This window comes from Cervus canadensis, chromosome 26 (genome assembly GCF_019320065.1).
Source record: "Cervus canadensis isolate Bull #8, Minnesota chromosome 26, ASM1932006v1, whole genome shotgun sequence".
Taxonomy (NCBI): Eukaryota; Metazoa; Chordata; class Mammalia; order Artiodactyla; family Cervidae; genus Cervus; species Cervus canadensis.
The window spans coordinates 7,328,678-7,400,766 of record NC_057411.1 but is presented as its reverse complement, the minus strand read 5'-3'; positions in this window follow the sequence as shown (position 1 = coordinate 7,400,766).

The following is a 72,089-nucleotide window of genomic DNA, read 5'->3' as shown; positions in this document are numbered from 1 at the left end:
AGCACTTCCTGTTGATGGCTCAGCTCTGATTCAGCACAGATTGACAAGATCAAAGATCCTAAACAATTATTCTAAACAATCTTACCAAAAATGTATCTTCCCCACAAATCCATTGATTTTGTATTTTCAATTTGATTTTACTATTATATTGTATATCACTGAAAATTTAGCAATTGGGTGAAATTTTTGAAATGAATAATGCTTTCAACTGCTTTATGCAAGGGTCCATATCAGTGTTCTCCATAGATACTGATTCTATAAATCAAAAATAGGACTAATTTTATTACACACAGATCTCCAGTACACTACCAAATTTTGATAATATACTTGGGATACTGGAACATTTATAATCAAGGTTCTTATAAGCCATTTTTTTCTCATCAATTTTGAGAGGCTTCTTTGCCTTGTTTCCCCCAGTTTCAAAATATTTTAAATACTCTTTTTGATGTTCATGAATTTAAAATGTTTAGCTTTATTCATCTGTATTTCAAATATTTATTATTTTCAAAATAATGCAAGCACTTAAAATGTCTATTTTCATATTTTTAAAATGAAAAGACTTCTAATAGCATAGTTTTAGATTTTGGTGGAGTTGCATCTACTTTCTTATTTAAGACAGATACAGTTTGATTAAGTAGTGTTATGTTTATTTATTTATTAATCTCTATCAGACCTTGGAGTGTTTATCAATACTCTTGTCACATAAGATAAGATTATTACAGCTCTGTCAGCTAGTTTGCCTGATAAGAATTTGTTTTAACTTGAGTTGGCAAGGATTCTTTCTGTTAAAGAAAATAATTCTTTTTTACCTATTTTTCTGTCTGCTCAGAAGACTTTGCACTCTGTCACTTGCTAGTGCAACAGAGCACTCACTTCAGAACAATCTCTCACATTTAAGTCACTTTGAGGCTTTAGTACAGGATATTTAAGAAATGTCTAGCTTTCGTGTAACTAGGAAGACAGCTTTTAATTTCTGATATGTGCAGAGCCTGGAGAGACAAAACCTTTTTGGTCTCATACAAGTAATATTTAGGAATTTCTATTTCCTTAAGTTGAGCTTTCTAGTTGGCTCAGAGGTAATGAATTCACCTGGCAATGCGGGAGATGCAGGAGACACAGATCCTTGGGTTTGGAAGATCCTCTGGAGGAGAAAATGGCAACCCACTCTACTATTCTTGTCTGGAGAATTCCATGGACAGAGGAGCCTGGCAAACTGCAGTTCATGGGGTCAGAACGAGTTGTACATGACTGAGTGACTAAGCATGTATATGCATTATCTTAAGTTTGTACACCATAGGACTTAACTGCATTGCATAGGGCCTCTATGTTAGCTCATAGTTGATGCTATCTGAAGTTCTGTAAATTCCACTCAAAAAATGATTTTGGGGAAGATAAATGCAAATTTTCATCATAAAATTTCTAAGGAAAAATTCAACATAAAATCAGACTAAAGTTAATATCGACTCATAATTTTGAGATTATATGTTCAGTTTTCAACTTACCGTTTATTAACAAAATGCCTACATACGAACTGGCATGAAGAATAGAGCATGGGCATCCAAAGAGTTAAGGTAATTTATTATTCTCCTTTGTCATTGTCTGGTTATAACTTTACTCAGTAGCTTCATTTTCAATTTAATCTCAGCATTGAAATAAAAAATTTCAAAACCCCTTAGTTTTGTTGTCACTGTTGGCCACATTCCTAACAAGCTGCCATTCAAAGTGTGGCACCCTGGGGTGTGGGGGCCTGTGTGAAGACCTGGGCTATAATTTCTGCAGAGAGAGATTATGAAAAGTTAACTACAAACTAGGTATAACAAGTGCTTCTTCTCTCACATAAATAAGTCATCATACTTTACTTAGCACAACCAACAATTTTACCATAATCTGGCCTGTACTTGTCCTTTGAATTTATGTTTTTACTGTTTTTTCATATTCTGTCCTTTTCTGTGTTCCTCAAATGAGCTAGACTCTGACTACTAATGATCTGGTACCAGGACTCAGATTTCAGACCATATGTTCATCAAAACTTAAATTTCTGCATTTTTTCCCCTTCATAAGGAAAATTCTCCCACATATTTATCATAAATCCCATTTTTATTATTAGCTAACATCAGTTTCTATTGCCTACAACTATTTCAACTTGAGCTAATATGAAATTAGCATTTGATATGGAATGTTATAAAGGACTTAAATGTGAATTGATAAATTGAGGGGAGGGGGTGGATAATGAGGGTTTCTCAGTGTTGGTCTAGGAGGACAACCATGCATGTTATGTTTTAATGATGCAACTGGTCAAATGATTTACTTGAATTTTTAGATTCAAAATATGTTTTCAAACAACTTGTAGCTTTAGGATACATATGGTGGTTTAGTTGCTAAATCGTGTCCAACTCTTGTGATCCCATGGACTGTAGCATGCCAGGCTGCTCTGTCCATGGTATTTCCCAGGCAAGAATACTGGAGTGGGTTGCCATTGCCTTCTCCAGGGGATCTTCCCCAGGGATAGACCCAGGGATTGAACCCAGGTCTCTTGTGTTGTAGGTAGATTTTTTTACTGACAGAGCCACCAGGGAAGCCTAGTGAATATCGATATATAATAGCAAAATATATATTTATATTTTTTCATTCCGTCACATGCCTAGAAGCATGTATTTGTGTATGTAACTAAATAAACATCTTAAAGAAGGCCAGGCACTGACCCAGAGTTCCTACAGTTCTTGTTTTTGTCCTGCCACCTGAGGACTGAGGGCATAAACACCTTATCATATGCTCAGAATAGCTGAGAACACTGTTGGAGAGTTTTGCTTTAGAGACCTGATGGAAAAGGACAGAAGAATGGCATGTAAGACTGCTTCTTGCACTTGTTCTCCAGTACCCCCAATTTTATGTGTTTTACAGAGAACTCAGGGGAAATGTAATCTCTTCAGTCATAAAGCTTGACCAAAGGAATCACTCAATAAATAAAGGCAGTTACAAAATTCTTGTTCAAAAAATATATATATTTGCTTTGATCCATAAGAGTATATGATAGGATTCTTTTTTGTTTTCTCTAAATAGATTTTAGAGTTTCTGTGGTATATACATATACATACAATTGTATTAGGTTGTGATATCAGGATTGACCACTTCAAGATATAACTGAGAGGAATTCACATTGAAGATATATTGTTGGCTGAGTTCCAATGCAGTCATTAGATGCTATCATGAAAGGGTTGGTTCTTGACTTTCTAATGGATAATGGCATTAAAACTGGGAGGAGGACTTTTTTTTTTTTAATTAGTAAGTGAGAAATATGTTTACATGTATGGTCGTGTGTATTGGGAAACCAAGTGGTAACCTGTGACTATTACTTCTTTCTCACAGCCCCTCTATCCTCCTGTTTCTATTAACAGAACTTACTCTTCTGACCCTTAGGGTTAGTGATGTAAACAATCTTGAGAAACTACAGTGTCCAAGACCCTAGATGGATTGATCAAAGAAGTGCCTGACCACTGGAATTCATCCATGAAAATTCCCTTCCTGATATCTTGGAGAAATATTCTCTTTTCTCTCTTCTCTCTGGTAATGAAGTTTTTAATGTACTAACTCAAGACATATCTGAAACTACGCTGAAAAGCACAAGGGAAAAAAAGAAGAAAGAAGAACATAAAGAATTATAGTAGAAAAGAAATTCAGATGATACCTTGGGTGACCAGTTCCTGAGAGACCTAGGGCTGTCCATTTTCTGAAGTGCTGCCCTGAATTCTCTGAGCTATTCAATTCCCATCAAATAAATTGAGTGTGTGTGTCTTTAAATCATTCTCAGGCTGTGCTGAACCGGGTCTATCACTTGCAATTGAAAGATTCCTGAATGATGCAGTTAACTTTCAACTCTGACATTCTTAAATTTTAAGATACAATGTTTGTTACCAGAAATACATCCAGGGCTATTTCAGTATTCAATAAATATGAAAAGGTTACTAAACTAAAACAGCCTTTCTATAATTAAGTTTGTCATTGGTCTTTCAGGCTATACCATATTTAGTGATTCAATAATAACAACCATCTGTAATAGCTATTTATAAAAATGAAAGTGATGAAAACATTTGATTAAGGACAATGATTTCCTGCCTTTATTCATCTTCCTTAATCCATTTAAAATAATTTATGAGATTAAGCTTCACTGAAGTAATACAGTTGAATTCAATATCAATTTTCACTAAACCCATCTTTATGAATGGCAGAATCATTTCTGTTTTGTTTACCATAGTGTCTGTAAAAGATATCCGGTTGACATTTCTAGAATTCATAAATGGCTTTAACTCTGCTTCTTGCTTCCTTATCATCCTGGGCAGCTGATCCCTCCTTTCGGAGCCTGTTTTCTCATCTATAAAAATGGATATAGGACAGCGACATGTTAAAGAATTCAATGAATATTTTAAATCTTAAAGACAATTGTCAAAGACAGGCAATTAAGGATTCACAGATCCATCTACCACTCAATCTGTGATGTAGAATCAGTTTCTTGACTTTATCTGTATATCTGTATCTCTTAAGGAAGTTCTCTTTTGTATCTCTCATCTCCATCAGCCTTCACATCAATAAATTCTTTCTTTGCCTAATGAATTTCTTCAAGGAAATAATTTCAAGTAGTGAATATGATTACAAAGCAGAAAAACTTAAATCACTGTAATATATTGTGCAAGTTTTCAAAAAACAGCTTAAAAACAATTACTATGGGATTATATATTATAAATTATATGTGAAAATTAATATCCCTGATTAGATTTATTGATTCTTTTTTACTTGCAGTAAATATATAGATGAAAGTAATAGACCAATAAACTGTAGATAAACACAGGTAAGAGTGACAAAGTATATCTTTGAAAGAGTGACTAAGAAGACAGAAATAGGATGATATGAATGAATAAGAACCATCTGATATTTTTAAAATAGAAGAATTGTTTGCGTGTTTTTAATTATTTCAAAAGGGGGATGTATAACTGGAGCATAAATTCTGACTAATCTGTGTAGTGAAGATTTCTGCAAGATGGGGAGTTGATTGGATTATCCCCAGCAACCAAAAGCGAAATGTATTAGAGCAAGAACTGAGGAATTTTTTTTTTCCCTCCTCATCTTGAATTGCTGAGTAGACAACAGACCATAGGAGATTAAGAGTGGAAATATCTAGACAATTTGTGAGGGCATTATTATCAGTCTGGGCCATGGATGGGGGAAGCCTGGTGTGCTGCAGTCCATGGGGTCCCAAAGAGTTGGACACGACTGAGTGACTGAACTGAACTGATGGATGGGGAAATCTAGAGGGTAAAGAGTGAAAGTCTTGATAGGCAAATAGGTATATGTTTTTAGAGACATATTTTGAAGGCAGATCAAAAATGGGATTGCTGAACTGGATGTTAGAGATGAGGAAAAGTGATGAGTAAAGGTTAATTTTGGGATTGTGGCATTTGCAAATATGTATAAAGCAAAGATAAGCAAGACTATGAGAACAGGTCTAGGTTGGGAGAAGGAAATAAGATTTTCTTTTTATGTATCCTTTAGGTGAAGAATTCAAGTAAAGAAATGTAATATATTTAGTTTGGGAGCCAGGGGCTAAGAGAGAGCTCATGTATGAATTTGGAAATTATCAGTCCCAATCTAGGAAGAGACCTAAGGATTAAAATTTGACTCACACAAGCACTAAGATATCTGCAAGAGGAAAAGAATCTCATGGGTGAAATTTAGATGTCCGGGGAGATCAGAGAAATCAGGATAGTGATTTGTTGTGGAAATCAAATGAGGATCTTGTGTCATGGCTACTTTGTTCAAGGATATTAAAATCTGTTAGAAATCAAGTCATGACACAATAACATACAATTGGCCATTGAATTTGGAAAGGAATCCTTGTAAAAACTGAGGAATATTTTCAATAGTGCTGTGGGTATTATATCTTTATTGAAGTAGTAAAAAGGAGTGGAATAATGTATAAAGGAAGTAAGTAGGTATAGAAGGCATTTTTTGAGAAATGTTCTAAGAAAATGGATAAGATAAATAAGATAGCTTGATGCATGGGAGGAATTCTAAATTTTAATTTCAGGTAAGTAGCCATAAATATGTGAATACACACACATACACATGTGTACATATATATGTATATACATATATATATATATATATATATATACATGTAAATGTGTATAAATATTAGCAGGAACAAAATTTTAGGAACAATTATTTTTTAGATGGTGATATGAGATGTATTCAACATATAACACTGACTAACATTTGCTTCTAACTAGGCCACAGGAGAAATCTCTCTTGTAACATAAAAGACAGTATACAGATAGAAGTGTGCAATTCATGTCCTATTTGAAACATCCTATTGTGTTCATAAAATATATTTTGAACAATTTCAATCTTTTTTAAATTTTTTGAGACTTGCTTTATCTTTCGAGAACTCTCTTATGGCTTTTCATTGGAAATGTCTCATATGTGTTTGAAAAGAATATTTGCTTTGTGTTGTTAGAAAAAGCATCCTAAAATATAAATTGAGTTAAGTTAGTTGATAGTGTTACCTTAATCTTAAATATACTTTTAGATTGTCTAGTTTTTCTACAAAAATCAAGAGTGTGATATTAACATTTCTAAGCATAATCATTTCTTTAATTTTCCTTATTAATGTGTTTCTTTTTGCTTCTTGCAGTATGTATGGCTATTCTCAGGTGCATGTCCTTATTCTTGTTATGTCTTCCAAATATATTGGCCCTTTTATTGTAAAACATACTTTCATATCTGTAAAAATAATTATTGTCCTAAAGTCTATTCTAAATGACCAATTAATATAACTACTCCTGCTCACTTACTATTATTATTTTTCCAATTAAAAAAAATTAAATATAATTGGATCCCACATTTCAGCCTGTGTGAAAATATCTAGATGTTCATGAGATGTTTATTCTATTCTCACTTAGTATAATCATATGGTTGCAGTTATTCCTGATGTTTTGCTATTTATTTTCTAAATGAATTACATATGTTTAGTTTCCCGCATTGATACTTTACTGCATTCACTATGTTAGGCAAATATTACTGGTGTACTATCCTAATTCTTCTGTTGATACTTTAACTAAATTTTAAAAATCATTTTCTTAGTGGTTTATGAATAAATTACAATATACATATTAATTTATCATTGTTTCCTTAAGGTTAAGGGTCTCCCCCATGGCTCAGTGGGTACATAATCTGCCTGCAATCCAGGAGACAGAAGATGTGGGTTCAATCCCTGGGTTGGGAAGATCTCCTGGAGGAAAAAATTCCACTCCAGTATTCTTGCCTGGAAAATCCCATGGACAGAGGAGCCTGGCCAGCTACATTCTGAAGGGTTGTAAAGAGTCAGACACAACTCAGTAATTATGCACCTTAAAGTTATTATTATTTTTTTTAAATAGCAACATTGTTCAAATGTACTGCAACTTTCTCTTTCTCTTTATTTTGTTTTATTATGATCATATGCATTATCTAATTATTATAAACTAAATAAAACAGTGCTATAATTATTGCCTTATGTAAAAATTATTTTAAAAATTAAGTAATTAAAGTTAAAAATGTATCTTGAAGTCTTTCATGTATTCCAATACATTGCCCCCCCCCTTTTTTTTTTTGCTCTTTATTTTTTCTTATGAATTTGAGTTACTGTAGGGTGACATTTCCTTTTAGCCTGGAGGAATTGTTTTGTTGTCAGTACAACAGATCTCTTAGTAGAAATCTTTCAACTTTTGTTTTAAATTTTGGAGATGTATTACTTTTATTTCTAAAGGATATATTGACTGGTATAGATCTTTTGGATAACAGTTATTTTCCATAAAAACTTTTAATTTTTAAAATTTTTTAACTTTTAAAATTTCTCTTTCCTTCTAGAATTATTTAGGATGAGAATTCAGATGCAAATTGTATAGTTGCTCCTTTGAATATGATAACATTTAATTCTGTTACTATCAAGATTTTCTCTTAGTCTTTCAGGACTTTGACAATGATGTCTTCAGCATTAGTCTTTTTTATGTGTACACCCTACTTGGAATTTGGAAAGCTTGTTAGATCTTTGTTGTTGTTCAGTCACTAAGTTGTGTCTGAATCTTTGAAACCCCATGGACTGTAGCATACCATGCTCTTCTGTCCTCCAGTATCTCCTGGAGTTTGTTCAAATCCATGTCCATTGAGTTGGTGATGCTATCTAACCATCTCATTCTCTGATTCTCCCTTCTCCTGCTTTCAATCTTTCTCAGCATCAGGGTCTCTTCCAGTGAGTTGGCTCTTCACATCAGGTAGCTAAAATATTGGAATTTCAGCTTCAGCATCAGTCCTTCCAATAAATATCCGGGGTTGATTTCCTTTAGGATTGACTGGTTGGATCTCCTTGCAGTCCAAGGGACTATCAAGAGTCTTCTCCAAAACCACAGTTCAAAAGTACCAGTTCTTTAGGACTCAGCCTTCTTTATGATTGAAGTATTTGCATCCATACATGACTACTGGAAAAGCCATAGCTTTGAATATACAGAACTTTGTTGGCAAAATAATGTCTTGGCTTTTTAATATGCTGTCTAGATTTGCCATAGCTTGCCTTTCAAAAAACGATAATCTTTTCATTACATTGCTGCAGCTACCATATGCAGTGATTTTGGAGCCTAAGAAAAAATCTCTCACTGCTTCCAAATTTTCCCCTTCTATTTGCCATGAAGTGATGGGACTGGATGCTATGTTCTTAGATGTTTTCTTTTTTTTTTCATATTGAGTTTCAAGCCAGCTTTTTCACTCTCCTCTTTCACCCTCATGAGGAGGATCTTTAGTTCCTCTTCACTTTCTTCCATAAGAGTGATATATCATCTGAATAACAGAGGTTGTTAATATTTCTCCTGGCAATCTTGATTGCAGAATATGATTTATCTAGTCCAGAATTTCACATGATATACTTTGCATATAAGTTGAATAAGCACAGTAACAATATATAGCCTTGTCATACTCCTTTCCTGATTTTGAACCAGTCAGTTGTTCCATATTTAGTTCTATTAATAACTGTTGCTTCTTGATCTTCATACAGGTTTCTCAGGAGACAAGTAAGGTGGTCTGGTATTTCCATCTCTTTTAGAATTTTCCACAGTCTCTTGTGATCCACAGAGTCAAAGGATTTAGCATAGTCAGTGAAGCAGAAGGAGAGGTTTCTTCTGGAACTCCCTTGCTTTCTCCATGATCCAATAAATGTTGGCAATTTGATCTCCGGTTCCTCTGTCTCTTCAAAACCCATCTTGTATATCTGGAAGCTCTCAGTTCATCTACTGAAGCCTAGTTTGAAGAAATTTGAGCATAATCTTATTAGTATGTGAAAATGAGAGCAACTGTATGATAGTCTGAATATTCTTTGGCATTGATCTTCACGATTAAAATATAAACTGACATTTTCCAGTCCTGTGGCTACTGAGATTTCCAAATTTGCTAATGTACTGATTGTAGCATTTTCACAGCATCATTTTTAGGATTTTAAATGTTTCACCTGGAATTCCATCACCTCCACTAGCTCTGTTCCTAGTAGTGCTTTCTAAGGTCCGCTTTATCTTACACCCTAAGATGTCTGGCTCTAGGTGAGTGACCACATCATTGAGGTTATCCAGGTCATTAAGACCTTTCTTGTATAGTTCTTTTGTGTATTCTTGTCATGTCTTCTTAATCTCATCTGCTTCTGTTAGGTCTTTACCATTTCTGTCCTTTATCATGCCTATCATTGCATCAAATGTTTCCCTAATATGTCCAAAATGTAGAATTTTGTCTTACAATGGAGTAATCTACTTTAGCAAGACAATCATGCATTTATTAGGGTGGTTTTATGCATAAAATCCATAATTTGTAAACATTTACTTGTGAGTACACATACAATTTAGAAATACATTGATTCTCTTGTTTGTTGAATAATACTGGCTTTATTTTTGTAAATTAAGACTTGGGAAAATCTCCAAAGACCGGGTTTATCAGATTGGTCCTTTTATTAAATACACAGAGAAGCCTGGTGGGCTATAGTCCATGGGGTCACAAAGAGTTGGATAGGACTGAGTGACTAACAGTTTTTAACACTAAAAACTTCTAGTAGCAAAAAAGTAACTCAGTGAAATCAACCTGATGGTTTACATGAAATCTAGTAGAACATCCATTCTGATACCCTGCTAAAGTAGTTCTGAAAGCAAATATAGTTATCTAGGAGGTGTTTTTGTCAGTAAAGTTAAGCATAATATTCAACTCCATTTTTATGGAATTTATACTGCTGTTAACAGCCTATTATCACATTTGCTGTTTGGAAAGATACTTAACTCTTTTTAGCATATAGAATAAAAATAAATCAAAGTCCATTTGCTTGTTTCTAGAGATATATATAATGATAGTTTGCATATAGTATTAAGAAATGTTTTTGTACTCTCCAATGAATTGTTATTGATATAAATCTTCCTATGTTTTTTAGTCTAAAATTGTTTAGCAGATTAGATATAGGGAAGCTCACCCAAACACTGAATTATAGCAAAGGAATGGGTAATTAAACATTATCTATTTTATCTGCAATAAAATTATATGTTTGTAAAAGAACCAGTCTGCAAAAAAGACAAAATGAACAAAAGAACATAGAGAACATATCACAGCATTAGCAAACACAGCCAGCATGAGGGCTTCCACCCACTGTAAACACAGCCAATGTTTTCCACATCATCTTCTGTCCTTAACCCTCTTCAATATGTTCCCTTAAAAACTAACAAAAATTAAGTCTTTGTTAAAAACACAAGAATGAAATAAACTATGTTTGAGGTATGGTAATTTTGTTATTCTACATCTCATCATCACGTTCATATTATTTAACTGGGTTAATTTAGTAATTTATTATTCTATAAGCTGTTTGCTATTAATTTGTCCTCCACCAAAAGTATTCATTATCTACACTGAGAACTGAATGTATATAAGTATATCACACCTGAAACCGTGAACTATTCTTCTAAAATAGTGGACCTTCCCTCCAAAAGTGCCAAGCAGTGTTTTCAGTGTTTACTGTACACTATCATTATTTATAACAACACCTAGATGTAGAGGCTACAATCATTTCTATTTAACAAGTGGAAAAACTGAAGCATTGTAAGGTTATTTAATATGTGAAAGGGCATTTTTTTTTTTAATGGAAGAACCAGTTTTGAAATTAACATGCACAGGCTCTGGAGACTATACTTCTAATCATTTTATTACTGAAAAACATGTACCATTATTCTCTATAAGCAAGTAGATTTTTAAAATGGAAATAAACAGATCTTTGGATTAAGAATTATGCTATATTACTGAAACTAGATCACTCAATAATTAAATGTAACACATTTATATTTAATCTGCCTACAATCTATTACCATCATGCACATATCCATCTGTATAAGGAAAACATTTAATTTTATTGGAAAGGAAAGACTTTACCTGGCTCATATTTATAATATTATTAATATTCAAAGTGAATATTCAATTAGAATTTGTACTTTTGAAATACAAATTGGAAAAATCATTGTAAAAAGAGAAATATAATTATGCATTTAAATGTTAGGACTTAGGGCACTTGATAATTGTTTACTAAATTCTGCCTCACAGTAAACATTTTAATTCTATTAACCTGATCCCAAATTCTTTTAGTTTACTCAAGAATTTGTTGTTCAAACTTAAAATAACTCACTTTCACTTTCTCTTTGTTTTTCTCATATCACTATTCCAATTAATTTAACTTCTATTATACACCAGAATTATTCTGTCTCTCTCTGACTCTCATACTATTAGTCTAACTAATATAACTTCAATTATCAACTCCAATAATTACCCCAGATATCAATATCAAAATCTACTATCTTTGAAGTTATTTGTTGGAAAGTTAAATGACAGAGATAGATAGAAATACAAATAAATTGTATAAGCATAGTTACTTTTGCCTAGCTTAAGTCATTATAACTTTTGCCTAGTCTAAGTGATAGTTTAAAAAGTATTCACATCATATTTTGGAAAAGAAAATGCTAAAATCCACCACATCTCAAGAAGGAGGAAATTAAATTTTGTTGGTGACACTATAAGTAATACATATATATATATATGTATAGTAATATATATATGTATATATATATGTATATATATGTAATATATATATATGTATATATATATATATAAAATATTAAATTGAAAATGGAGTAGTGAAAATGTTAGTCACTTAGTCATGTCTGACTGCAACCCTATGGAGTACAGCCCGAAAGTCTCCTCTGTCCATGGAATTCTTCAGGTAAGCATATTGGAGTGGGTAGCATTTCCTTTCTCCAGGGTATCTCCCCAACCTAAGGGTCAAACCCAGGTCTCCTGTACTGCAGGGAGATTCTTTAACATCTGATTCACCAAAAAATCCTGTGTATATGTGTGTGTGTGCATATATATATATATACATATATATATACATATATACATATATATGTGTGTGTGTGTCTGTGTGTATATAAAACACTAAATACTATATATATAATGTAGTTATATATAATATATAGTAATACTATGAAGGAAATTTATCATAGCTTTTCATGCTTACTTTGTGCTATATAATTTTAATAGTTAGAATTCTGTCTGTGGTAACTCTCAACATTAGATGTTTTTTCTTAACCCACAGTATTATTTATTTATTTATTTTTTTAACCCACAGTATTTTAAAATGCTTCACTGCTCATTCAGAAAGCTATAAATATATTATTTAAAGATTAATATTATTCTGATATGTATAAACTGTATACTAGAAATCTGCTTAAATTAGTGATAGCATAAATTAAATTCTATAAAACACATGAGTTAATGAGATGAAAGTTATGACCAGTCTAAATATAAGTTAGGACAAAGAAGATGTCTAGGATAGTAATTTGTAATACTATGTAATAACTATATGTCAATGCAGGGGTGGAGGTTAGAGGATGTGACAGAAGGCTTAGGAAAAGATGAATAATATTGAAATTCATCTGATGTAGATGACTAGATCCAGTTAAGAGAAGAAGAATCAAGCTTTTATACACTTAAAGCTCCAAAGATCACTTTTTCCTCATCCCTGATATCCTCTTATCTACCTATAAGCCTTGAAACTGGTCAAACTTTGGTATTTTTAGCTTGGCTAGCTCCTTTCTTCCTGACCTGTTTCTTTGGAATCTTTCCCAGCATCAGAATCTTTTCCAATGAGTTCATTCTTCGCAGCAGGTGGCCAAAGTATTGGAGTTTCAGCTTCAACATCAGTTCTTCCAATGAATCAGTTCAGTTCAGTTCAGTCCCTCAGTCATATCCGACTCTTTGCGACCCCATGAGCCGCAGCATGCCAGGCCTCCCTGTCCATCACCAACTCCTGGAGTCCACCCAAACCCATGTCCATCGAGTCAGTGATGCCATTCAACAATCTCATCCTGTCTCATCCCATTCTCCTCCTGCCCTCAAGCTTTCCCAGGATCAGGGTCTTTTCAAATGAGTCAACTCTTCTCATCAGATGGCCAAAGTACTGGGGTTTCAGCTTCAACATTAGTCCTTCAAAGGAACACCCAGGACTGATCTCTTTTAGGATGGACTGGTTGGATCTCCTTGCAGTCCAAGGGACTCTCAAGAGTCTTCTCCAACACCACAGTTCAAAAGCACCAATTCTTCAATGCTCTGCTTTCTTTATAGTCCAACTCTCACATCCATACATGACCAATGGAAAAACTATAGCCTTGACTAGATGGACCTTTGTTGACAAAGTAATGTTTCTGCTTTTTAATATGCTGTCTAGGTTGGTAATAACTTTCCTTCCAAGGAGTAAGTGTCTTTTAATTTCAGCGCTGCAGTCACCATCTGCAGTGATTTTGGAGCCCAAGAAAATAAACTCTGTCACTGTTTCTACTGTTTCTCCATTTATTTGCCATGAAGTGATGGGACCAGATGCCATGATCTTAGTTTTCTGAAAGTTGAGTTTTAAGCCCACTTTTTCACTCTCCTCTTTCACTTTCATCAAGAGGTTCTTTAGTTCTTCTTTGCTTTCTGCCATAAGGGTGGTGTCATCTGCATATGTGAGGTTATTGATATTTCTCCCAGCAATCTTAATTCCAACTTGTGCTTTATCCAGCCCAACGTTTCTCTTGATGTACTCTCCTTATAAGTTAAATAAGCAGGGTGACAATATACAGCCTTGACATATTCCTTTCCCAATTTGGAACCAGTCTGTTGTTCCATGCCCAGTTCTAACTGCTGCTTCCTGACCTGCATACAGATTTCTTAGGAGGCAGGTCAGTTGGTCTGGTAGTTCCATCTCTTAAAGAATTTTCCACAGTTTGTTGTGATCCACACAGTTAAAGGCTTTGGCATAGTCAATAAAGCAGAAGAAGACATTTTTCTTGAACTCTCTTGTTTTTTCTATGATCCAACGGATGTTGGCAATTTGATCTCTGGTTCCTCTTCCTTTTCCAGCTTGAACAACTGGAAGTTCACATTTGGCATATTGTTGAAGCCTGGCTTGGAGAATTTTGAGCATTATTTTTCTAGCATGTGACTTTAGTGAAATTGTGAGGTAGTTTGAGCATTCTTTGGCATTGCCTTTCTTTGGGATTGGAATGAAAACTGACCTATTCCAGTCCTGTGGCCACTGCTGAGTTTTCCAAATTTACAGGCATATTGAATGCAGTACTCTCACAGCATCATTTTTCAGGATTTGAAATAGCTCAATTGGAATTCCATCACCTCCACGAGCTTTGTTCATAGTGATGCTTCCTAAGGCCCACTTGTCTTAACATTCCAGGGGGTTTGGCTCTAGGTGAGTAATCACACCATTGTGGTTATCTGGGTCATGAAGATCTTTTTTGTATAGTTCTTCTGTGTATTCTTGTCACCTCTTCTTAATATCTTCTTCTTCTGTTAGGCCCGTACCATTCCCATCCTTTATTGTGCACATCTTTCTATGAAATGTTCCCTTGGTATCTTAATTTTCTTGAAGAGATCCCTAGTCTTTCCTTTCTACTGTTTTCCTCTGTTTCTTTGAACTGATCACTGAGGAAGGCTTTCTTATTTCTTCTTGCTCTTCTTTGAAACTCTACATTCAAATGGGTGCAACTTTCCTTTCCTCCTTTGCTTTTCACTTCTCCTCTTCTCACAGCTATTTGTAAGGCCTCCTCAGAGAGCCATTTTGCTTTTTCATATTTCTTTTACTTGGGGATGGTCTCTTGATCCCTGTCTCCTGTTCAATGTCACAAACCTCCATCCATAGTTCTATCAGGCACTCTATCAGATCTAGATTTTCTTAGTCATCCTTAAAGTTGTATTACTATAATATATGAATTGTTTGGATACTGTAAAGTATAATCAAGCTCTGTTTGCTCAGCAGTAAAGAATCTGCCTCTAATGCAAGAGATGCAGTTTCAATCCCTGGGTTGGGAAGATCCCCTGGAAAAGGGAAGGGAATAGCAACCCACATGGGTATTCTTGCCTGGGAAACACCATGGACAGAGGAGCCTGGTGTGCTAAAATCCTCTGTGTACGAGTCAGATATGACTTAACATGTAAAGAATAACAACAAGAAAATAGAATTATCTTAATATAGGAGTAATCTATCCACAGTGATTGTGCCAGATATATAAAGCTCATAAGTCCCTCGAATATTCTGTTTATCTCATACATCAAACAACTATTTTTGCACATAATCTCCAGATGCTTTGCAAATACCTGTTAGCTCTTTTCCTTTGTAGAGATGTCAAGGTACTATCACATTTTTACCCACCATCAAACAAAAATCACAGTCTCTATTTTTCTTTACTTCAGAACTGTCTGGAGAGTAGAGGTACTTGGCAGATATTAGTTGCACAGACCTTTTCAAAATTTGTCACATCTGACATAAGCATGACAGTACGAATTGTAGCAGGATGATGGCGATTGCATTGTTGTTACAGTTTTCCTGTCTCTTTGGCAAAGTAATACTTCTTTTTAGTTTAGAGTTCAGTGGGTGAGAAAAGATTGAGCTATTAGTTCAGAAAGCACAGAGTTATTATCTGATCATTTCCACTGTAAACTTCAATAACAACTTTTAGAATATCTACCAGTTCTATTCCTGCCATATCTTTTTCTAGAACAGTAGAGAGAAAATGATATGATTCATAATATGATTGCATGCTTCTCATGTTTTAATGATAAGAAACACTTTTTAAACTTGTTTTGCAATATCTACTTGGATAACAGTTTTCTTTTTAGATGACAAATAATTTTAAGTTAGAAAAAACCTTAGAGGTTACAGTAAACTTACCTATAGGCTAAATGGTTTTCCTAGGGTTTTACTATGTATTAGTTACAGGGTTACGAAAGGAAACTTAATCTCTTAATTTTAATTTAGCTTCATAATTATTCCACAATCTTCTAATTTATTACCTATAGTAAAAAAAAAAAAAAAAAAACTTTGTAGAAATCATCAACAGAAATGAGAAAAAGGGTTAATAATGAGGATTTATAACTTAAAGATAAAAGGTAGAAAAATCACCCTTGGGAGACATACTTTAAAATGTATTTCATAACTTGCTTTAACCACAAAGGATGGTAGAAGGGTAATTATAACAATATTGTAATTTCAAAAATTATTATAGAAGGTGTGAAAGTAGGACATTCCCATGTGAGATAAATATTTCCCAAATTGGCAAAGAAAATTCCGAAGAGAAATCACTCTTGTAGAGTGGACAAATAAAGAAGAATTATTATGAAAATGAGCTGTTATCTATATTGCCACCTAATTTCTCATCAGTAGATGTTTATGTGTCTATGCAGTGCTGTGCTAGGTCACTCAGCCATGTGCAACTCTTTGTGACCCCATGGACTGTAGCCAGCCAGGCACTTCTGTCCATAGCAGTTTTCCAGGCAAGAATATTGGAATGGGTTGCCATACCCTCCTCCAGGGGATCTTCCCAACCCTTGGATCAAACCCAGGTCTCTCACCTTGCAGGTGGATTCTTTACCAGCTGAGCCACCAGGGAAGCCCAAGAATACTGGAGTGGGTAGTCAATCCCTTCTCCAGGGGATCTTCTTGCCCAGGAATCAAAACAGGGTCTCCTGCATTTCAGGGGGATTTTTTTATCAGCTGAGGATCAGGGAATCCCAATGTGCCTATAGGATCACCTATAAATAGTAAGATTGCACATGTTAAAACTTCAAGAAAGAAGTTCATTATTTCATGTCAAAAAATGGGGGAAAAGTCAAAACAGTGGCAGATTATATTCTCTTGGGCTTCAAAGTCACTGTGGACAGTGACTGCAGACATAAAATTAAAAGATGCTTGCTCCTTGGAAGAAAAACTATGACAAACCTAGACAGTGTATTAAAAAGCAGAGACATCACTTTGCCAATAAAAGTCCAGATAGTCAAAGCTATGGTTTTTCCAGTAGTCATGTATGGATGTGAGAGTTGGACCATAGAGATGGCTGAGCACCAAATAAATGATGCTTTTCAATTGCCATGCTTGAGAAGACTCTTGAGAGTCCCTTGGACTGCAAGGAGATCAAATCAGTCCATTCTAAAGGAAATCAACCCTGAATATTCAATAGAAGGACTGATGCTGAAACAGAAGCTCCGACACTTTGGCCACATAATGCAAAGAGCTGTCTCATTGGAAAAGACCTTGAGGCTGGGAAAGATTGAAGTCAAGAGGAGAAAGGAGGGGCAAAGGAGGAGATGGCTAGATAGCATCACAGACTCAATGGACGTGAATTTGAGAAAACTCTGGGAGATAGTGAAGGACATGGAAGCCTGGCATGCTGCAGTCCATGGGATCACTAAGAGTTGGACACAACTTAGTGACTGAACAACAATGAGCATACATGATTTTAGTGAGTACATATTTCTTGGCAAATATCCATTCTTTGAGGGAATCAGGCTTTCTGAATTCCATAAGGTCTAAGAGAATGTGTCAACGACCATCTCAATCTTTCTTAAAGTGACTATCTCAATTATTTTCAAAGTATGACCTGGGCACATAATTGATTCAGAGAAGAACATTTCACTGAAGCCAGTGAGCTATGTAGATTTACTCCTAGGATTGGAAGGATGGACTTTCTCTCACCCATATTCCACTTACTCTGTGGTTACAAAGAGGATGCATGTTCTTGGGTAAGCCCCCAAACTCAACGAGGGACTGGGTATCCAATGCTTACACAGTACCAAGGGTGAAGTACTCTGTCACCATGGGAACTGGGAGAGCAGATCTAAACTAAACTGGAGTTTATGATAACACATAAATTAACTAAAATTATGGGAAAGACAATTAATAGGTAACAGCACAAATACTTTCGCCTCTCCTCTAAAATTGTTTAGTTTTAAAGTCATCTCAAAATATTGAATGCAAAGTCAAGTGGGCCTTAGGAAGCATCACTATGAACAAAGCTAATGGAGATGATGGAATTCCAGTTGAGCTATTTCAAATCCTAAAAGATGATGCTGTGAAAGTGTTGCACTGAATATCCCCACAAGTCTACGGCCATACCACCCTGAATGCGCCCGATCTCATCTGAATATCCCCACAAATTTGGAAAACTCAGCAGTGGCCACAGGACTGAAAAGGTCAGTTTTCTTTCCAATCCCAAAGAAAGGCAATGCCAAAGAGTGCTCAAACTACTGCACAATTGCAATCATCTCACACACTAGTAAAGTAATGCTCAAAGTTCCCTAAGCCAGGCTTCAACAGTATGTGAACTGTGAACTTGCAGATGTTTAAGCTAGATTTAGAAAAGGCAGAGGAACTAGAGATCACATTGTCAACATCCATAGGATCATTAAAAAAGCAAGAGAGTTCCAGAAAAATGTCTACTTCTGCTTTATTGACTATGCCAAAGCCTTTGACTGTGTGGATCAAAACAAACTTTGGAAAATTCTTCAAGAGATGGGACTACCAGACCACCTGACCTGCCTCTTGAGAAATCTGTATGCAGGTCAGGAAGCAACAGTTAGAACTGGACATGGAACAACAGACTGGTTCCAAATTGGGAAAAGAGTAGGTTGAGACTGTATATTGTCCCCCTGGTTATTTAGCTTATATGCAGAGTACATCAGGAGAAACATTGGACTGGATGAAGCACAAGCTGGAATCAAGATTGCCAGGAGAAACATCAATAACCTCAGATATGCAGATGACACCACCCGTATGGCAGAAAGTGAAGAAGAACTAAAGAGCCTCTTGATGAAAGTGAGAGAGAAGAGTGAAAAAGTTGGCTTAAAACTCAACTTTAATCATGGCGCATCTGGTCCCATCACTTCATGGCAAATAGATGGGGAAACAGTGGAAACAGTGACAGACTTTATTTTCTTGGGCTCCAAAATCCCTGGAAAGGGTCAGTTTTCATTCCAATGGTGACTGCAGACATGAAATAAAAGATACTTGCTCCTTGGAGGAAAATGTATGACCAACCTACATAGCATATTAAAAAGCAGAGACATTACTTTTCTAACAAAGGTCCATCTAGTCAAAGCTATGTTTTGTTTTTGTTTTTGTTTTTTTCCCCCAGTAGCCGTGTATGAATGTGAGAGTTGGATGATAAAGAAAGCTGAGCGCTAAAGAATTGATGCTTTTGAACGGTGGTGTTGGAGAAGACTCTTGAGAGTCCCTTGGACTGCAAGGAGATCCAACCAGTCCATCCTAAAGGAGATCAGTTCTGAACATTTTTTGGAAAGACTGATGTTGAAGCTGAAACTCCAAACTTTGGCCACCTGATGCGAAGAACTGACTCACTGGAAAAGACCTGATGCAGGCAAAGATTGAAGACTGGAAGAGACGGGGACGACAGAGGGTGAGATGGTTGTATGGCATCACCAACTTGACAGACATGAGTTCGAGTAAGCTCCAAGAGTTGGCGATGGACAGGGAAGCCTGGGGTGCTGCAATCCGTGGGGTCGCAAAGACTGACACGACTGAGTGATTGAACTGAAGTTAACTGAAAAATTTATGCCACAGGATATATTATGGTGGAAAATATAGGTGGAATTTTGTTAGAAGTTTTCTGAGAGGAGTTGCCCTTCACTTTTTTCATCATTTGCTATTCCCGCCCAATTCTTAACAGTAGCAGTTAAAGTCTCATATTTTGCAGTATCAATGAATGCCATTGAAATATGCAATAAAGAAACAGAATATCCAGGCATTCGCTTAATATCCAAATCAAATAATTAATCTAATTAATCCAGAGTTTGTGATTGGGCTTTTTTCCTCAGGCAATGTTTCCCTATATGAAGTGGTCACTGAGGCCTTCACTCAGATCTGCTGTGCTGTGCGCTTAGTCACCCATCATGTCCGACTCTTTGCGACCCCGTGGACTGTAGCCCACCAGGCTCTCTATCCATGGGGATTCTCTAAGAAAGGATACGGGAATGGGTTGCCATACCTTCCTCCAGGAGATCATCCCAAAAAGGGATTGAACCCAGGTTTCCTGCATTGCAGGTGGATTCTTTAGTGTCTGAGTCCCCCCCGGAAGTAGATCTACTGGAAAAACATAAACTCTCATTTCACTGGCTTTTCTGTGTACAGTGTTTCAACATGTGTTCTTGATTTATGGCTTCCATCTGCTGAATTCCATAGTAATCATCCCCAATATATTTTCAGAAGTGGCCCAACCAATTTTACCCAGCATCCTTGACAATGACACATAATCTCCCTAAGCACAAATATATATATATATTTTTAAAGAGAAAGTTCCCTAAACAGTCTGAAATCCCAGTATCACTAATTTTTCTATAGTTCATATATATGATATTTAATGGGAACATAATGATTTTTCTCTTCCAAACTGGCTTCCTTAGAGTCTTATAGAGAACACTCAGTCCCTAAAGAATGCACAGTGAAATGTATTATTTGGCAATGTCTCATATATTAATAGAACCAAATATGTCTTCTTGTATTTAAGAACTTTTGAAAATATTTCCACAAAATTTTCTGCAATATGTTGTCACATTTTTCAAATAACCATGTCTTCAATTCTGTACTTGCAGAGACTGTCTCTATTGGAGAAGTACACTTCTTACAGTAAATTTAGGGTTGGATATATGACTTTACTTTAAGTTAGTTCTTCACATCAGGTGGCCAAAGTATTAGAGTTTCAGCTTCAGCATCAGTCCTTCCAGTGAATATTCAGGACTGATTTCTTTTAGGATGGACTGGTTTGATCTCCTTGCAGTCCAAGGGACTCTCAAGAGTCTTCTCCAACACCACAGTTCAAAAGCATCAGTTATTCAGTGCTCAGCTTTCTCTATAGTCCAACTCTCACATTGATACATAGGGATAAAGATAACAAAAATGTTCTCAAAAATATCAATCAACTTGAAACTAGAATAGTCAAGATAGTTCACTGGATTCTTTAGTGTTGAGTCACCCAGGAAGTAGATCTACTAGAAAAATATAAACTCTCATTTCACTGGCTTTTCTGTGTACAGTGTTTCAACATGTGTTCATGTTCACTGGAAAACAAATTATTCTGTTTTACTTTAATAATGCTTAGTTATTATTTTAAAAATTGATTTTATATGTACTTTTATGATGCTATGAAATTAAAAGTTCTAAACTTTCACTTTCAAATTTTTATTCCCTTTTTTTTTTTTAAGCAGTTAGTCAGAGTACCTTTTATGTCTCATAGATTGTGCTTGTTCCTGTATTTGTTAAAAATATTCATGAGCAATCTGAAAAATAATACATGATTTAGTGATTAATTTATGTTTTCATGTTCAGAGGTAACAAAACCTGTGTAAGTATTAAGAGGAAACTGTCATTGATTTTTCCACTAATTTATGTCATTTTATGTGAGTCACCTTAAATACTGTATATTTCATTTTTCTCCAACTTAAAGAAAAGGTAATATCTTATGCTTTTATTTCACAAGGTTATAAAGAATTGATGCTTTTGAACTGTGGTGCTGGAGAAGACTCTTGAGAGTCCCTTGGACTGCAAGGAGCTCCAACCAGTCCATCTTAAGGGAAATCAATCCTGAATATTCATTGGAAGGACTGATGCTTTAGCTGAAACTCCAATACTTTGGCCACCTGATGCGAAGAACTGACTCTTTGTATGCTGACGCTGGGAAAGATTGAAAGTGGAAGGAGAATGGAACGGCAGAGGATGAGATGGTTGGATGGCATCACCAAATTGACGGACGTGAGTCTGAGTATGCTCTGGGAGTTGGTGATGGACAGGAAAGCCTGGCGTGCTGCAGTCCATGGGGTTGCAAAGAGTTTGACACTGACTGATAAAGCAAAAGCGAATGAATGTATCAATGATACATTCCAAAACTGGAAGACTATAAAACAAGTACGAATCATGAAATTAGATTTTTTTCTGGATATTTATTATAGTAACTTGTAAAATATGCATTATATCTTTTTATTCTTTATGAAGTACTGTTTAAGCAAAAAAAGTATAATGGAGAAAGTGGAAATCAGATTAGAAAAGTGGCTTCTGGTCTTATTTGTATATGTGTGTATATCTATACACAATTACCTTTAGCCTATAAAACATTAGTTTTCTAAAAACTGCCTTATAGATGCACAACTCTCATTATCAAATCATGAGCACCAGCATAGCTGTTCATGTCAGCATTAAAATGATTAGGTTCAAATGGGTGTCATATGTGTGGAAAATAAGAGTTTTTCTTCTCTTATCTCTGCCAAAGTTCTCACTAATCTACCCTCATTTTATCTGAGATATGTCCAGATAAAGCCATAAAGGGTAAAATAATAAGTATACCATCTAGCTGTTAGTCCATACATAACAATTAGAAACAAATGTGATAAATATTTCACTTTGTTGTCTGATTTGTAGCACATCCAGGTACAAGATAAAATATTAAATATTTTAATACAGAGCTGATACATTTTAATTAGTGTAAGTGTATATATACTCACATGTGATGAATGCACATTTATGCACATCTGTGTGCATGTTTAAACATTCCTATTACCTATTTCTGCATAATACAAGCAGTTATATATGAATAAATGGTAACTATAAGTTGTAATATTCTTTATTCATAACTATATTAATACTGTGCAAAATCCATTTTTATTAAGCAGTATGTTTTTCTTCTTGCATGTATATCAATAATTTTTTTTTTCTCAAGTCATGATATTTTTCACTTGTTTTTAGAAATCAACAATAAGTGGCCTCCCTAATTGGGAGGTTGCATATCAAAGGTACCTTTAATTCTACAGCACAGTTCTGCATTCGCAATACTGTTTTACATCACTGTCATATCCTGGCAGATTTGAATGACAAGTCTAAAAGATGCCATTTTAAATTTTGTGTAAAGAGAGGAAAAGGCAGACACTTTTATAAATAGTTTTTTTTCTTGCCTTCTATAATAAATGGGGTGCATGGATATGTTCAGCCCAGCTAAAATCTGTAATTAGAATGAAATGGATGCATCAAGGAGGATTCAGTAAACACCAGAAACTAACTGTGGTTGAAAGATTTATGAATACAAAATTAAAACCCACTACAGAGCCACCTTTAAAGTCACATTTACTGAGTGAAATGTAAACTTGCTGAGTGCTATTGAGAAAGCAAACATTATTTCAAGCTCTAGGCATGAAAGTACAGAACATTAATAACCACTATTTCTAGCTTTAATCCATGCAATTAAAAAGGTCAAAAGTGTTACTGTTGATAAAGGTCTTTTAGAAAGAGAAATAGTAGATGAGACCCTAATTATCAATCATCATCAAGAAATGTCCTGACAGCAATTACCACATCATCATAAAATAAGTGTCTCAGAGGACTCCCAAGAATATAAGCATATTTTCTTACTCAAACTTGAATTTTACATTATTAAAGACACAGGGATAAAGATGTATTTCAAACATCTAACACAGCAATTACATGAAAATTTGCAAAATATGCCTCACAGATTGGGTATGTTTAGTCATAACTATATTAAATAGTAGCTCATATTATATTCTTGATGTGTCTCCTCTCAAAATGTGCACTCCACACAGGGCATGGTATTTGCAAAAGCAATCATGTATTTTATTTGAGTTCATGATTTTTGTAGTCTTTTGGTGATGAAGTGGAAAGAATTCTATTTTAATAAAAAATGACTCAGGATTATTGTAAAGTTTTATGCTCACAGTGAAGTCCTAATTTAGAAATGGAAGGTAAACATGAACACTAAAATAAAAATAAATAATAAATAACACTCAGAGATGATAAATGAATCTAAAGAATTTAGAATTGTCTGATATTTTCCAAGCTACTCTTTAGCAATTTCACAGTTTGAGAGTTAAAATGGGACAAGATATTTAGTATTAAACATAAATACTCATTTATTGATTGATTTACATCCTGAGTCCCTATTAAGTTCCAGTAAAGTGTACTGGTCACTTCTTATTTGCTTAATATGGTATACTAGTATTTGTGTAGGTGACAGTAATTTCTTAAGGGCTATATAAAAATGTTAGTTACCCATTTACTAATTCACAATTCATTAGTTATTTATACTAGTCATTGTGATAACTTCCAGTGTTAAAAAAAAAAGTTGCGATAAATTCCTTGCTCTTGGGTAGCTCTGGCTCTAGTGCTATCCATTGCAGCATGATAATTACATGGACAGAATTGTGTTTAAAATGTTATAAGAGCTCAACTGTTACTCTGTCCTATGGGATCCAAAAAGGACTGTAAAGGTGATATCAGATAAGAAATACAATACCTTATTTGAGTAATATGAGTAACTTCAGCAGAGGTGTGGAAACTGTAAGAAAGAATAAAATTGAAATGTTAGAAATAAAAACAACACAAAACACTAACAGAAATGAAGATGCACTTAATGTAATTATTAATAGACATAACATTGTTGAAGAAAATAATTCAGTGAATTTGAAGGTAGGTCAGTAAAAATTACCCCAAATGCAATGCAAGTAGTAAAAAGGTAAAAACAAGCAAAACAAGAGGCCCACACTATCCAAGCCTTATGACATGATATGAAAAGTATCTATGTTTGTGTAATTGGAACCTTGAAATGAGAAGACAGAAAGAATGAGGAGGAAGAAATATTGAATGGAATAATGTCCAAGAAATTTTCAAACTTAGTGTCAGACTCCAATAATAATTCTTGCTAATATCAGGCATTACCTTACAAGATACAGTAAGAAGTACACTTCACCTCCCTTGTATTCTCCCGTAAATCAATAATCTCACTCTCATGATGAGAAACCATTAGACAAAAGCCAAATTCAAGGGAGATTCTACAAAATGCTGAACTACTAACTCTTCAAAATGGCAACGTTCAGAAAAACAAGATGAAGAAATTCACATATATTGGGACATTACATAACTAAATGGAATATGATGTTCAAGATTGAATCTTTGCAGAGTAAAAGGACATTGTTGAAAAAAGCTGGCAAAATTTGAATAAAACCTACAACTTAGCTAATAGCATTGTACAACTGTTAATTTCTTGATAGTAATAAATATACGATGTTTATGAAAAATAATAAGGGGAGTTGAATGAAGGATGCAATAGATCTTTCTGTACTATCTTTGCAACATTTTTGTTAATCTAAAATAGTTCCAAAATAAGTTTAAAAGGTATTAAGTAATAAATTTGAATACAAAATATAAAATAAAAGTTCAAAATATATAATTCTGAAAGCTTTCTATATTCTACAAACAAATAATTTATTTTCATATTTTGCTCCTCTAATGGCTGACATTTATAAAATACAAAAATTCATTTCAAATTGAAAACACTCCTTATTATCTGTTTGAAATCAATATTCATAATAAAATTTAAGACAGTGCAAAATCAAAAGCTATTGTCATTATTCGAAAACAATATAAAAGGAGTTAGTTGCATTCTAAAGAAGTAGACGTTTGCAAGGATTGTCACAAAAACAAAAGCTGTAAATGTAAATGGTCACAGTTGGAAATTAATATTTTGATTATATTAGATATACTATTTCTTATTTATATTAAATAAATATTTTTATTACATTGCCAAATCTTCCTGATTAGACAAATATCATTACATGTAAACATAACCTTAAGGAATATCACAAAAGTATGTCCAGGTAATGAAAAGATTCTTTAAGTAGAAAGATAATCATTATAAAACTTGTTGACTAAGATGCTCTGTCTAAACTACTTAATGGGCACACAGTTCCAAGTAAATATGCATATGATGCAAATCACTATGTTAATTGTTACTGTTATCTAATCGAATAGCAAAGAGATTTTTAACATTAAAAGAATATCCAGTTTTAGTGCATTCTAGTCATCTTTGCTTTTGTCTCGGTGCATATTTAATACTCCCAAATAATTGTTTATGCACTAGATTTTACCATTTATACACCTCTCATATTAGTATCTCTGTTTTCTATTTTCTGCCAAATCTTATTGAGAACAAAATACAGTTTTTTAAAATAAAGTTCAGCAGTATATATGTGAACCAGTGTGTAGAATAGTTGTAGAAATGCATCTTTATAGAGATAGCATTAAGAGGTATGTTTTTCCAAACCTTCCTCACATTTGCTGCTTCATATTTATCTTGCTAATTTTGATTAAAAAAAGGATGATTGCAATATACCAATAAATAAGTACCATGAAACTTATCAAGTAGGAATATCCTATTTGTACTTCACAACAAAGCTGTTGGGATATCTTCTCTGCCATCAAAATTTGAGAGAATGTAATTCTATCACCTGCTTTTTCCCTCTATCCAGTTCTATAAGATATTTATTAACTCTTATCTTTTCTATTAAAGCCTCAATAACTCCTTAACCTTTCTCTGGGATTATAGATCCCATTGTTTCTGCTATTCTTATTGTAGAAACTTGCAGTATTTCTTATATTGATACTTTGTGTTTTATTTTTTGCTGTTGTTAATTTAGTTATCATGTGATCTTATTTCTTGTTCACTTTGCTATTAACATTATAATAGTTCAAAATGTATTTATGTGGTAAAATAAAAATATGACACAAGCACAAATAACTTCTATAGAATACATAACCCACATGGTACAATGATATCAATTAGAATGTAATGCATGTGTGCACATATGTCATGTGTGAAAAATGTAATCAGTAAATAAAAGAAAAATATTTGCATATTATTGTAAGACCAACAAACCATTTTAGCAATAAAACTAGCATTATTTAGGGTTTATTATCAAAGAAATAGTATTAGACATCCTATTTCTAAATTGAAAAGAGCTTCATGTAGTTACCGGCATTCTTAAAATAAGAAAATAGCTGAAAAAACTGAACACTGAAAAAAAAATATGCCAATCACAGTGCCGGAGTGACAGGTAAAAAAATCCAAAACTGAACATTAATAACTTTCTTTGAATTCATCAGAGAATGTTGCTTTCATAAAAGATGTCATTCTTCAATCTAGAGAGACAAATTAATCCAGAGTTACAGCCATTATTTGTTTACCTTGGGTAGAAGTCCCCGGGGCCATAAGCAAACAGGAATCTGTAAATGGCAATTTGGATGAATTGTTGGAGGCTAGGTGCAGAGTGGCTTGGGAGTGAAAAAAATTTCAGATGACTGTTTGCAGGGGGAACCACAATTTCATAGGTTTGGCCTCTAAGAACCCAACTGTTTTCTCATGATTGAAAGCCAAGAAAGATGTCCTCATGAGTATGACAGGGTAAGGGGAAAAGTAAATGTTTGAAATATGTCTAAAATGTTCTTCACAACAAAAATCTATACTCCAGGGGGAAAGACTTCTATCAGCTGAGAGAAGGGAATCTCTGCAAGTCCAGAGCCCTCTGGTTCTATCTCACTTCAAGAGGAAAAAGAGGTAAGAAACATCTGTGAATGTTGCAGCTCAAAAACAGGTGTCCACAGAATGACTGAGATTTCATTTAGGAATTATCAGACAGGGAGTTTAGAACAACTATCATTTATATAGTAAAGACAAAAGTAGACAAAAAGTAGACATGTAGGAACAGATGGGTAAGACGAGACGAAATATCTGGAAACTCTGAAAAGAATTAGAAGAAGATGCTAGACATGAAACAAAAAGCTGAAACAAACTAAAAACATATTTGATGGGCACTTCAGTAGATAGAACATGACCAAGAAAATAATCAGTGAGCTTGAAGATTGGTCAATAGAAACTTCTTTAATTGTAACGCAAAGACAAAAAATATAATAAAAAGACCAGTATGGGCAAACGATGAGAGTAGATATTGCTACCAAATGGATACAAAAATGGTGAATAAGTACATGAAGAGATGCTCAGTAACATCAGTCATTAGGGAGGTACAAATCAAAACCACAATAACATATCACTTCACAACCCACTAGGATAGCTAGAACGAAAAAAAAAGAAAATAAGTGTTGGTGAAGATGTGAAAAAATTACAACTTTCAAAAACTGCTGATGGAAAGTAAAATATAGTTGTTTTAGAAAGCAATTTTGCAGTTTCTCAAAAAGTTAAACATAGAGTTACCACATGAACCAACAATTCTACTCCTAGATACGTATATACAAGATACTGAAAACATATGTCCATACAAAAACTTTTTTTTTTTATACAAAAACTTTTATATAAATATTTGCAACAATGTTATGCACTGGGACAAAACCCCAAATGTCCATCAATTGATGAATGGATAAATAAAATATGAAATATACACATGATAGAATTTATTTGGCATTAAAAGGAATAAAATACTAGTACAAGCTACAACATGGATATAACTTTGAAAATATTATACTAAATAAAAGAAACCAGACACCAAAGGCAAAAAGAAAGACCAGAACATCCAAGAATTATGAGACAATTTCAACAGGTCCATTAGTACATATATTTATAGTACTAGAAGGATAAGAAAGAAGGAATAGAGCAGAAGAAATATTTGCAGTACTAATAGCTAAGAATTTTTCCAAAATTAATGACAGATACTGAACTTCAGACTCAGGATTTTCAGGAAACACCAAGTAGAATAAATGCCCTAAAATAAAATCCACAACTATGTATATCATATTCAGTATACCTTAGACCAAGACCAAGAAGAAATCTGGAGAGAATCCATAGTTAATATAATAAAGGCATAGAGATCTTGAGACTTCACTTGTGGTCCAGTAGTTAAAAATACTCCTGCCAATGCAGGGGACATGGGTTCATTCCCTGGTCTGGGAAGATCTCACATGCCACAGAGCAACTAAGTCCATGCACCATAACTACTGAACTTACACTCTAGAACCTGCAAGCTGCAACTACTGAGCCTGTGTACTTCAGCTCTGGAGCACATATGCCTAGAGACCGTGCTCTGCAGCAAGAGAAGCCAGCACACCACAATGAAGAGCTGCCCCCACTCACGGCAACAAGAGAAAGCCCACACGCAGCAATGAAGACTCACCGCAGTCAAAAATCACTTAATTACAAAGTCTTTCAAACAATTCAAATATAAGCAACTCATACAAAAAAAAAAAAAATCACTTAATTAAATAAATAAAGGCATAGAGGTCTTAAGCAAAGTGAATGATGTGGAAACAAAACAAAATTGATATTTTTATTGGCAATATTTTTTTTTCTGATATGACACCAAAAATACCACCTTAAATTTACACAACTGTGTATATCAATTATGTGCCAATATGGCTCAGACAGTAAAGAATCTGCCTGCAATACAGGAGACTGAGGTTCAGTCCCTGGGTCAGGAAGATCCCCTAGAGAAGGGAATGGCTACCCACTTCAGTATTCTTGTCTGGAGAATTCCATGGACAGAGGAGCCTGTTGGGCTATAGTCCATGGGTTCACAAAGAGTTGGACACGACTGAATGACTATCACCAACAAAGCTGAAGAAACTTTAAAAATAAATCTGTGGCAAACCTGAAAAAGTAAAGGAAAAAAAAAAAGCCAAAAAAAGTATCAAAGTAAACCTGAAATAGAGAGATAATTGGGCTTACTCAACTATAGACCAAGAAACTGATCAGTTTGGAATTTTACCCTCTCTGATATCAAGAAGCAAAAGATCAGAGTAGCACCCCTACTGTCAAAGTAGTCCTTTTTGTTATTAATTCCAGGAATATGGTGGAAGACTTGACCTACCTTCTAGTATCTTCACTGACAATAAGAACAATGAAAAACTGTGGGGGTCTTGCAATAGGTCATGCATATAAGTAAAGCTCTAACAGTGTATTCTGTATTATCTGGACTCTATACATCACAGGCTTGCTAAGCTTTATATGTAATAAGAGGAAATGTGGGACTGCGTTTGGCTGTCTATTTTGAATTCAAAATCAGATAAATGTATATGTCCTTTATTTTTTTAAGATTTTTTTTTCTTTTTTTAATTATTTAATTAGTTTATTTATTTTGGCTGCACTCGGGCTTTCTCTGGTTTCAGCAAGTGGGGGCTACTCTTCGTTGCAGTACATGGCTTTCCTTGTTGCGGAGCATGGGATCTAGGTGCCAGAGCTTCAGGAATTGTGGCTCATGGGCTTTAGGGCATGAGCTCAGTAGCTGTAGCACAAGGGCTTAGTTGCTTCACAGCATGAGGGAGACCAAACTCAAGTCCCCGGAATCGGTAGAAGATTCCTAACCCCTAGACCAACAGGGAAGCCCAATGTATATGTACTTTAAAAACACTTGTATCATGAGTACATTACCTAATTGACTTCACCAAGAATGGTGTTAAAAAGTAGAGACATCACTTTGCTGACAAAAGTCCATATAGTCAAAGCTATGGTTTTTCTAGTAATCATGTACATATATAAGGGTTGCACCATAAAGAAGGCTGAGCACTGAAGAAATGATGCTTTCAAAGTGCGGTGCTGGAGAAGACTCTTGTGAGTCCTTTGGAGATCAAACCAGTCATTCCTAAAGGAAATCAACCCTGAATATTCATTGAAAGGACTGAATCTGAAGCTCCAATACTTAGGCCATCTAATACAAACAGCGGACTCATTGGAAAAGACACTGATGCTGGAAAAGTTTGAGGGCAAGAGAAGGCAGTAACAGAGGATAAGGTGGTTTGATGGCATCACTGACTCCATGGACAGGAATTTGAGCAAATTCCTGGAGATAATGAAGCACAGGGAAGTCCGGCATTCGACAGTCCTTGGGGTCACAAAGAGTCAGACACGACATAGTGATTGAACAAAGAGTGGTATTAAACCCTAGTGCTGATAGCTATGAATTTCTAGCATCATTCTGCAATATAATTCAGAATTATTTTATTAAATGACAGAATTGGGCTCATAAACTTGGATCCATGTCTTTTTTTCAGATAATATGTTTTGAATTTTGCATACAAATTTCTTCATGGGCACATAGTTCCGGTACATAGTTCTCAACTATGACATATTCATCTTGAGCAATCTTCACTGACAGGTCAAGTAGTAGTTTAATATTCTGTGTAATTCTTCTGTGCTATCCTGGAGGGAAATGAAATGGGCTAGATCATCAATTCGTATTTTTTTCTGGAAAATATATGTGTAATTAAGCCTCTACTCAATTCCAATTCCATTAGTATTTAAACTCAGTAAGCAGCTATGATGACTACAATATTTTTTCACACTAACTTAAAAATTCCAGATATGACTTATTAAATATATATTGAAGAGTATAACTAAATGACCTAATCTGTAAAGAAAGAATCATGTTAATGAGAAGCTTGAGGAGAAAGTAGTAGAGCATCTTCTAATGAAATAATAGTAGTAGATTTTAAACAAAATAATACCAAACTTTTGAAAAAAATGTATGCATGTGTGTTTGATGTGAGTGCATATCTATACCAATGTAATTATCATTATAGATGTGTTGACCTTAATTCATGTTAATATTCCTGAGTTTAATTTATATTAACAAATTAATATTCATGAGTATTAGAGAGATGAAATAGATTAGTGGTTGCTAGAGTATATGGGGAGGGAAGGAGGAGGACTGGATGTTCTTTGGAATGATGAAGAAAGCCTTGAAACTAGAGAGGTAGTGATTGCACAACATAGTGAATATACTAAATGCTACCTCATTAAGACATTTATTTATGGTCACTGAAATTTAAATGTTATAAACTATATGTAAAATACTTCAGTTTTCTATTTTTTCAAACATTTAAAACATAACATTTATTTTTAGTTTGAAGCCTGAAAAAAAACAGGCTATGGGCTGAATTTGACTTGTAGAGTCTATTTTGCTGACCTGTGGTCTAGAGACAAAACATTTCTACTTTCTGGAAATTAGCTTTTGTCCTCAAGCAAGTCACCAACTCCCATGCTTTCTCTATTTATGGAAATTTATCCTGTTGAGGAAAAGAAGCAGATCAGTCTAATTTCCACTGAGCAAATCAGTGAGTAAGATTCTGCTCCTGTTATTGAAGCTGCAAATAGCTGCTTTAAAATAAGGAAAATAAGACATTTACAAATATTGACTTTAAATAATTTAGTGTTTTCTTAATTACATGTTGAAATTATGAAGGGAACCCATGTATACCTTTGGCTGATTTGTGTTTATTTTTGGCAAAACCATCACAATATTGTAAAGTAATAATCCTCCAATTAAAATAAATTAATTGATTTTAAAAAGTTTTTGTAAACTCATTCCTACTAATGTAATTTAATATTTTTCTACAATTAAAATGTTTTCTGCATTGGAATGTATTGGCAAAGTAAAAAAATACAAACCATTCAAAACTAGCCATCTTTCGTAATGTGTTCCAAATAATTACTGTTTTATACTTTATTTACATATTGAAATTATTATATATAAATATTTTATTGGTATATACGTGTAATATTTACTACTTCGCAACTTAGATTTTATGTGGATTTCTCTCTGTACTTCCCCCTGATAAACATTTCACAGGGGATAATTACACAGGTGGGTGGATGATTATTTGCATTAACATATGTCTCCCACACTTGACAGTTTGATCTATGCACACAGTATTCATAACTGTATAGTATAGTGCTTGCCACGTACTAGAGAAATGTATCTCTTAAGTCTTCATTTTCTGCTATTATATGTTTATATAAGCTTCTATTGATGTACAATTAGATTGTATGTATCATCTTTACTGAAATAAAGCTGGCTCATTCCCACATCTTTTATCACAAACAACTGCACAAGAAGTACCAAGGTACAAATATAATTGCCTTTTAGCAGTGGATTTACTAGGTCAAAGGGTAAGCCTGTTTTAATAATCCCACTAATAGACTTCTTGTTGGTAATGTTTTTTGACAATAATACATGTATAATTTTTTGATATCTCCCAATACACAATTCTCATCATGTGCCTTCTCTTTGGAGCTTTAATGTTGAAGGGGCAGTATAATAAACCATTGGATATCATGCTTTATAATTTGAGAGATTATGCAAATTTCCATAGAAGCACTCAGATTAAAGTACTAAATCAAAACAGAATATTATTTGAATATAAACGTGCCCTCATAATGCAGCATTGTTTCTGTAAAAAGAAGCTTGAAATTCAATTACAGGAGAGAATATTTAACAGGTTTCTGGCAAAGGCCTTTTACAGATGGTTCTTTGTGAAAACACCTAGCTTGTTTGAGGTTGAAATGTTTCCTTACCAGAGTTAAACAAAGTCACAAGGTAACAATGAGATATGAGCCACAGCTAGAGATTCTAGATTCAAAGCCAGGTGGTGATTTTGCCTGATTGAAAATACAACCAAAATGCCCATGTCCATTCAAAAGCAGCTAAGCAAGAAAAGTAATTCAAGTTGATGACTAGAGCTGTATGAGAAACTGACATTGTCTCCACCTACTGGCTTTCCACAGAGAGTTCTGAAAGAAGTATTCTGCGTTTATGGGTTTCCAGTTTGTCCTCGGAAGCTTCAGAGAAGTCCCTCTTTACATTTATAATATACATACTTTTTTTTTTGAATTTCAAGATTCAATCAGAAATGTATCATTAATTATAACAATAGATATTTAAAAGCTAAGTGACACTTGATTGTATTACATATCATGTCAAAATTGTACCTTATTAAAATTAAAAAACAAATTTCCAAATGAAACAAGTAGCAAGTAAAAGCATTTGAAAAAGTTGTGATATTCTGACTGTGAAGTGGAAAAGTATGTTTCAATTGGTTTGAACCTAAATGAAAGTGCTCAGAAACAATGCAGATACAAGAAGTTACATATAAAACTGAACTTCAAGGGCACTTTGTATAACAAGTTATTTCTACTTAATAAAGCTTACCTAGATACAGTCCATTCTTTGTTGTATTCTGTAATGGAGCATTCATAATTTGCTAAAGCTGTTAACACACCCATCTTGGATTAAAATGTAGGCACAATAACTCAAAAAGCTGACTGGATTGTGTACTGATTATGAATCTGTTATTAACAACCAACAGTACTTAAGTTTATCATAACTCAGTGTACATTTCTTAACCTGTAAGTATAATATTTCATAGATTTGAGATTCATGTTAAAAATGAAGCCTAGTAGTGTCTTTATAGATGTTAAATATGTTTAGACTCCTTCTAAAAGATTTTTAAAATAATAAAAACAACAAAGACTATGAAAATATATTTTTAATTATTTTTTTCACTGATTATAAGGTTATCTTCTAGGACATATCTGGTGTTTCTGAAGTGTGGACATTTATGTGGGCATATATTTTAAATTAGAAATTATTAATGCATTAATGTAAGACCTGAAAATTTTGACAGAGATATCACATTAAACTTTTAAATTATTTTCAAGACCAGGTTATGTTAATAATTAGTATTAATGATGTTTTATTTTTTTCATAGTACTTTTTGATTCTAAAAGTACTACTTTACTAATTGTTTTGAAGTTTCAGAAAATCATAAGAGAAAAACAAACAAGAATAATCCTACCATTCAAAGGTAATCACTGATATCATTGTTTATAAAAACTGACATATTTGGTGTGTCTCTTATTTCTTTAATAATAACAATTAAATAACATATTCAACTCTTCAATCTAGATTATTAATTTGATACAATATTATATTACCAACAATTACAGAATAACTCTGTGTGTTAATAAAGATTCTTTTCTTTGAATGTAACAGCCAGTCACCTGAAAGATGTAAAGGGAAAGAAGAGGAACTTATTCATTCAACCTTATCCTAAAAATTTCAGTGTGCATAACTGTTTCTCAGGAATAATAAGATAAAACCTTGATGCATGACTGTTTTCCAGGATTTTCTTCCCAAGTCTTCTCTGTTACACTCTGCATTTCATTTGTACTTTTTACTGTACTTCAAGTGTAAAGAGGTTACTATTCCCATAGCAGTTTCACAGCCTTCCATCTTCTATCAGGTAAGTGTGATTTCAGCAGAAGATCTCTCCTGGAAAGTCTGTGCTGCTTAGATGGAAGGTGTGATCCATCTAAGAATCTGTTATCTTCATCCAGCATTACCTTTGCCTACAACTGAAAAAGTCTCCTAACTTAATACTCTTTTCTATTCTACCCCCTCCACTAGCATAAATTCCTTATCACATACCAGTGTTGACTTTCTGAAATAAAAATCAGATAACATTCCGCCTCTTAAAATGTTCCAATGGTTTTGCATTGAAATAAGAATAAATCTGGGGCTTCCCTGGTGACTCAGTGTAAAGAATCTGCCTGTCAATGCAGGAGACATGGATTCAATCTCACATGCCCCAGAACAGCTAAGCCTGTGTCCTACTGAGCCAGTGCTCCAGAACAAGAGAAGACATAGACAGCAGTCCCCACTCAGCACAGCTAGAGAAAATCTGCACAGCGTCCAAGACTCAGCACAGCCACAAATAAATAAATAAATAAAATTATTTTAAAAAAGTCTGAATACTCTACCATCATTCACATGGTCATGAATGATCTGCTCCTGATTCCATTGCTGACCTGCTTTCCTCCATACCAGACCTCATCATCTTTCACATTATTTCAGTTAAATAATCTTCTGTCCATCCTTCAAATACTTTAAACTCATTTTCAAGATTATGTATTCTTAAATCATGATTAGTGTACCCTTGGTGTCATCAAGACACTTTGAAGAGCTCTACAAGGTCAAATGTATTTTTATCATAATACTAATGGCTTTACATGCCTGGTAAGTTCTATTCTCTCACAACTGTGAGAATTTTCCACAGTGGTATTTTCAAAAGTCTATATAAACTGTTATATCCCACAGGTTAAAGGTAAAGGCAAATATAAGAACCTAGACACCTTTGTTAAGGCAGATATTACAGAATTGTGAAAAAATGCACTGCATTGACATTCTTCTCCATGCTTATTATGTTTTGGAAAATATAATTCAAACATTATGTATGCTATTAACATGTATGTTTATGGTTAACTTTAAATAAATCATTCACTATATTTTAAATTCTTATGTTTCCAATATGGCAAAAAGTGATAGACACAAAGAAAAAATTTAAAAAAAAGTTTTTTGATCACTTAATGATTTCTAAGAGTGAAAAGAGATCATACCCAAAAAACTTAAGACACCACTGCACTGGACATTTGAGTCTGCTTTACCAGTTTATTCTTTCCCAAAATTTTCACATGGCTCTTCCATCATGCTCTTTCCAACTCTTATTCATCAACATTCATATCACTATTCAGATGTCAAATCCTTGGAGAAGCCCCTTCAGAAGAAGAGTGAACAAGAAGCTCACAATTAATCTAAAATGGAGCATATTTTAAAATCAGATATTAGAATCAAAGATAACACCTCACATCAAATGTACAAGAAATCAAATGCCATGAGCAAATCAAAGAGAGTCATGAGACTTTGATGGTCACCCTCAGACCTCACTTCCTCTAATCCAGAGTAATGAGCTCTCTTCATGAAGTACATGTATTACTTCTCACAAGGAGCACCTTGTCAATATCATCACTTTATACACCAAAGCATTTTAGAGCTAATGTAACATTATCTAGGTATCTGTGCTGGAAAAATTTATAGATTCTAAGCTTATCATGAGCAATCCAATCCAAGGATTTCCTGCTAAAATTATTCCAAGTGAGTATTCTCTTCACAGCCAAAGATGGAGAAGCTCTATACAGTCAGCAAAAACAGGACAGGAAGCTGACTGTGGCTTAGATCATGAATTCCTTATTGCCAAATTCAGACCTAAATTGAAGAAAGTTGGGAAAACCACCAGACCATTCAGGTATAACCTAAATCCAATCCGTTATGATAGGATGTGACAAATAGATTCAAGGGATTAGATTTGATAGAGTTACTGTAGAACTATGAATGTAGGTCCCTGACACTGTACAGGGGGCAGTGATCAAGAACATTCCCATGAACAAAGGCAAAATGGTTGTCTGAGAAGGCATAACAAAGAGCTGAGAAAAGAAGAGAATCGAAAAGCAAAGGAGAAGAGGAAAGATACACCCATACGAATGCAGAGTTCCAGAGATAGCAAGGAGCGATGAGAAAGCCTTCCTCAGAGATCAGTGCAAAGAAATAGAGGAAAACAACAGAATGGGAAAGACTAGAGATCTCTTCAAGAAAATTAGAGATACCAAGGGAATATTTCATGCAACGATGGACACAATAAAGGACAGAATGATATGGACCTAACAGAAGCAAAGATATTAAGAAGAGGTGGCAAGAATACACAGAACTATACAAAAAAGATCTTCATGACCCAGATAACCACAATGGTGTGATCACTCACCTAGAGCCATACACCCTGGAATGTGAAGTCAAGTGGGCCTTAGGAAACATCATTATGAACAAACCTAATGGAGCTGATGGAATTCCAGTTGAGTTATTTCAAATCCTGAAAAATGATGCTGTGAAAGTGCTGCACTCAATATGCCAGGAAATTTGGAAAACTCAGCAGTGGCCACAGGATGGAAAAAGGTCAGTTTTCATTCCAATCCTAAAGAAAAGCAATGCCAAAGAATGTTCAAACTACTGTGCAATTGCACTCATCTCATACGATAGCAAAGTAATGTTCAAAATTCTCCAAGCCAGGCTTCAAAACTACGTGAACCGTGAATTTTCAGATGTTCAAGCTGGTTTAAGAAAAGGCAGAGGCACCAGAGATCAGTTGCCAACATCCACTGGATCATCGAAAAAGCAAGAATTCCAGAAAAACATTTACTTCTGCTTTATTGACTATGCTAAAGCCTTTGATCATGTGGATCACAACAATCTGGAAAATTCTTAAAGAGATGGGAATACCAAATGACCTTACCTGCCTCTTGAAAAAACTGTATGCAGGTAAAGAAGCAACAGTTAGAACTGGGCATGGAACAACAGACTGGTTCCAAATTGGGAAAGGAGTACATCAAGTCTGCATATTGTCACATTGCTTATTTAACTTATATGCAGAATTTATATATATATATATAAATGTGTCTTTAGACCATATATCTATCTATCTATATATATATATCTTACATTTTTAGGCATGTGACAAAACTGTCATTAGAAAGGTTACAACTCTGCATCCTTGTCAGTAGCATGTAAAATTGTCTACTAAGTCACACACTCAAATATAATTTGTAATGGTGTTAATATTACAAGCCAAAATAAAGTTTTTAAAATGTGTATTTTTTTGATTACTAGTGAAAATAAAATGTATTCCATATTATTAAAGTAATTTATGATTTTTATAAATTGTTGATTTCCTTTCTGCATTTCTCTCTATATTATCTAGGTAGTTTTCCACAGTTTTATGTATACACTTATTCAAGTTTTCACTTGGCTAAGATAAGAAGAAAACATGAGACTATTCTGTACATATCTGTTAACTTCTGATTTCTGGGTATAATTACCATGACTCTAGGAATGATTGAATAGAAATTACACCATGAAATACAGTTTATTGTTGATATGCATTGTTATTACAGAGTTAAATATTATATAATTTTAACATAATAAGTTATAATTCAGCTCTGGATTCTCCAGTTATAATTTTATAAAAATATAGCTACTTAACATAGAATATTGTATATTTCACTGTACTAGTGAAAACATTACTTTCTGCAAACTTTTAGAAATGATTTCCCTTCTGTTTTATTTTAACACTTCAAGCAAAAGTCATAAATCAAACATCTTCAGAGATAGACAGGTTGTTTTAGTGTCCAAAAAAAATTAATAATAATAAAGTGTGGTGCCAGTGGTGGCCAACTAAAGAATGCAAGTTCAACAAAAGCCAGCTTCACTTTGTATAATTAATTTTGGTCAAATAAAACATGTTTACTGGCTTAATACAGAATCAGTTCTCACAGTTCTCAGACTTTAGAGAGTGAGAATTCTGTGTTTAGTGAAAAGCACCATTCCTTATAAATTGCATAGAATAAGTGTATCTTTATTTAAACATACACACTTGTGTTTATGTGTAGTGTTTCTACACACTGAAATATCTTCCCTATCAGATTAAGTCAGACATGTAGATATTTTTTGTTTCAGTATTCAATACCTGCTAAAAACTATGAAAGTGGCAATAACAATACAAACCAAAATCACCTATGTAACAAAAAATTTTTATATAAGACTAGTTTGTATCCCAAAACAAAAAAATTAATAAGCTATATTTATTTAATAACATCATTCCCAAGTTTTTTGTAGTTTTCTATTAAAAAAGTAATTATTTTTTTCTAATGATGAGAATTATTCAATTTATTGCTATATAGTACATAAGTAAAAAATGATTTTGCCATTTATTTCTGACTTTAATAATAACTACTGGGATAAATAGGGAAAGGAGTACATCAAGGCTATATATTGTCACCATGCTTATTTAATTTATATGCAGAGTACATCAAGAGAAATACTGGGTTGGATGAAGCACAAGCTAGAATCAAGATTGCTGGGAGAAATATCAGTAACCTCAGACATGCAGATGACACCACGCTTATGGCAGAAAGCAATGAAGAACTAAAGAGCCTCTTGATGAAAGTGAAAGAGGAGAGTGAAAAAGTTGACTTAAAGCTCAACATTCAGAAAACTAAGATCATGGCATCTGGTCCCATCACTTCATGGCAAATAGATGGGGAAACAGTGACAGATTTTATTTTCTTGGGCTCCAAAATCACTGAAGATGTTGACTGCAGCCGTGAAATTAAAAGACAGTTACTCCTTGGAAGGAAAGTTATGACCAACCTAGACAGCATCTTAAAAAGCAGAGACATTACTTTGCCAACAAAGGTCCACTAGTCAAGGCTATGGTTTTTCCAGTAGTCATGTATGGATGTGAGAGTTGGACTCTAAAGAAAGCAGAACATTGAAGAATTGATGCTTTTGAACTGTGGTGTAGTGGAGAAGACTCTTGAGAGTCCCTTGGACTGCAAGGAGATCCAGCAAGTCCATCCTAAAGGAAATCAGTCCTGAGTGTTCATTGGAAGGACTGATGTTGAAGCTGAAACTCCAATACTTTGGCCACCGGATGCAAAGAGCTGACATTTGAAAAGACCCTGATGCTGGGAAAGATTGAAGATGTGAGGAGAAGAGGATGACAGAGGATGAGACGGTTGGATGGCATCACCGACTCAATGGACGTGAGTTTGAGTAAACTTCAGGGATTGCTGATGGACAAGGAGGCCTGGCATGCTGTGGCTCATGAGGTTGTAAAGCATCAGACATGACTGAGCCACGGAACTGAAATGAACTGAACAGAACAGGGAGAAATAGAATGTAAGTGATATTTTTGCTATGGCATTCCTCTTTTAAGTATATCAAAAGGGATATAACCAAAAAAAAATTGACATTTTGATAGCATTAAGTACAAACTGGAAAAATGTATAAGTGCAAGAAAAAACCCAACACATATGTGTAATTAAAGTAAAATGATAATTACAGAAATACTTGATTCAATAATACTTAGATTATAGGATTAAATGCACCAATTTGGTGAATGGTTTTAGAGATTTTATAGCTTCCTTATTAATATTCATCCATTTTTTAATCCATTTTCTTTTTCTATAGATAGCAAAAATGTTTAATTTGTATTACTGAAGCAGAACTTTCTAATTAGGTAATAATCAATAAATTCCTAAAATGTTATGTATTTAAAGTAAAGCTTTTGGTATTTCTGGGCCAGAACATTTCTGAGAAAGAGTTTTGAGGATGACCATATTTGGCAAAAACAATGAAATAGATCTGGTAAGCTGGAGAGCTGAGCGTTATTTTAACAGACATGGGAAATAAGGGCTGTACCTGCCTATCTTGGCCCTTGTTTGCAATGCTTCACTTGTGCTGGCTTTCAGCCTTTTCCAACCATGGTATAAATGAGGTATACAGTTAACATTAAGTGACAAGGTCACTACTAATGATGTCCTGGAGGGCAGCCAGTCTAGTCCTAAATTCTGAATTGGCCATGTGGAAAGAAATGGACATGAAACATGAAAAATTACTGTACCTAAATTCAATGGTAATAATACACAGATTCTATGCTTTACAAAGCACATTAATGTGCAGAATTTATTGTAATAATCACAGTAAGGCAATATTTTCACACTTACAAAAAAATCCATGTTCAGAATCAAATGGCGTGTTTAAAATCAGAGATTTATTAAAAAAAAAAAAAAAAGACTCTTTCTCAAGCAAGACTAGGAGAAAGACAAATGAAGCCCTAAATGATAACTATTAATTGGAGGTTAAAAGTGATACCCAATACATGTAAAATAAAAGAAGTCCTGGTTGGAGAAGGGAATGGAGAGGGAGAAAATAAAGCAAAAGCCTTCATAGATAGTAAACCTGGATGGTAGACATCTTTTACACTTCCGACAAAATATGTGATTCAGTAAGCCCTTGATCTATGATGTGTTAAAGAAAAGTCTAAAGTAAAATAGACCAGTCATTCATGAAGGAAATCAACCTTAAGTATTCATTGGAAGGACTGATGCTGAAGCTGAAGCTCCAATACTTTGGCCACCTGAGGTGAAGAACCAACTCATTGGAAAGGACCCTGATGCTGGGAAAGATAGGAAGCAGGTGGAGAAGGGGACAGAGGACACGATGGTTGGATGGTATCACTGACTCAATGGACATGGGATTGAGCACATTCTGAGAGATGGTGAAGGACAGGGAAGTCTGCCGTGCTGCAATCCATGGTATCGCAAAGAGTCAGACATGACTGAGTGACTGAACAACAATAATAAAGTAAACATCTTAATTTTTTACATATTGATGTAAAACCTATGTCCTCATGACCCTTAATCATCAGTATCTTTAACTTTTATTAGAAGCTATTTCACTACCTCCACCTCTACATATATATAATCTTTGAGCCAGGAAAACCTCCAGAAATAATTACAACTACTCACTTTACCTCACAAATATGACACAGGATTAAAACATTAATCCTCACCTGACCCAAATAGTTAGGAAAGATAGCTCATGCCCCAGTCACTAACATGTCACTATTATTTTCAAAATAGCACTGAAAACTAGACTTGTGTATGTGTGCTCAGTCGCTTCGTTGTAACTGACTCTTTGCAACCCCAAGAACTATATAGCCTTCTCAGCTCCTCTGTCCATGGACTTTTCCAGGCAAGAATATTGAAGCAGCTTGCCATTTCCTACTCCAGGAGATGATCCAGAGATCGAACTCAAGTCTCCTGTTTAGCAGGTGGATTCTTTATCACTGCATCTGATTTAATAATTAGTTCAATTCAGTAATTCATTCATGTCCAGCACTTTGTGACCCCATGGATTGCAGCACACCAGGCTCCCCTCTCCATCACGAACTCCCAGAGATTACTCAAACTCATGTCCATTGAGTCGGTGATGCCATCCAACCATCTCATCCTCTGTCATCCCCTTCCCCTCACGCCTTCAATCGTTCCTAGCATCAGGGTTTTTTCCAATGAGTCAGCTCTTCACATCAGGTGGCCAAAATGTTGGATTTTCAGCTTCAACATCAGTCCTTCCAATGAATATTCAGGACTGATTTCCTCTAAGATTGAATGGTTGGATCACCCTGGAGTCCAAGGGGCTCTCAAAAGTCTTCTCCAACACCATAGTTCAAAAGCATCAATTCTTTGGCACTCAAATTTGTTTATACTCCAACTCTCACATCCGTACATGACTACTGGAAAAAAAACATAGCTTTGACAAGACAGACCTTTATTGGCAAAGCAATGTCTCTACTGTTAAATACGCTGTCTAGGTTGGTCATAGCTTTTCTTCCAAGAAGCAAGTGTCTTTTAATTTCATGGCTGTAGTCACAATCTGCAGTGATTTTTGAGACCAACAAATAAAGTCGGTCACTGTTTCCATTGTTTCCCCATCTATCTGCCATGAAGTAATGGGACCAGATGCAGTGATCTTCGTTTTTGAATGCTGAGTTTCAAGCCAACTTTTTCACTCTTCCCTTTCACTTTCTTCAAGAGGCTCTTTGGTTCCTCTTCACTTTCTGCCATAAGGGTGGTATCATCTGGATATCTGAGGTTATTGATATTTCTCCTGGGCATCTTGATCCCAGCTTGTGCTTCATCCAGTCCAGCATTCCGCCAGATGTACTCTGCATATAAGTTACCAGAAGGTAAAATATTTCTAAATAAACCCCCAAAATTAATGATCCAAAATAATGTAGATTTATTAATAGAAAATGTAATAAGTTACCGGCATATTTCAAATTATCATCGCTATATGTATGTATGAACTTAAATATGGTATGTCATACCAAGATAGAAAAAAATAGATTGAAATTGTGGTCTTTATTTTTAATTCTAAAGAGTATTTTTTAAAGCAATTTTAGGTTCAGAGAACAAATTAAGAAGTCACAGACATTTCCTATATATATCCTGATCCTTCACACTCGCAGCTGCCCCCAGTATTAGCATCCCCCACTGGAGTGGTACATTTGTTACAACTGATAAACCTCCATTGACATAATCTCCCAAAGTTCATAGTTTACATTAGAGTTCATATCTGGTACTTTGAATTTTATGTCATGTCATTAACAATTGTGTAATGACATGAATCCATCTTCATACTATCATAGAGAGGTTTTTTACCTCTAAAAACTCCCTGTGCTTCAACCTACTCATCCCTTGCCCACCTCTCAAAAATCCCTGGCAACCACTGATATTTTTACTGTCTCCATAATTTTGTCTTTTCTACAATGTCATATGGTCGGAGTCATAGAGTATGTAGCCTTTTCTGATTGGCCTCTTTCACTTAAATATTAACATTTATGTTTCCTCCATTTTTTTTTTTTTCATCACTTGATAGGTCACTTCTTTTAGTTTTAAATAATATTCTTTTATAGTTTGTTAGTGTGATGAATCATATTGATTGATTTTTTAAATTGATTTTTGAATGTTGAAACATCCTCAAATATCTGGGATAAATCCTACTTGGTCATAATGTATAATTATTTTTATACATAATCATATTTGACTTGCTTCTACTCTGTTGAGGATTCTTATAGCTATGTTTATGAGAGTTACTCCTCCAATGTTTTCATTGTATGTAGTGTCTTAATTTAGTTTTGGTATTAGGGTAATGATGTCCTCATAGAATGGTCCACTGACAACCAGTTCCCTCAGAGTTTGTTTGAATAAGTTTTTCTTTTCCTTCACATGAAAAATTATTTCACAGCGTTCCAAATTCTAGGTTGTTTGTTTTGCTATTCCTCTTAACATTTAAATATGTGATCTTCCTCTCGTCTTGTTTGCATGATTTCTGAGGAAAAGTTAATGTGGTGCTTTTTTTCTTTTTTTAATTGAAGGATAATTCTTTTAGAAACTTTTACTGTTTTCTGTTAAACCACAACATGAATCAATCATAGGTATACATATATCCCCTCCCTTTTAAACTTGCCTCCCATCTTTCTCCCCATCCCACCCCTCTAGGTTGATACAGAGCCCCTGTTTGAGTTTCCTGAGCCATACAGGAAATTCCCGTTGGCTATCTATTTTACATATGGTCATGTAAGTTTCCATGCTACTCTTTCCATACATCTCACCCTCTCCTCCCCTCTCCCCATGTCCATAAGTATATTCTCTATGTCTGTTTCTCAATTGCTGCTCTGTAAACAAATTCTTCACTGCCATTTTTATAGATTCCATATATATGCATTAGAACACAATATTTACCTTTCTCTTTCTGACATACTTCACTCTGTATGATAGGTTCTAGGTTTATCCACCTTATTAGAACTAACTCAAATATGTTCCTTTTTATTGCTGAATAATATTCCATTGTGTATATGTACCACGAATTCTTGATCCATTCATCTGTCAATGGGCATCTAGGTTGCTCCCATGTTCTAGCTATTGTAAATAGTGATGCAATGAACAATGGGATACATGCGTCTTTTTCAATTTTGGTTTCCTCAAGGTTTATGCTTAGGAGTGGGATTGCTGGGTCATGTGGTGGTTTTATTGCTAGTTTTTAAAGGAATCTCCATACTGTCTTTCATAGTGGCTGTATCAATTTATATTATATATATATATATTATATTATATATATTATACATATCAATTTATATTATATTTATATTATATTAAGAGTGCAAGAGTGTTCCCTTTTCTCCACACTCTCTCCATCATGTATTGTTTGTAGATCTTTTGATGATGGCCACTCTGACAGGTGTGAGGTGATATGATATCTCATTGTAGTTTTGATTTGCATTTCTCTAGCAATGAGCAATGTTCAGCATCTTTTCATGTGTTTGTTAGCCATCTGTATGTCTTCTTTGGAGAAATGTCTTTTAGGTTTTCCCCCCACTTTTTGATTGGGTTGTTTGTTTTTCTGGTATTGAGTTGTATGGGTTGCTTGTATATTTTGGAAATTAATCCTTTGTCAGTTGTTTCATTTGCTATTATTTTCTCCCATTCTGAGGGTTGTCTTTTCACCTTGCTTATAGTTTCCTTCGGTGTGCAAAAGCTTTAAAGTTTAATCGGATCCCAATTGTTTACTTTGGGTTTTATTTCCATTACTCTAGGAAGTGGATCATAGAGGATCTTGTTTTGATTTATGTCATCAAGAGTTCTTCCTATGTTTTCCTCTAGGAGTTTTATAGTTTCAGGTCTTACATTTGTGTCTTTAATCCATTTTGAGTTGATCTTTGTGTATGGTGTTAGAAAGTGTTGTAATTTCATTCTTTTACATGTTACTGTCCAGTTTTCCCAGCACCATTTATTGAAGAGACTGTCTTGCCTCATTGTATATTTTTGCCTCCTTTATCAAAAGTAAGGTACCCATAGGTGCATGGGTTTATTTCTGGGCTTTCTATCTTGTTCCCTTAGTCTATATTTCTATTCTGTGCCAGTACTATACTGTCTTGATGACTGTAGCTTTGTAGTATAATCTGAAGTCAGGAAGGTTGATTCCTCCAGCTCCATTCTATTTTCTCAAGATTGCTTTCACTATTTGGGGTCTTTTATGTTTCAATATGGATGTGAGAGTTGGACTATAAAGAAAGCTGAGCACCAAAGAATTGATGCTTTTGAACTGTGGTGTTGGAGAAGACTCTGGAAAGTCCCTTGGACTTCAAGGAGATCCAACCAGTCCATCCTAAAGGAGATCAGTCCTGAGTAGTCATTGGAAGGACTTATGTTGAAGCTGAAACTCCATTACTTTGGCAACCTGATGAGAAGAGCTGACTCATTTGAAAAGACCCTGATGCTGGGAAAGATTGAAGGCAGGAGGAGAAGTGGACAGTAGATGGTTGGATGGCATCACTGACTCAAAGGATATGAATTTGGGTAAACTCTGGGAGTTGGTGATGGACAGGGAGGCCTGGCATGCTGCAGTACATGGGGTCACAAAGAGTTAGACATAACTGAGTGACTGAACTGAACTGATGAATTGTGAAATTTTTTTGTTCTAGCTCTGTGAAAAATGCCACTGGTAATTTGATAGGAATCACATTGAATCTGTAGATTGTGTTTGGTAGTACAGTCATTTTCACAATATTGATTCTTCCTACCCAGGAACATGGAATATCTCTCCATCTTTTTATGTCACCTTTGATTTCTTTCATTAGTGTCTTATAATTTTCTGTGTACAGTTTTTTTTTTGTCTCCTTAAGTGAGTTTATTCCTAGATATTTAATTATTTTTGTTGCAATGGTGAATGGGATTGATTCCTTAATTTCTCTTTCTGATTTTTCATTGTCAGTATATAGAAATGCAAGTGATTTCTGTGTATTGACTTTGTATACTGCAACTTTGCTAAATTAACTAATTAGCTCTAGTAATTTTCTGATACTAACTCTAGGGTTTTCTATGTACAGTATCATGTCATGAAAACAGTGAGAGCTTTACTTCTTTTCCAATCTGGATTCTTTATTTATTTTTCTTTTCTGATTTCTGTAGCTAGGGCTTCCAGAACTCTGTCGAATAATAGTGGTGAAGGTGGACACATTTGTCTTGTTCCTGATCTTAGGGGTGAATGCTTTCAGATTTTTACCATTGAGAATAATGTTTGCAGTAGGCTTATCATATATGGCCTTTACTATGTTGAGGTAGCTTCCTTTTATGCCCATTTTTTGAAGAGTTTTAATCATAAGTGGGTGCTGAATTTTGTCAATGGCATTTTCTGCATCTACTGAGATTATCATATGGTTTATATCTTTCAATTTGTTAATATGGTGTATCACATTGTTTGACTTGCATATATTGAAAAAAGCCTTCCATCCCTGGAATAAACCCAACTTGATCATGGTGTATGAGCTTTTTGATCTGTTGCTGAATTATGTTTGTTACAATTTTGGTAAGGATTTTTGCATCTATGTTCATCAATGATATTGGCCCGTAGTTTTCTTTCTTTGTGTTGTCTTAGTCTGGTTTTGGTATCAGGGTGATTGTGGCCTCATAGGATGAGTTTGGAAGTGTTCTTCCCCTGCAATTGTTTGAAAGACTTTTAGAACCATAGGCATTAGCTCGTCTCTAAATGTTTGATACAATTCTCCTGTGGAGCCATCTGGTCCTGGGCTTTTGTTTTTTGGGAGATTTTTGATCACAGGTTCAATTTCAGTGCTTGCAATTGGGTGTTCATAATTTCTTTTTCTTCCTGGTTCATTCTTGTAAGATTGAACTTTTTAAAGAATCTGTCCATTTCTTCCAGGTTATCCATTTTATTGCCATGTAGCTGTTCATAATAGTCTCTTATAATCCTTTGCATTTCTGCATTGTCTGTTGTAACCTCTCTTTTTAAATTTCTAATTTTATTGATTTGATTCTTCTCTTTTTCTTAATGAGTCTAGCTAAAGGTATGTCAATGTTGTTTATCTTTTCAAAGAATCACCTTTTAGTTTTATTAATCTTTACTGTTGTTTCATTTCATTTACTTCTGCTTGGATCTTTATGATTTTTTCCTTCTACTAATTCTGAGGTTCATATGATCTTTTTTTTCCCCCAGTTGTTTTGTGTGTAAAGTTAGGTTGTCTATTCAATGTTTTTCTGTTTCTTGAGGTAGAATTGTATTGCTATAAACTTCCCTTTTAGAACTGCTTTTGCTGAATCCCATAGGTTTTGAGTTGCCGTGTTTTCATTGTCATTTGTTTCTAGAAATTTTTTTTTTTTAATTTCCCTTTTGATTTCTTCAGCAACCTGTTGGTTATTTAGAAACGTGTTGTTTAACCTCCATGTGTTTGTGTTTCTTACAGTTTTTTTATTTTTTATTTTTTTCCTTATAATTGATATCTAGCCTTGTGGTTGAAGAAGATGCTTGATATGATTTCAGTTTTCTTACATTTACTGAGGTTTGATTTATGACCCAAGATGTGGTCTATCCTGGCGAATGTTCCATGTGCACTTAAGAAGAAGTTGCATTCTTCTGCATTTGGATGGAATGTCCTGAAGATATCAGTGAGATCCATCTCATCTAATGTATCATTTAAGACTTGTGCTTCCTTATTGATTTTCTGTTTTGATGATCTGTTCATTGGTGTGAGTGGGGTCTTAAAGTCTCCTACTATTATTCTGTTCCTGTTAATTCCTCCTTTTATGTCTGTTAGTGTTTGTCTTAAGTATTAAGGCCCTCCAATGTTGGGTGCATAGATATTTAAAATCATTATGTCTCCCTCTTGGGTTGATCCCTTGATCATTATGTAGTGTCCTTCCTTATCTCTTGTAAGCTTCTTTAATTTGAGGTCTATTTTGTCTGATATGAGATTGCTACTTCAGCTTTCTTTTGCTTCCCATTTGCATGGAATATATTTTCCATCCTCTCACTTTCAGTCTATTTGTGTCTTTAGGTCTGAAGTGGGTTTATTGTAGACAGCATATAAGTGCTTCTTCCAGTCTGTGTCTTTTGGTTGGAGCATTTAATCCAATTACATTTAAAGTAATTATTGATATATATGTTACTATTGCCATTTTCTTAATTGTTTGGGGTTGATTTTGTAGATCTTTTTTCTTCTCCTGTATCTCTTGAAGATATATTTCCCTTTAACATTTGTTGTAAAGCTGGTTTGGTGGTACTGAATTCTCTTAACTTTTGCTTGTCTTTTTTTTTTTTTTTTTTTTTTTTTTTTTTTTTTTTTTTTTTTTTTTTTTTTTTTCCTTTATTTATTTATTTATTTTTTCAGTGGGTTTTGTCATACATTGATATGAATCAGCCATAAATTTACACGTATTCCTTCCATCAATTTTGAATAAGATCCTTGCTGGGTACAGTAGTCTTGGCTGTAGTTCTTGTTTTTTTTTTTTTTTTTCCCCCTTTTGGTGCTTTAAATATATCCAGGCATTCCCTTTTGGCCTGCAGAATTTCTGCTGAAAGGTCAGCTGTTAGGCACATGGGGTTAGACACATGTTACTTGTTGCTTTTCCACTGCTGCTTTTAATACTCTTTCTTTGTGTTTAATCTTTGTTAGTTTGATCAGTATGTATCTTGGCATGTTTGTCCTTGGGTTTATCGTTTATGGGACTCTTTGTACCTCTTGGACTTGATTAACTATTTCCATGTCGGGGAGGGGGGGGGGCAGATTTTCAACTATGATCTCTTCAAAAATTTTCTCATACCCTTTCTTTTCCTCTTCTTCTTCTGGGACCCCTATAATTCAAATATTGGTGCCTTTGATAGTGTCCCAGAGGTCTCTGAGACTGTCCTCAGTTTTTTTTCATTCTTTTAACTTTATACTGCTTCATTCTATTGTATTTATTTATTTTCAGAAGTTACTTCCATTTTAACTTCCAGCTCACTGATTTGTTCTTCTGCTTCAGATATTCTGTTATTGATTCCTTCTAGGGTATTTTTAATTTCAGTTATTGTGTTGTTGTCCCCGTATGTCTATTCTTTAATTCTTCGAGGTCTTTGTTAATTGGTTCTTGCATTTTCTCCATTTTGTTGTCAAGGGTTTTGATCGTCTTTGCTGTCATTACTCTGAGTTCTTTTTCGGGTGGTTCACCTGTTTCCTCTTCATTTATCTGGGCTTCTGTGTTTCCAGCTTGTTCCTTCATTTGTGTGGTATTTCTCTACCTTTTCATTATTATTATTTTTTTTTAACTTATTGTTTTTGAGGTTCCCTTTTTCCAGTCTTCAGCATTGAATTATTTCTTCCTTTTGGCTTCTGCCCTCCTAAGTTTGGTCCATTGGTTTGTGTGAACTTTGTATAGGGTGAGATTTGTGCTGAATTTTTGTTTGTTTGTTTTTCCTCTGATGGACAAGGCTGAGTGAGGTGGTAATCCTGTCTGCTGATGATTGGGGTTTGTATTTTTGTTTTGTTTGTTGTTTAGAAGAGGCATCCTGCACAGGGTGCTACTGGTGGTTGGGTGATGCTGGGTCTTGTATTCAAGTGGTTTCGTTTGTGTGAGTTCTCACTATTTGATACTCCCAAGTGTTAGTTCTCTGGTAGTCTAGAGTCTTGGAGTCAGTGCTCCCACTCCAAAGGTTCAGGGCTTGATCTCTGCTCAGGATCAAAGATTCCACAAGTGGTTTATTATGGCATTAAGTGAGTTTAAAACAAATACCCAAAAATGCGAAACCAAAGATGAACCCCAGACAAATGGCAGTTGCAAAATCAAGCAAATAATAATCAAAATAATGGAATATACACATATACGTGTACACCCATGAGCAAAGTCAAAACAGTCCAACAAAAATAAAGTACAGAAGATTGACCCAGCGAACAAAGGAAATCAAAAATTATATTTACCAGTAGAGAACAAAACTAACTAAAGCACAAAGTGGAAAAACAAAACTAAATCAAGGTGCCAAGTGGGGAATAAAGCAATGAAAACAAAACTAACATAAATGTCAAGAGGAAATGAAAGAAAGAAAGAATAGATATGCAAATTTAAACAGAAGCAGAGGAAGAAGATTTACATACATTAAAGATTAACTTCAAGGGGAAAAAGAACAGTAGGAAAGGCAAGCAAATAAATAAATGCTGAAAAAGTATAATAGGTTAAGAAAGAAAGAAAGAAAGAAAGAAAACTCCACAGAACTGCAAATGTCCAACATAGAGGCAGAGGTTTATACCAACAATAAGAAATATGGCTGAGAAAAAAATTAAAAAGCTCAAAAGCTTAGTTAGATTTCATAGTGCCAATAGAATCAACAACTACAATGGGCATGGGGGGGCGGTGTGTGAACATAAAGGGAAAAAATAAAAAGGAAAAATCCAAAAGAATCTATAGAACAAGTCAAAACATAAGAATTATATATGTTTTTCTTGAGTTATTGCTATCACAGTCCTTTCCCTCTGTTCGAATCACAGTCCACCCCACCTCCCTAGGTTGCTCTCCAACCCTCTGCTGATCTGTGGACCTGCTGTGGGAGCAACTCAGATTTTAATCCAGTTCTACTCCTGTGTGTTCTTGCCTCCAATGAGCACAGCTATCGGAGCTAGTGCATTTTCTTTTGTGGGAGCTCTCAATGGCCTTTTATATATTCCATAGACACAGAGTCTGCTTAGTCGATCGTGTGGGTTTAATCTGCAGCTTGTACAGCTGGTGGGAAGCTTTTGGGTCTTCTTCCTTAGCCACGCTACCCCTGGGTTTCAATTGTGGTACTATGTCCACCTCTTCATATGGACTGTCCACTGGGGTGTGCTTCTTAGGCTGCCTTGGAGGACTTGGGTTAGCCCCTGTGAGGGCCAGGTGTGGAGATGCTGCAGCTTCTTGGGTCACAGGGGTTCTGGGAACACCAGGTACTCAGGGAAGTTGGAGATTAGGGCAGCAGGAAATATAGCGCTCTAGAAGGGTACGGCAACCAGTATTGGCCAATACACTCCAGTATTTTTGCCTGAGAACCCCCCTGCCAGAGATGCCTGGCAGGCCACAGTCTAGCGGGTCACAAAGAGTTGGACACGACTGAAGAGACCCTGTGCGCAAAGATGCAAAACATTTTTGTCTGTGGCAGCTCTGCCCCAGTGAGGGTTGAGCATAAAGTTGGGGCAGTTTTTTGGCTTGTGGGTACCCTGGGGACACCAAGTGTGCAGGAACATGGACTGCCTCCACCACAGGAGCTATGGCCCTATCAGAGTCTTTTTTTGAGCCTCTTGTAGCTAGTGATCAGAAGGCCTCTTTGGCCAGTCTTTCTCTGTAGCTCTGACCATTCAGGCACTTAGAGAGCTCCCTTGACTAGGGTCCTTCTTTGTTGTTCAGCAAGTCAGGCACATGGTGGGGCCCCTTGGCTGGGATCCTACTCTGTAGATCAGTGCTTCAGGCACTTAAAGTGCCTTAAAGAATGCCTGGGTGGCATCCTACTCTGTAGTTTAGTATGTCAGGCATTTGATGGATCAACCTCTCTATTGTTCAGCTGCCAATGCTGGCCTGTGGGGAGAGAGAGGCTATGGTGATGGCTCCACCCCCTCTGCATGACTCAGCTATATCACCTTGCTTCCATGGCTTCTACAATCTTCTCCCTTACATCCCCCTGGTGCATCTGTCTGCAGTCCACATCAGCCCTCACCCTGGGATTGCTCCACAATCCCTAAACTCTAGCTCCCATCTTGCACCTTCCAGGTGATCTGCATCCCTGTCCAGGGTATGCATGCCTGCAGCAAGGACTATCGATTCTCATTCCATTTAGGCTGCCACAGGCCAGCTATTTCACTCTCAGCCTTGAATGTTTCTCCTCTGACTAAGACAATTGCTCCGAGGTGGGGGTTGGACTCCTGCTTCAGTTCTCCCACTCACCGAAGGCAGGTCCAGTCCTACTATCACTCTTGTTTTCCCCCTAGTTCCTTTGTCCTACTGAATTTTGCGTGGTTCTATAGATTCTTTCCCCTGGTCAGGTACTCCTGTCCGCTCTCAGCTGGTGTTATGCATGTACGTCTGTATCTGAAGGTCTATTCCTGATGTGTCCATGGAGACAGATGTGCTCCATGTCCGCCTGCTCCTCTGCCATCTTCTCTTCTGTATGTAATTCTTATCTGTGGTCTTCTGTAGTTAAGGTGTTTTTTTCCTGTGGCTTCTTTCAGGATTTTTCTTTATCTTTGATTTTCTATAGGTTTAAAATGACATAGATAAGGGTTGTGTTTTGGGCATTTATTCAGCTTGGATCTGTGGTCTTTTATTTAACAGTTGGAGAAATTTTTAGTCACTATTTTTTTCAAAAATTTCTTCTTGTCCTTTCTTTCTTTTCCATCTGGTATTCCTATTACTTGCATGTTATACCTTTCGTAGTTATCCCATAGTCCTTGGGAATTCAGTTTTACTGCTGTTGTTGTTTGTCTTTGTTCTCTTTGCTTTTGTATTTTTAAAGTTTCCATTGATATATCCCAAAGCTTAGAGGCTCTTCCCTCATGAGTATTTAGTCTACTAGCACCCCACTCTGATGGCTCGTTTTCTGTATTAACTTGACTGCTATAAAGGATACCCAAATTACCAGTAAAGTGTTTTTTCCTGAGTGTATTTATGAAGATTTTCTGTAATAGATTTGAATCAGTAGACTGAGTAAAGAAGATTTGTCCTCACTAATGTGGGCTGGCATCGTGTAATCTTTTCAGAGTTTGAACAAAACAAAGAAAAAAGCAGGGAAGGGCAAACACTTGCTCTCACCTCCTGAGTTAGGAAGTCTATCTTTTCCTGTCCTTGAACAACCAATGCTTCTGGTTCTTGGGCCTTCAGACTCCAGGATTTACATCAAAGGCTCTCTGGTTCAGTTCCCCTGGTTGTCAGACCTATTGATTTGAACTAAAAAATAACTTTTTTTGTTTGCTTGTTTGTTTTTCAGCTTGCAGAAGGCAGATTGTGTGATTTCTCAGCCTCCATGACCACATGAACCAAATTCTATAAAACATCTCCTCTTCTTTCTTATCTATCTATTTATCATCTACATATCCTATTGCTTATGCTTACGAATAATCCTTGCTAATACACCATCAAAAGAATTCTTCATTTCTGCTATACCATTTTTTATTTCTAGCATTTCTGTTTGATTCTTTCTTAGGATTTCCATCTCTATTTACACTACCCATTTGTTCTTGCATGTTGTCCATTTTATTCAGTAGAGCATTTAGCAAATTAATCTTAGCAGTTTTAAGTTCCTGGTCAGATAATTCCAACACCCTTGCCATTTCTGATTCTGATGCTTGTTTTATCTATGCAAACTGTGTTTTTTTGCTTTTTAGTAAGCCTTCAATCATTTTCCCGAATAGCCAGACATGAGGTATGAAATCAAAGGAACTACTTGAAAATGGCTTTTAATAATGTGGTAGTAAGGTGGGGAAGGGAAGCATCCTATAGTCCTCTGACAAGAAGTCACTCTTTCAGTGAGCTTATGCATCTGGACTGTGAACTTCACAACTCTGTCAGGTTTCTGTCATCCATTAGGTGGGACTGAATGGCTAGGGGGAACTGGAATTGAATATTTCCCTTTTCCCACTAGGAAGGCTAGAACTAACTGGAGTTGGTTATTTCCATTCCCCTAGGTGAGTTAGACTTTGATAATACTGATTAGGCTTTGGTTAACTTTCCTTGAGTTTTTCTTGAGAGAAGGCCTGTTGAAAACAGAGTTCTTTTGTATATTTGAAAATATTTCCTTTTGCCCATTCTCTGAAAGCAGCAGGAGGAGAATTTTCACTAAAATTTACTTTGAGAATCTGGTTGGGCTTCAGAGGTAAATCTCATAAAACCATGGGGGGTGGGCCCCATGCCTGGGTCTTACTGGAGTTTTTGACTTTTAGAATTGTCTACACTGAGCTTCGAAAAATTCATCAATCATGGGTCATGGCATTCTTTCCTAGAGTTTGGCAGTTTCTGCTCTTGAACAGTTAAGCTGTGCCTCCATTTATTGGCTTGAGTCCAATCTTGGATAAAAGAACTTGCCATGTGTCTTCCCACTGCTTATAGATTCAAGAACTGTTTATTTTTCAGTATGTTCAGATCTTTACTTGTTGTTAGAATAGAATGGTGACTTACAAGTTATTTACATACTGAACCAGAACCCAGAACTGTTGGGTTTTTTTTTTTTTCCCCTTAACACAACTAATGACACTCCATCTTTGTCTCTATAACCTGATTAGAGATCCATGTATCTATCCTCAGATGATTCTATGTCATATTGACACTTAGATAGATTTCTGTGCCTGTTACACACATTTGTTTACTTTCTTCCTGCTGTTAGATAGTTTGAATATTGCACTTGATTACTCCTGTCTTGTTAACTGCAATTATTTGAGAATGTGGACAGAATTAATGTCTCCTTGGCCCTCCATCCCATAGGTTTAAATATCTTAAAATATATTGCTGTCCACAAGCTTTAGCCCATTTGTTTATTTTCTGGTCTCATTTTCCCCTTTTTTCTTTCATTTGATTTAGAATTTCAGGTGGCTATTAGGTCTGAGTTATTAGGAACCTGATTATAATAAAACTAAGTATTGTGCAGAAAGAAACCATGGTGCCATGCAAATTGCCTCTAATGCCATTCAACAATCACCCTCCCAAATATTTTATTTGTTTATTGCCAATAAGGGGATAAAGTTATAGCTCCATATGTTATAGCCACGCTTTCTGGGAAACAGACTCACTCAGAAGGACAATGCAGATAGTGAAGTGCAGTTTATTACGCCGGCGGGCCCAAGGCAGAGTCTCCTCTTAGCCAAGGACCCTGTCCAGCATTTGTGAAAATCTTTTATACCCCATGTGTATGTGTCCAAACCCACTATCCCAATTCCCTTGAGACTTACATAAACAAAGGAAGGGTAAATACAACTACAATAACCCCATCATTCACGTGTTATGTGTTCAAACAGTCAATAATCAATAAGCCCGCAGTTACATTCCAAATAGTTAATAACCGATAAGCCTGTGCTTACATTCTGATAGATAGTGTCTGGAGGCAGGGATGATTAGTGTCTGTTTTCTCTTCTTTAAGATTCCCCTGCCCAGAGCGGGGTCTTATCCTTCCATTGTCATTCCCACAGGCGCTAAGCACAGAGTTCAGAGTCCACTGGAGAGGTGGCCAAGCAGGATCAGCACAGACAGGCCTGAGATGGAGTCCAGGCCCTATGCATTCCTTCTTCACATACTTCAAGGAATTTGCAATACACAACCTCCAGTAATCCATTATTACAACCTCCAAACTCCATTGTTTTTGCCTGGAGGATCTCATGGACAAAGGAGCCTGGCAAGCTACAGTCTATAGGGTCCCAAAGAGTCAGACATGACTGAAGTGACTTAGCACATGTGGTTAAAAACATGTACACATTACTGAAACAAAATGCTGTGTATGATGTGGGTCATTAAGGTGCATAGTGTTATTCAATTTAATTCAAGGAATACTAAGTGTTTTAACAAGTACTGTGCTGCAGGCTACATAGAAAATTTTGTTCTCTTAGCAGCTCTCTACCTAAGGAGAAAGACAGAAAAGTAAACAAATCATTATGATCCTCTGAGAAAAGTGCTATAATAGGAGAATTTTTTAATAGCTCAAAAGAATGAAGGTGTAATTTCCTTACACCACTCTGATATAAATCAGTTTTTTAATTTATTTAAGATTTTAGAATAATAGTATCTAAAGATCCTTTATAGAAGTTTCATCAGACATTTGGCTGCATCCAGAAAAGGACACAAATGTTGACAAAGTACTTCCTCAAAAAATTGATGCTGTTGAAGAGTACAAACAAATGAAGAGATAGCTTCAAACACTTTAATCTTTAAAATAACCTCAGTTCTCTCTAAAATTACTTCAGTAAACAAAATTATGTTAATAAAAACATAGGCGTTTATACATTTCCAAGGTAACTCTTAAAATGGATAATCATAATATTAACTAAAATCAAATGCAAAATTTAGAAGCATAAACTATTACTCAGGAAGGTTTGGAAGAGACAAGATGGATAAGGCTCATAAATGTCACTTCAGCCTCTCAGAACTTGTTCTTAATTTCAAATGACACTGGATGTAGTTCTATAATTAATTCTTGACATAATTCAATGAATATTTGTATCTTTCCATTACATTTTATAGAGCAATTTAGCACAGGCTACGTCATTTCTGTCCCATAAATGCATTTTGGAATAATCATAAATTCAGTCTTATAAATAAGAGGAAGAAAGATTAGAAAATATAAGAAATAGCAAGCTGGTCAAGTCATACCTTGAGCCAGACCTAATTTCAAGTACAGCAAATTTTTTTTCACAATATTTCAACTTCTGAAAAAATCTTGGTTCCATGTTTTATGTTTTAAGCTCTAACTCATTTTTACCTTAGAATCTATAAGTATATGTGGACAATTCTATGCAGCCCTTTCTGATTTTAACATCGCTTTTCAAAATATTAGTAGTGGTAAAATTTCAATACATAAAACAGGCAGAGATGTGGGTTGGTGGTGGTCTGCTGCAGGGCTGGGGGCACTGAGTGTAGTTGTGTATGCCTGGGGCATTTTGAAGGAGGTCATCATTATCTTCATTACCTCCGCTGTAGTTTGGCCCCCGGCAAATAACAAGCAGGGAACACAGCCCTGCCCATCAACAGAAAATTGGATTAAAGATTTACTGAACATGGTCCCACCCATCAGAACAAGTCCCCTCAGTCCCTCCCATCAGGAAGCTTCCATAAACCTCTTATCCTTCTCCATCAGAGGGCAGACAGACTGAAAACCACAATCACAGGACACTACCAATCTGATCACATGGACCATAGTCTTGTCTAACTCAATGAAATTATGAGCCATGCCAGGTAGGGCCACCCAAATTGACAGATCACAGTGGAGAGTTCTGACAAAATGTGGTCTATTGGGAAAGGAAATGGCAAACCACTTCAGTATTCTTGCCTTGAGAACCCCATGAACAGTACGAAAAGGCAAAAAGATAGGACATTGAGAGATGAAACAATCAGGTGAGTAGGTGCCCAGTATGCTACTAGAGATAAGTGGAAAAATAACTCCAGAAAGAATGAAGAGACTGAGCCAAAGAAAAAACAACAGCCAGTTGTGGATGTGACTGGTGATGGAAGTCGAGTAGGCCTTAGGAAGCATCACTATGAACAAAGCAAGTGGAGGTGATGGAATTCTAATTGAGCTATTTCAAATCCTAAAAGATAATGCTGTGAAAGTGCTGTACTCAATATACCAGCAAATTTGGAAAACCCAGCAGTGGCCACAGGACTGGAAAAGGTCAGTTTTCTTATCCAAAGAAAGGTAATGCCAAATAATGCTCAAACTACCGCACAATTGCACTCATCTCACACAGTAGCAAAGTAATGCTCAAAATTCTCCAAGCCAGGCTTCAACAGTACATAAACCGTGAACTTCCAGTTGCTCAAGCTGCATTTTGAAAAGGCAGAGGAAAAAATAAATAAATAAATAAATAAGAAAAGAAAAGAAAAGGCAGAGGAACCAGAGATAAAATTGCCAACATCCACTGGATCATCAAAAAAGCAAGAGAGTTCCAGAAAAACATCTATTTCTGCCAAAGCCATTCACTGTGTGGACCACACCAAACTCTGGAAAATTCTTAAAGAGATGAGAATACCAGACCACCTGATATGCCTCTTGAGAAATCTCAATGCAAGTCAGGAAGCAACAGTTAGAACTGGACATGGAACAACAGACTGGTTCCAAATCGGGAAAATGAATATGTCAAGGCTGTATATTGTCACCCTGCTTATTTAACTTATGCATCATGAGAAATGCAGGACTGAATGAAACATAAGCCATAATCAAGATTGCTGGGAGAAATATCAATAACCTCAGATATGCAGATGACACCACCCTTATGGCAGAAAGTGAAGAAGAACTAAAGAGCCTCTTGATGAAAGTGAAAGAGGATAGTGAAAAAGCTGGCTTAAAACACAACATTCAGAAAACTAAGATCATGGCATCTGGTCCCATCACTTTATGGCAAATAGATGGGGAAACAATGGAAACTTTGAGAGACTATGTTTTTGGGCTCCAAAATCACTGCAGATGGTGACTGGAGCCATGAATTTAAAAGACACTTGGTCCTTGGAAAAAAAATTATGACCAACCTAGACAACATATTAAAAAGCAGAGGCATTATTTTGCCAACAAAGGTCCATATAGTCAAAGCTATGATTTTTCCAGTAGTCATGTAAGGATGTGAGAGTTGGACTATAAAGAAAGCTGAGTGCCAAAGAATTGATGTTTTTGAGCTGTGGTGTTAGAGAAGATTCTTGAGAGTCCCTTGGACTGCAAGGAGATCCAAGCAGTCCATCCTGAACCTAATCAGTCCTGAATATTCATTGGAAGACTGATGCTGAAACTGAAACTCCAATACTTTGTTCACCTGATGCAAAGAGCTGACTCATTTGAAAAAACCCTGATGTGGGTAAAGATTGAAGGCAGGAGGAGAAGGGGACGACAGAGGATGAGATGGTTGGATGGCATGACAGACTCAATGGAGATGAGTTAGGGTAAACTCCAGGAGTTGGTGATGGACAGGGAGGCCTGGCGTGCTGTAATCAATGGGGTCGCAAAGAGTCGTGCACGACCTAGCGACTAAACTGAACTGAAAATAAATAAAACTTCTAAAACACTTAATAAAAGTCACTGAGTCACATCTGACTCTTGTAATCCCATGTATTGTATAGTCCATCGAATTCTCCAGGCCAAAATACTGGAATGGGTAGCTGTTCTCTTCTCCAGCAGATCTTCCCAATCCAGGGACTGAACTCAGGTCTCCTGCATTGTGGGTTAATTCTTTGCCAGCTGGGTTACCAGGGAAGCCCAAGAATACTGGAGTAGGTAGCCTATTGCTTCTCCAGGGGATCTTCCTGACCCAGGAATTGAACCATGGTCTCCTACATTGCAGGCAGCTTAGTGACCAGCTGAGCTACCAGGCACACTCTAATAGCACTAAAGCACTTAATATCCACCTACAAGGTCCTTGGATTAATTTCATGTATAGTTTTCTTTAAACTAACCTGTATACTCTTTACTTTAACAATATATGTTCATAACTATTCATTATACCCTTATATTTCAATTTATATTATTAATGCATTTGATTTTTGAAATACTCTTTAAAAGGAAATCTGATACAAAACTCAATTAAAGTGATTAAATTTATTACAAAAACATATTAAAAAAGCATCATGTATGTTAGTCTTCACCTTGTCATATTGGGTAAAATTTGTACTCTCTAACTTGGGCATACAATTCCAAGTAATAATAAGATAAATAAAAATAGCCCCCAAAGGGACAAACATTGATTCTTAGGGGGACACAAATGTTAGGTGTTATAATGATGTATGGCCCTCCAAAAATGCCACAGTTCGTCCTCAGATACATAGTGTATCTTTTGTATTAAATGCCATGGAGGTAGACAATTAAGGCAACAATAATCTAAAAAGGCTAATAAGGGAAGGGTGCAATAACAACAACAACAACAACAAAACTAAGATATAAAACTCTAAGGATTATATCTCACTGGATCCCAGAATTCTGTATTCTGAGAGAGAGAGAGAGAGGACTGTAGTTGTAGAATTTTTATGAAGTAGAGAAAAGCAGGTTTAATATACAGATCCACTTTATAGTTACCAGTTATCCACTATTCTAGAATTCCAAAACTTTGTTCTGAAAATCAAATAATTTTCATAAGCTGGCATCTGAAGAGAAACAAATCTAGATATCCCTGAAATCTCATTTCCTACCTTCTTTCTGGTAGCTTGGGCTTCCCTGCTCGCTCAGAGGGTAAAGGGTCTGCCTACAATGTAGGAGACATGGGTTCGATCCTTGGGATGAAAAGATCCCCTAGAGAAGGAAATGGCAACCCACTCCAGTACACTTACCTGGAAAATCCCATGGATGAAGAAGCCTGATAGGCTACAGTCCATGGGGTGGCAAAGAGTTGGACATGGATGGGCAACTTCACTTTCTTTCTTTTCTGGTAGCTTATCAAAGAGCTGTCTCAGCAGATCTGAGCTGAATCAAGAGAATAAATAGTATCTAATGCTAGCATCACTTCATGGGAAATATAAGGGGAAACAAGTGGAAACAGTGTCAGACTTTATTTTTTGGTGCTCCAAAATCACTGCAGATGGTGACTGCAGCCATGAAATTAAAAGACACTCCTTGGAAGGGAAGTTATGACCAAATTAGATAGCATATTAAATAGCAGAGACATTACTTTGGGGACAAAGGTCCGTCTAGTCAAGGCTATGGTTTTTCCAGTGGTCATGTATGGATGTGAGAGCTGGACTATAAAGAAAGCTGAGCACTGAAGAATTGATGGTTTTGAACTGTGGTGTTGGAGAAGACTCTTGAGAGTCCCTTGGACTGCAAGGAGATCCAACCAGTCCATACTAAAGGAGATCAGTCCTGGGTGTTCATTGGAAGGACTGATGCTGAAGCTGAAACTCCCGTACTTTGGCCACCTTGTGAAAAGAGCTGACTCATTGGAAAAGACCCTGATGCTGGGAAGGATTGGGGGCAGGAGGAGAAGGGGATAACAGAGGATGAGATGGCTGGATGGCATCACCAACTCAATGGACACGAGTTTGAGTAAACTCCAGGAGTTGGTGATAGACAGGGAGGCCTGGCGTGCTGCGGTTCATGGGGTCGCAAAGAGTTGGACATGACTAAGGGGCTGAACTGAACTGAACTGTATTGAATGCTAGGTCCAGAGCCTGAATTCCCCCTTTTTAGGGAGGCCACTTCCTTGACCTAAATTTCTATAACTTCATGGTCTCCTAGATGTTGCCTGTCCACCTGTGTTTTCCATTCTATACGTGACTGAACATTTGTGGGTTGGGAGTCTTATTCTAGAGTTAGTTACACATTGTGTACATCCCAGTTACATTCAGACTAAGCAGAAACCTGACATGAATCGATGTGAGGTTTTTACTGACTTATACCACTTAATGGACTTCCCTTGTGGCTCAGACAGTAAAGAATCTGCTTACAATGCTGGACACACAGGTTTGATCCCTGGGTTTGGAAGATCCCCTGGAGAATGTCACAGAAACCCACTCCAGTATTCTTTCCTGGAGAATTCCATGGGCTACAGTCCAAGGGGGTGCAAAGAGTTGGACATGACTGAGTGACTAACTCTGTCACTCTCACTTTCATTCCACTGAATGGAAATATTTATTTGTGTGACACTAGAAATATTCATATATTTGCTTACTGAGTGTTGCCCCAAACATCACAGGAGATATTATTAAATATACAGAATATTATTACAGAAATCAAATATTATCTTTCTGAAATTTAAAAAGAAAAAATCTGAACATGAAAAAATCATCTGGCCCCAAGCATTTCAGAAAAAAGGATTAAAAACGTGAAGAAAATGCAAAATTTTGCCAGAGTGCTTAAGATATCATAATAAGGAATGAGGTAGGAAATAGGACAAATAGGAGATGAGTTCTATGAACATTGGGTTTATGGTTACAAGTAGCTTAGATGTGATATCTCTGTGTGTGGGGGATTAACTTTACAGCTGACTTCCTTAATGCTATGAACTTCTATTGTGCATCCCTCAGGCCTGAGCATTTTCCAACTGGTAGTGTCTACATCTTTTTGCTTTAGAGTTTTCTCTGAAGACAAAGTAGTCTCTTCCCCTCCTTTTACCAGTAGAGTTCAAAAAAATGATCAGTCACATTTGGTATGTAAATCTTCTGATTCCTTTACCTCTTGAAGCTGGCTTAACACATACTTTATTGGCTACCTTCAGCTTCCCTTTTTGTTTTACTTTTTTACTTCTGCACTTCTCTACTTGTGTTTACTCTGTGTTCTCATTTGCTCAGTAATGTCTGACTCCCTGTGACACCGTGGACTGTAGCCCATGGCTCCTCTGTCCATGGGATTTCCCAGCCAAGAAAAATGGAATGGGTTGGCCATTTCCTCCTCTAGAGGATCTTCTCAACCCAGGGACTGAACTCACATCTCCTCTGTCTCCCACATCAGCAGGTGGATTCTTTACTACTGAGTTGCCTGGGAAGCCCACTTATGTTTATTGCCCCTTTGCAATAAACTGTGCGTCCTTTCTTCCCTGTCTCTGGGCTGATATTGGGGAAACCTAAACTGAAGGACTTTTAACTTCCCCAGTCTTAACCAAGAGCAAAAATCCTCTAATGGACTGCCATATTGATGCCAGTGCTTCTGCTCCCTCTGTATCTCTAATGCTGCCTGATCACCTGCCTGGCTTTCTAACAATTTGCTTTTACATTCCTAATTATGATTTCCTGTCTGTCAGTTAATGATTTTGCAGTATCAGGTTAAACCAATGCTCTTCCCTTCAAGCTGCTTAATTGTTTAAACCTGTTAAGTAGCTTCATAACCTACTTTTAAAAGTTATGACATACCAGCTGGATTAGACCTCTGATGTATTTCCTTTGAATCTAAATGCTTCTCTGTGTCTGAACATCTCTTAGTGTCAAGCCTACATTCACTCTAGCAATGATCAGCTTGCTGTATCCCACTATAATTAAGTGGGCTGTGTCCAGCCATTTTCTGAGATAATAAGATCTCATGAATCATGATAATTACCATCATAATAAAAATTATGAAAGACTTACTAAGTGCAATGAACTACGTTAAATGCTTTATGTGGTATCTCATCTCTATGAACTAGCTCTGTTTATCATCACATTTAGACTTAGAACGGTGAAGTAACATGATCGAGGACATATGACTATGAAGAGGAAGAGTAGTAGTTTATCCCCAGGACATCTGACTGCAGAATCCAGGCTTCTAACCATATCTATACTTTGATATAGACTTGGTATTAAATTTTTCCAAACTAAAGAATTCTTGTCTCTTGGGAAAACAAATCTTAGTTCAACATTAATAATTAGATGGTTTTTATTCATAACCTTGGCACCCTAAAATATTACTTTTTATCAGACTATCCCAAGATTCCCAAGACTGATGGCTATAGATTCAATCTTTCCGTGTCTTTACTTGTTGTCTCTCACAGACCAGAAGCCATAAGGAAACAAGAGATACAGTAGCAACTTATAGCTGCTACTTTAGTTCCAACTTTCAAATATTTGTATTATAATTTATGATGAGTAACACAAGTGTTGCAGTCTTAAGCCCTACAAAAAGGAACTAGATAAAATGTCATTAAATTCAGAGCTTATTTTGTATCTTAAGACGTTGTTGTATTACAAATGCTAGTTAATAGTTTAATCATTACAAGATGTTTGTATGATTAATACCTACTTATCATTTAAATCCTTAAATAGAGCTTTTTTCCAGATAATCCCCATCCAAATACTGATGTATGCATCAGGTGTATGATGAACATTGAAGCTATTGTTGCATACCTGCCTTGTGTCAGGCACTGTGCAAAGTATTTTACATACATTATTGTGATAAGCCTCCCAACAACCTCAGAGAATATGAATTAGCTACATTTTCTTTTTCAAAGAAACTGAGAAATGAAACGATTTTGACCAACTGTTCAAAGTCACAACTTTTAAATTAAAAAATCAATTGGGGATTTTTGAGTTTTTCTTTCTCTAATGCTATTTCTTTTCTTAAAAAAAAATCTTTAAAAATTGTGGTAAAGGACAACAAATTTACCACTGTGACCATTTTTAAGTGTTCAGTTTCATAGCATTATGTACATTAACAGTGTTGTGCAACCATCGCCAACACTCATTTCCAAAACTGTTTTTCATCTTTCCAAATGAAAACTCTGTACCATTAAACAATAAATTTCCATTTCCCCCACTCCTCGGCTCGTAACAACAACCAATTTACTTTTCTATGAAATTGACTACTATAGGAGCCTCACATGGGAATTTCCTGTTGGTTCAAGTAGTAAAGAATGTGCCTGCAATGTAGGAGACACAAGAGATGTGGCCGTAGTCTCTGGGTCAGGAAGATCCCCTGGAGGAGGGCATGACAACTCATTCCAGTATTCCTTCTGGCAAAGTTTCATCAACAGAGAAACCTGGTGGGATATAGTCCATGGGGTTGGGAAGAGCTGGACATGACTGAAGTGACTGAGCACACACACAAAGGGATCTCACATAAGTGGAATCATATGGTACTTATCCTGTGTTGACTGGCTTAATTCACTTAGCTAATATCGTCAAGATTTATCTCAATTGCAGTATGCATGATAATTTCTTTTCTTTTTTAAAGCTGAATAATATATCATTATATATATATGCATATGTATGTGTGTATATATATATATATATATATATAGCACATTATGTTTCTTCCTTCATCTGTTGTTACTTAGGTTGCTTCCATATTTTGTCTGCTGTGAACATTGGTTTACAAATCACTGTTTGAATCCCTGCTTTCAATTATTTGGGGTATATAACTATAAGTGGAATTGCTGGACCACAGTCTATAATATTTTTTATGGAAATGCCATACTATTTTCCACAGAGCCTCCTCTGTTTTACATTCCCACTAACAGTGTTCAAGGATTGCAATTTCTTCACATGCTCACTGACACTAATTTTTCTCCAGTTTTTTTTTTTTTTTTTTAATAATAGCCATCCTAATCAGTTTGAGGTCGAATCTTATTTTATCTTTTATTTGCATGTGCCTAATGATTAGTGATATTAAGGACCTTTTATGTGCTTATCAACTAATTGTATGTCTTATGTGGAGAAATATCCTTTCAAGTCCTTTACTGATTTCTAAATTATATTGCTTTCTTAGCACTCAATTGTAGTTCTTTAAGTGCTCTGGATATATTAACTTCTTATCAGATATGTGATTTGCAAATATTTTCTCTTGAATAATCCAAGTTCATTCATCTGCATGTGGATATTCTGTTTTCCCTAAACCAATTGTTTAAAATTCTGCCTTTTCTTCATTGAATGGTTTTGGCACCTTGTAGAAATTATTTAATCATGTGTGAGAAAGTTTCTGGGCTCTCAATCCCATCTGTCTATGTGTTTGTCTTTATGTTCGTACCACACTGTTTTGATTACTGTAGTTTTGTAGTGTTTGAAATCAGGAAGCATGAGACCTCCAATTCAGTTTATCTCAAGTTTTTTTGAGATTCTATATGAATTTTATGTAGATTGCTTTGGGGGTAATACTCCCATCTTAAAATAGTAATTCTTCAAGTTAATGAACATAGATTGGCTTTCTATTTATTTTTTTGTTCTTTAAATTATTTTATCAACATCAGTAGTTTTCATCATACAGGTCTTTTACCAACTTGGTTACGTTTATTCCTAAGTATTTTATTCTTTTGGTGCTACTGTAAATGAAATTGACTGCTTAATTTCCTCTTCTGATTGTGTTTTTTTAGCATGTGGAAACACAACTGATTTTTCAGTGTTGATTTGGTATATTGCAAATTTGCTGAATTTGTTTACTAATTCTAAGAAGGTTTTGTTTGTTTTGGCATTTCATTTTGCTGTATTATTTTGCCTCTATAGTTAGCTTGACTTTCAGTCACTATCAATGGAATTGTTGCAGAATCATAACTCTCATTCGTTTCCCCACCTCCAAAGCAGGGGTTGTGAAAATAATAATAAAATAATAATATCAATGCTATTAAAACATCAGTTCAGTTCAGTTCAGTCGCTCAGTCGTGTCTGACTCTTTGCGATCCCATGAATCGCAGCACGCCAGGCCTCCCTGTCCATCACCAACTCCCAGAGTTTACTCAAACTCATGTCCATCGAGTCGGTGATGCCATCCAACCATCTCATCCTCTGTCATCCCCTTCTGCTCCTGCCCCCAATCCATCCCAGCATCAGGGTCTTTTCCAATGAGTCAACTCTTCGCATCAGGTGGCCAAAGTAAATCTAAGCAAAAGTTGATATTAGCCCTTCTCCATTACAATACATGCTTTTTTTTCTGGCCTGGGCATAATTCAATCAAAATATAATTTTTAAGCCTATCAAGGGACAGCGACTTGCTAGTACTTAATACCTGAGCCTCAGTCTCCCCTTCTATTACTTGGTATGATCAGAAATTCTGAGGATTCAATGAAATGAATTAAGGTGATAGACAGACTGTGCTGGGCTTAGTTGCTCAATCATGTCTGATTCCTTGTGACCCCCTGGACTATAGCCTATCATGCTCTTTTGTCCATGGGATTATCTAGGCAAGAATACTGGGGTGGGTTGCCATGCCCTCTTCCAGGGGATCTTCCCAACCCAGGGATCCAACTGGGGGCTCCTGCATTGCAGGCAAATTCTTTACTATCTGAGCCACCAGGGAAGCCAGATGGACAGACTATCTGGCTTATAAATCAGTGAACAGTAGAATCTGTTACCTCACAATGTCATATCAAATAAAATAATATATATGAACAAAAACAAACTGATCCAGAAAACTCTCTATATAGTGAAAAGTAAAAGTGAAATTCATTCAGTCTTGTCTGACTCTTTGCGACTCCAAGGACTGCAGCCTGCCAGGCTCCTCTGTCCATGGAATTCTCTAGTTCAGAATCCTGGAGTGGGTAGCCATTCCATTCTCCAAGGGATCTTCCCAACCCAGGGATTGAACCCAGGTCTCCCACATTGCATCTATATAAGAAAATGATTTTTAAAGCATATATTCTTTCACTTACTGCCCAATGAGGAAGACATTTAACCTATAAGACTTCTACAGGAACAGAGTTTCTAGTCCTTGAAAACAGAGTGGTCATTAAATGTTCTTTGCACTTGTCTCCTGCAATTGAATCACTATAAATTGCCCCCTGATCATGGAAGCCCCATTATTTCCACAATCTCTTTGTCACTACTAACAAGTACTTTCTAAACATGTGTAGCTACTTCAAATGAAAGCTCTAAAGCATGTAGTAATTCAGCCATAGCTTACTGAGTATTAACGTATTTATATTTGTAAGACATTTAGAATGCTGCATGATACATAGATGGTATTATACAAGTGTTTATTCAGTAACTAAAATGTGAACAGTTACATGCTACAAATGTTATATCTTTATTTTCTGCTTAATTGGGTGATTTTGTGTTGTTTTATATAAAATTCTAACAAGAAAGTATAAGAGTATAGAATTTCTATAGAGCACAGAATAAGAGATAGCAACTTCAACAATTTCATTTTTACTATTACCTGGTCAGCCTTAATTGATAAAGGAATAGCTTACATATTTTGTAAAATATGTTGATGTTTTACCAAACATGGCTTCAAAAATTCTTAAGGCTGTTTTCTTCTTCTGCATATCTCAGGATAGGCTGTATTGCTTGGCTGTTTTTTTATAAATATCATATTAGTTGAGATATAGTTATTGATTAACTCTTCAGTGTTGAGCATGGGACAGTTATCTATGGATCCACTGTGGACTGGGAAAGTAGTCATCTTGAAATAACAATTAGTAGACTTAAGAGAAGCACTTGTCAGCAAAAGAAAAATCAAGATCTTGGAGTTATACCAAACTGAAGTGCTAGTGTTACAATTCCTAAAGAACACATTTCTTTAAGGAACTTCTTTTACTTTATGACACCCACATAGGATAAAACTATACTTGGTGTGGAGATAATCTGATGTCAAAACCTTAATTAATAGGGTATTCAGCTCATAGAACAACTTATGAAAGTGTAAGTGATCAATCTGGAATCACCTATGTACTATGAAACTTTACTATGAAATGCAGGAGAAAAGAGCATCAGATTGATGCTGATGAAAAAGCATCAGAGGGTGTGGAGAAATTACAACATAAAGAAGGAGGGGGGCTGTACATCTCTCAAGGATAAATTTTAATATGTCCTTTAAAGGACATGCTTGCTGAGATATAAGATTGTTCTTTCACAAACTGGGTGCCTTTCAGAAATTAAAAAATTCTGCGATCACTTGTGTTTAGAAAGGGAATAATATGTGGTCATACAAAAATTGATTTTTCTCTGTGTATATAGGCAAGGTGAACAAAGTCACTATTAGCTTTGGCAAATGTTAATAGTTACTATAGCATCCATAGTGAGAAGGCAACGGCACCCCACTCCAGTACTCTTGCTCAGAAAATCCCATGGACAGAGGGACCCGGTAGGCTGCAGTCCACGGGGTCGCTAAGGGTCAGACACGACTGAACGACTTCACTTTCACACATTGGAGAAGGAAATGGCAACCCACCCCAGTGTTCTTGCCTGGAGAATCCCAGGGATGGTGGAGCCTGGTGGGCTGCCGTCTATGGGGTCGTACAGAGTCGGACACGACTGAAGTGATTTAGCAGCAGCTGCAGCAGCAGTGGGCCTGAACACTCTCATAGCTAAATGAAAATGTGCTATTATAGTTTTACAGTAAGTCTCTGTGCTTTTAAAATAAGAAAAGAATGCATAAAAATAGAATGCCTACTATAATAAATAAAAACAGTTGCTATAAATGAAAATATAACACCTTAAAACTATCCAACTGATTTCACAAAAAAAGATGTGTTTATGAATTTGCCTTGAAATTAGAGACCCTCTTACTTATATTTTTCCTGAACTACAGGGACTAGCTATCCATGTTGCACATTAGTAGTTACTCCATTGAATGTAAGGAATGTTAATATTGTTACCATAAATTTCGAAGAATTTTAACTTAACTTCTGAAGTAAACATATTTACTAAGGCTCTATTTTATATAACTATAAATTATTAATATAGTAGTTACTACACTACTACTATAATAATCTATCTAAAAGCAAAGTATAAAATTATTGCTTGATGAATCATAGATTGTAAAAATTTAAAGCAAAACAGGTTAACATAAAATAATCATGAAGGGAAATGCTTATTGAAATACTATACTTTAGGAAAACAGTTAAAATTAAGATATGATTTTTAAAAAGACTATGAATCAAAGGGTTAGACAGAGGAAAGTAAAGCATGATCATTATAGGAAGACAGTACTTGTACAAAGGTCATCAAAATGGTCTTGGCATTCATTGAGTTTAAAAAATAGAATAAAAGCACTAATAGTAGGAGACAGAGATAATCCAATAGTGGTATTACTTTCAATGCTCTTATTATGTACAGGAAAAAGTTGAATATTTCTCTGTAGCCAAAGTCTCATTCATGGTCTGACCAACTAATCACTTTTTTCTGTTTTATCTTTCACTAGTCCCCTTATCCGGCTGTGTGACCCATCTCCATGATAAAGAATACACAGCCCAAATTCCAATTTTACTGAAATGCAGTATACTGGGAATAGTCCTTTAATAATATAGCTTCAAACTATCTTGCTATTATACATTAATTTTCTCTGCCTGTAATGCCCTTCTTTTTCTTCTCTATTTTGTTATTTCCTGGTCTAAATTCTACTTGTGAGGTTCTTGATGGAAAGAGCTGTGCTTTATTCTTTTTGTATCCCCAGATCAGGCCACATTGTAAGGTCTAAATAAATTAACTCACAAAAATAAGAGTGTTCAATTGAAATAATTGAATGAAAAAAGTAAAAAAATAATCAGGAAGATGAAAATTATTTTAATAGATACAAAACACAAGATTATTCCAATTTAAGAAATTATGCATTATAAACTAAAATAGAGAATTTTACTGAATTATTGTTGCTGAATTACTATCACTTATTTAGTTACATTTCTAGGAGAAAAATTAGGGTAAAAGCATATAAAGAGAAAAGACATTGAAGTGGGAGTCAAAATAACTGCGGAAATCCCGTATCTATCGCTAATCAATTCTCTAGTGAGGGAAATAATGTCATCATCTGACCAGTATAGAAAAATAAATAAATAAATAAAAGCAAAAAACTCCTACATGCCTTTCTTCCATATATTTGAGTTCATCATATTTAAGATTACTGTTGATTTTTGCTATAAGTAGTAATGTTTCATAAATAATAATGCAGTTAATAAAACTTTGAAATGTTTCCATTTTTATTTCTTACATATGCTATACTCCAATAATAAGATATGGCAAACAACACATTATGTTGAAACAAATAGCACAGGTAGCAAGGGCTGGCTGGGAGTGGCCTAGGAGAGCAGCTTGTGACAAGGTAAGTTTGACGTGTCTATACTATGGGGAGTCTTTTGTACTGATCACTGGTATCCAGTTTCCCACTCTTCTAGGCATACAGAAAGCTGAACTTTCTCAGTTCCCTGTGTTTGGGTGTTTCTACTTAGTTGGACACAACTTAGTGACCAGACAACAGTAGCAGCAACAAAATTGAGGTAAGGGAGGTAAATGTCACACCATTTCTAAGCTGTAATTTTTAATTTCCAGGGTGATAAACTGGAAAGAGAACTCTAGAGTTCTCTTTGCCATGTTAAAGGGATTGTGAGATTTTGGAGGTATTTAATTCCACATCAAAACATATCATATCCTGACTGTTAAGAGAATTCAGTTCATACTTGTGATATGTGATATTTGATCAGGTGTTCAGAGGCAGGTAATTAAGTAAAATCCAAGGCTAGAAAGATGGAGATCAGGGACAGGCTTACTAAGAAGTCAAATAAAATCTTAAGTTTCAGGGCCCCCTACTTATGTGGTTCATGTTATAGCCCTGGATAGAACTCAGTAATATGTTCACAGTTATTTTACGTGTTAACATTTACAAAAAGTGTAAAAATCAGGTATTATAATCTCATTTTGTAAAGACCACTGTCTTGTTTTACTATAATTTCCTCTCCATCACTTTTTTTTATTTTATTTTATTTTTTTTTACATATTGAAAGGATTTAGAGTTGCCAGAATCATTTCTTCCATTTATCTAAGGGAAACTTGAGTTGGAGATATATTTACTCTGAGCTTAATGAAATATAAGAATGTGATCCACAATTTATAGCTAAATTGTTTTTAGCCATGCCAGTACAGAAATGCTTTCCAGAATATTTTTGAAACCCTTTGTGCCAAGTCACTTGGAATTATTCAGTAGAAACATGTCATGAAGCACCTGGAACCAGAAGGTGAATT